The 72089-nt window shown below is 36.9% G+C and overlaps 4 protein-coding genes across 5 annotated transcripts; 2 read left to right on the top strand and 2 right to left on the bottom strand.

Moving 5' to 3' along the window:
- Window positions 1-24314: 24314 nt before the first annotated feature.
- On the top strand, window positions 24315-27334 carry LOC109241133 (thioredoxin F-type, chloroplastic-like). The gene is made up of 3 exons (XM_019407855.1): window positions 24315-24720; window positions 26817-26916; window positions 26998-27334. The coding sequence occupies exons 1-3, from the start codon at window positions 24428-24430 to the stop codon at window positions 27130-27132; spliced, it is 528 nt and encodes a 175-aa protein (XP_019263400.1). The 5' UTR covers window positions 24315-24427; the 3' UTR covers window positions 27133-27334.
- A 1250-nt stretch (window positions 27335-28584) lies between these two features.
- LOC109241131 (biotin carboxyl carrier protein of acetyl-CoA carboxylase, chloroplastic-like) lies at window positions 28585-35174 on the top strand. Of its 2 annotated transcripts, XM_019407854.1 has the most exons (7): window positions 28588-28860; window positions 31489-31542; window positions 31636-31781; window positions 31859-32174; window positions 32372-32443; window positions 34714-34779; window positions 34875-35174. In XM_019407854.1, exons 1-7 carry the CDS (start codon window positions 28669-28671, stop codon window positions 34896-34898), a joined length of 870 nt encoding a protein of 289 aa, XP_019263399.1. In that variant the 5' UTR covers window positions 28588-28668; the 3' UTR covers window positions 34899-35174. The 2 variants fall into 2 exon arrangements, with proteins under 2 accessions (XP_019263398.1, XP_019263399.1); XM_019407853.1 differs by having other exon boundaries at window positions 28585-28860; window positions 31489-31781.
- A 1931-nt stretch (window positions 35175-37105) lies between these two features.
- On the bottom strand, window positions 37106-54489 carry LOC109241130 (putative RNA-binding protein Luc7-like 2). Its single transcript, XM_019407852.1, has 13 exons — window positions 54202-54489; window positions 48452-48504; window positions 47706-47874; window positions 47518-47581; window positions 46963-47042; window positions 46388-46541; window positions 45411-45472; window positions 45174-45236; window positions 43379-43437; window positions 42952-43033; window positions 38568-38611; window positions 38245-38463; window positions 37106-37352 (listed from the first exon to the last, which is right to left on the bottom strand). The coding sequence occupies exons 1-13, from the start codon at window positions 54346-54348 to the stop codon at window positions 37334-37336; spliced, it is 1215 nt and encodes a 404-aa protein (XP_019263397.1). The 5' UTR covers window positions 54349-54489; the 3' UTR covers window positions 37106-37333.
- A 9847-nt stretch (window positions 54490-64336) lies between these two features.
- LOC109241123 lies at window positions 64337-65659 on the bottom strand. The gene is made up of 2 exons (XM_019407844.1): window positions 64549-65659; window positions 64337-64434 (listed from the first exon to the last, which is right to left on the bottom strand). The coding sequence occupies exons 1-2, from the start codon at window positions 65657-65659 to the stop codon at window positions 64337-64339; spliced, it is 1209 nt and encodes a 402-aa protein (XP_019263389.1).
- Window positions 65660-72089: the final 6430 nt, after the last annotated feature.

Genomic DNA, 72089 nt, shown 5'->3' with positions numbered 1-72089 from the left:
AAAGAAGAGAAGAAATAAAAAGAATGAAAAGAAAAGGAATGAAGAACAGATTTTGGGCCAGGTGCACTTCTCCAGCCCAATCAAACTTCACTAATACCCGTTCAAGACTAGCCTCTACCCTCACCCCAGCCCAACTACGCCCAAACCCACGCCCCAAACCCGTCTGCTGACCTGACCCGCTCCGATTATAACACAAAAGAGACCAGAACCCTAATCTCTAACACCCATCAGCGCAGCCACTGTTCTTCTTCCCCAAACAACCAAATCCCTTCCCAAAATCGCCAAAATTCAGGCGAGTGAGCCCCAACCTCGCCTCACGCGTTCCCCCCCTCTCTCCTCGTCACCATATGTGTAACGGTCTCTGACAGAATATTTTCGGTTTAATCCCTCTCTCACACGCTCTTGATCTCTTGGGATGAATTTCGGGTAAATGGGAGCGGTTGGATGTGAGAAATCACATCCACGCCTTCCATTTGTCTAGGTTTTGTTCTATGTGAGATTGGGGGTTGTTCTTTTCGGATTTGGGGATAGAATTTGGGGGATTTCTTGGGAAAGAAGGGAATAGAAGGTTCGAGATTTTCTGAGTTTCATATATAAGGTAAGTTCTTGTTTAAGATTAAAGAGGGTTTTCCGGAAGATTTTCAGAGGGATTTTCGGTTCTGGAGATTTCTTTTAAAGAAAATTGAAAGAAAAGAATCAGGGCGGAAAGTTTTCTTCTTCTCGTCTATTGTTCGTTTTTTCTCTTATATCAGAACAGAACAAATGTTATGGAGGTTCCTTGATTTCATTTGATATGAGTTTTATTGAGCATTTCGAAATAATAGAGTCTCTTCATTTCGATTCTGGATTTTAAGTAAAAATGGAAGTCGTTTGAGAAGCTTGAGTTTGTTGCTGCTCGAGGGTTGATTTTAGCTGCTATTTGCTTCCTCTTGGTCAATTTCAAGGTTGTACTAATTCAGTTTCTTAATTCCAGGTTCATTTCTTTTCTTCATTTTAGTTCCCGTTGTAAATCGATTTCTGAATGAGCTATAAAATGGGTTGAAGTTTGAAATAATAACTGAGATTTGTGTGGTCATCCTAGGTTCATCTTGCTGCTCTGTTTTTCTTTTCTCTTGTTTGTATTAGCCTCTACCATGATTTCATATGTGTGCTAAGGAATGTTCGTATGGTTCTCTAGTCTCAGAATCCACCGGAACATGTGATCGTGTATGTTCATCTGCCTCGTTTATCACTGTTCGATCATAGTTTAGTTTTAAAAAATGTTTGAGAATCGGTTCCTAAATTGTCTGAAGGTTAATTTTGCTTGGTGTTCTTTTATCATAAGCTATCGGAGTTGGTTTGTTGTTGCTAGTTGAATCAGTTGAATGACTCGTACATTTTCCTGAAATTCATGCTCGTTCATATATTAGTCGCAAGTCAGTCAGTTACACTTCATGCCTTGATGTTAAATGTACAGACTATCTGGACTCTGTAATCCCGTTCAGTTTGTATTTCCTATCTACTCGTTCCCATTTCCAGCAATTTGGTTTCACCCTTGAATAGGATTGAATCATCTCTGATTTCTTTTAGCTAGATGGGTAGAATTTGATAGCTTTCTGCTTCTTTTTTTTGCAAATTTTCCTGCTCGAGATGGTTTGAAAACGACCCTTTCCCTCATTCTGCTTCAATGAAGTTCTTAAGTGCTGATGATTTTGTCAAATGTGTTCAATTGCATTAACTTTATATTCACTCATATTGTATTGTCAACTATGGATCATCATTAGCCTCTTGGACATTTGTTTAGACTGCTATCCCTGTTGAAACTTTCCCTTGCCCTGCACTGTTTAAGCAGCAGGTTGCACAGGTTCTTGAGTGCGAATTCTGCACTGTTGGCTCCCATTTGTTTGGATGCTACTATTCTAGTTTTCTTAGCTTCTCTGTTATAATTCATGGTTCAATCCCTCGGATTTGAACAAATATAATTTGTTTTGGAACTCCGGATTGGAGACTGACTTTTGGAAGGTCCTCAATGGGACAGTTTTGGACCCTTTAATTCAGTATATGTGGTCCTTTGGAGGTCTTTGTTTTTTGCTAATTGAATGTGGTATTGCTGTGGCCAAATATAACGATGAGGCAACAGATTGATGTAGTCTTTACTAATTTTACTTATTTCGTGACTTTGATGTAGTATTTGATTGTTTGAAATATTTTGTTTTAGTGTTCTACATTTGTGTTTGTGATAATGTGAAGCCATAAGAAAGGTGTTATGTTGCAAAAATATTTCTGCAAGGTATAATTTGTTAGCTGCTTAAATCTCTAATAGAAAGGACCCTGTCCACGTAAATATGGGTATGCTTCTTTCTCAGCAGAAGTTTTCCTTTGATTTTCTGTTGGTTGTCGTGCAAATGAACTAATATTTGACCCAATAGGAGTAGAGAACACAAAAGTATAATGTATCTGTTTTTCGGGTAGCTCGAGACCTATAGTATGTTTAAAGTCCTTCACCGTAGAAGATTCATAACTGCGGCTCACATCAGGAAAAATTGCTTTATTTGTTTGGGTAGATAGTAGCATATTTAAGTAGTTAATACCAATAAATGTTCTTAGCAAGCCTTTAGGGCCGTTTAAAATACGATTGTGGTTGCGTATACGTTCGCGCAACATGACCATGATCCTAAACTAATTTGGAGTATGCGTTCGCGCAACTTCGATCAATCTTTTCCTAATAATAAAATGGGTTGCAAGCTTTTAATTATTTTTGGCTTACATAATTTATTAAATCACATATGGCCCTCATATTAATTTCATGACCTAGATGTAAAAATGACTAATATTTCGTAGAATATCCTTTAGGGCCGTTTAAAATACTAGTGTGGTTGTGTATACGTCCGCGTAACACAACTACACTTCTAAAAATAAAACCGGAGTATGCGTTCGCGCAACTTCGGCCCAAATTTTCTTAATAATAATAAGCGTTATTAATTGTGGACACGTTCGCGTGACATGATTTTTGACGCGCCAAACGGGCGTGTATACGTACGCGTAACCCGTTTCCAGATAATTTTCTTAATTAAAAGCGGTAAAGGAAGCAAAAGCATCTAGGTTCTAAAATCAGTAATTAAATAATTTAATAAGCCAAGTAGGATCAAAGCGACCGTGCTAGAACCACGGAACTCGGGGGTGCCTAACACCTTCTCCCGGGTTAACAGAATTCCTTACCCGGATTTCTGGTTCGCAGACTATAATAACAGAGTCATTCTTTTCCTCGATTCGGGATTAAAACCGGTGACTTGGGACACCATAAATCTCCCAAGTGGCGACTCTGAATTTTTGATAAAATAATCCCGTTTCGATTGTCACTTCAAGTTGGAAATAACTCCTTTATTATACCCCTTTGCGGGGTGTAGTAGAAAAAGGAGGTGTGACAAATGCATGCAAATTTCACAAAAGTAATAAAGTCACTCTTCGAGGACGTATCGTCTCGTATCAGGTGATATTCAGCTGCTTTTTGGGGCATATCACATCAACATCGTACCCGACCACACATGGGCTCAGTAACACCACGTATCTAGCCACACATGTGCTCGGTAGTCACTTTTATTACATCATTCCGTACTCAGTCATGCATGGGCTCGGTAATATCTAATATCACATTGTTCCATACCTGGCCTCACATGGGCTCAATAGCATCTCATGTTACGTCATCTCGTACCCGGCCTCACATGGGCTCGATAACATTTGATGCCATGTTGTTTCATACCCAGCCACACATAGGCTCAGTAATATCACATCATTTCTTTCGTACCCGGCCAGACATGGGCTCGATAGAATCTCATGTTTTTTCATTTCGTACCCGACCTCACAAAGGCTCGGTAACACACAATAAATATAGAAATATATACATAAATGCAACACACGTTTAACTTATTTAGAATTCTAAAATTAACCTTAGAATAGACAGCACCTTATAGCCTTACGGTGCCATCCGAAACATCCTTAACTCAAAAAAGCGCTACCGGTAACAATGAACAAGAACATGAATAACTTTACCCATGAAAGCTTAGGACAATGAAGATTTACAATATAATGATTACTCAGAAAGAAACGCTTATATCAAGTCATGCCAAGAAAGAAAGACTGCCTTACATACCTTTTTGAAGAACTAGCTACACCTTTTGGGTTCTTACCCTTCTATAAAGGAAAGCTTCGCTTCTAAAGGAATCTTCAAAACCAAGAGAATAGAGGAACATTTTGTACATGAATGAACGCGAGATCCTTACTCTAATCTTTCCTACTATGTTTTGCCTTTGATTCTAGCCCTGTATCGTTTTTGGGAATTTTTTAGGAAATTTGAGAGCTTTTTGAGTGAGCTAAAGTGGGTGAACTTTCTTGAAAATGAAAGAGAAAGAGCTACCTTGCCTTTATTTATATGTACCAAGTATAGGAAATTCCGCCGTTCCATATGCAAAATGGGTCGCCCCGACCTGGTGACAGCTGGAGCAAGTTTAATGAGGCTTAATCATACCTTTGTCCCCCATGGGGTGTCGCCGGCTGATTAGTTGTTCTAAAACTTTTTTTAAGTGGGTAAAAAGGTGCGGGTGTAACAACTATGTACAAATCCGGAAAATCCACAAATACCACATATGAAGCTTGAACTCATTAGAGTATTCTTGAGAGTCATCCACTCCGTGCTAATCTCCAATGCACCACCAATACGAGCCAAACGACTTGTGCTCCATTAGCACACCAACGTCTAAAGAAGTAATCCCACCTTTCAGCAACCGAGTGAGTGAATCCCTGCTCCATGCACACAACCTCCACCGCGAATGACAAACCCGAACCATTCCAATATGCCCATAAAGTGTAATACATCATGCATCCAAAAAAATCCTTACTCGAGCCATCCTCAAAATCAACCTCCCCAAGTCATAATTGATCCAGAAGTATGCCTCAGTCCAAAACTAATATAACACATGACCATGTAATCTGATCGTCGATAGTAGACTCCCCCACTTGGCTTGACGCCATAGAGCATAACATCTGATAACCCACCTGCTTAGCCTCAAACTCGCATCACTCGATGACCCTATCGTGGTCACAACCTAAATTATTCTAGTCACATCCAAACCATCTAAGCACATTCCGCAGTCACATAGTACTCATCATCTAGCTATCCAACCACTCACTAAGCCAAAAATCTCACTCCTAGGGATACTACTGGACATATAAGTCCAAAACATACTCAAACAACTGAAACCATCGAGCCCAAGTTGCGGTCTAAACCTAGCCTCAAGTCCTCCAAACCGGTCTATCTCCACAACACAAAGAACACTTCTCGCACCTCATCTATGACATCACGAGTCGTTGATGCCTAGCTGATACCGACTGCTCAATATAAAATACAAGTGGATGGAAAGAAATCAAGAGATATGCTTCGAGCAGAATCAATGTCGCAGGATAGGAAAAAAAGATGTGAAGTTTTCCTACATGCTCTGTAGCCTCTCGAAGATAGGTATGGATGTCAACATACGATCCGCAAGACTCTACTAGACACTTGCTCATGACTCGTAGAACCTATGAACCTAGAGCTCTGATACTAACTTGTCACGACCCAAAATCTCACCTTAAGGATCGTGATGGCACCTAGTCCCTAAAACTAATTAAACGGATCACTTACAACAGTTAAACTAACAAAACATGATATTATGGAGTAGAGTTCAATAAAAATACATAAATAAAGGTGATACCAGCCAGCACGATAATAATCACAACAAATCCCCTAGACTAGGTAGTATAGTCACGAGCTCTAACTGAATACATAAAAAAGAATATCCTAAAATACAATAATGTTCGGATAGAGAATTGAAAGTGTGAATGTAAGGAAAGGACTCCAAGGGACTCTAAGAGCTCTACCTTGAATACTTTCGATCAAAGAAGCTCTCACATCCTAGGTCTGCTACCTCCAACACATGGATCTGCACAAAAATGTGCAAAAGTGTAGTATGAGTACATCACGATTGGTACCCAGTAAGTATCAAGACTAACCTCGGTGGAGTAGTGATGAGATTCGAGCTAAGACACTCACCAGTCAAATCACCTGTGCAATATATCAAATAACCGGCAATAGGAAGAATAACATGAAGCAATAATTATGATCTCATCAGTATAAGTGATAACCATTTAGAACTAGTAAAGTTCCAGCTTCAACAATAAGTCATCAAATAGACTCACACACACACGACACCTTGTGCCCACAATATCAATCACTCACGCACGACAAAGACCTCGTGCCACAATATAAGTCATACCCGCACGACAAAGACCTCATGCCATAATATAAGTCACACTCGCAGGGCAAAGACCTTGTGCCACCACGTATATCGTTCTCGTGTCAACTACCAATAACATGCTCAAGTGGAATTTATCAAGAATCAAATAATTAATGCATGATAAAAACTTTCTTTTCCTTTAATCCATTATATTACCAACAACTCAACAGAATATGAGATAACAACTCCACGTATGAAATTCCACTTTGGCAACCAAGTCATCAAGTAATAACAGAGACACAAATTAGCATATTGGAAACAATGCAACAAATCATGTAAAATACATGATACACACAAGGAAGTCACAAACCATTCCAACAAAAGAATAACAACAAGAGTCATCCCGAGGTACCGCACCTCATAATCACAAATCACAATTAACCCTTATGACGCCACATGAGCTTTACATTTAAAATATTTTTTTAAAAAATAGCCTCACGTGCTTTGGACCCCTTATATCGATATGTATGCATCACAATGAAGTACTTCCCCTTACTTTCACCACACGCATAAGCCCCCCTTATTTTTCCGCATGTGCACCAATATACACATCACCCTTATGTCACCACATGCGCATGACAATCACAACACAACAATAAACCGTACACCACATTCCTACAAGCCACAATGTTTCTCAAACAACAAAACCAATGCCACAATAATACATAACCCACGGCTCAACAATAATATATACAAGAAGTGCAATAACAACGTAAGAGTAAGGAAAGCAAGTCAACAATGAAATGTGGTTCATATAACAACAACTTCAGTTCAACGCATATTAATAGCCCAAGGGTCTAATCCCGTCAATTACCATACATAAGCCCGTGTACACACTCGTCACCTCATGTACTCGCCTTTTTGCGTAGAACAAATAGTGCGTTTAGACCAAATCTTAAGGGGTAATTTCTCCCATACAAAGTTAGGCAAGATACTTACCTCAATTAGGCCAATTTAGCACTTAAAATAGCTTTTCCTTTAAAATTCCGCTATGCTCGGCTCAAATCTAGCCAAAGAATGACTTAATATTACCAAACAATGCAAGAGAAAACAATTCCAATTAATAAAGTTAAGATCTTTACACAATTTTCCAAAAGTCAAGAAAAGTTAACCCAGGACCACCGGGTCAAAACGCGAGTCAAGGGGTAGATCTTGACGACCCATAACCCCACGTCCAAATATGTATTTGATTTTTAAATCCAAGTCCAAATAGACTCTCAAATCTTAAATTTTTATTTTTCAAAATATAGTAAAAATTACAAAAATTCCTCTTCAAATCTCATGATTTAGATGTTAAAATTCATAGATAATCATGTTATGTAATCAAAAGTGGATCAAAATCACTTACCCAATAGTTTGATATGAATATCACCTCCTATAACTGCCTCCCACCGAGTCTAGGGTTCAAAATTTGATAAAATGAGGCTAAGTCCAAAAATACCTAGCTATAAATAGCTGTAGATGTCGCATTTGCGACCTGGGATTTGCAAATGCGAAAAAACGATGGCAAAAGCGACCTCTTAAGATATTGCAAAAGAGACATAAAATTTGCAAATGCGTACATTGACTCCTTCGCAAAAGTGACAATCATGGTCGCAAAAGCGACCTGCTAGCCTCAGATGCCTATCGCAAATGCGATACTAGCTTCACAAATGCGAAGTCAGTCAACACAGTCAAACCTCGAAAATACAGTGCCCACTTAGCAAATGCGAGATCCGAAAATGCGATCAGGATCTCGTATTTGCGATACCTGCAGCACCAACCCAAAAACCAGATTTAACTGATCAGTCTGAAACACTCCCAAATGAGTCTGAAACTCACCCGAGCCCCCGAGGCTCCACACCAAACATCCACACAAGTAAAAAAAAAATATCATACAAAAACGCTCGCACGCTCAAATCACCAAAATAATATCCGGAACCATGAATCAAACTCCAAAACACATACGATTCACAATGAAATTCAAAAATTGCTAAAATCACAACCACGCGTCCGATTCCTACCAAATCATATCGGAATGACACCAAATTTTGCAGACAATTCACAACTGATAAACGAAACTATTCCAAGTCCCAAAATCAAAATTCGAACCCGATAGCCATAAAGTCAAACCACGGTCAAACTTAGAAAATTCATAAACCTTCAAATTGCCAACTTTCGCCAAATAGAGCCGAAACCATATAGAAATATCCATGCAAATACGGGAATACACCCAAGTCCAAAATAACTATCCGTACCTAAAAAAATTATCAAAACTCCAATCCGAAGTCAAATATACAAAAGTTAAACTCGATCAACTCTTCCAACTTAAAGCTTCCTAGTTGAGAATCATTCTTCCAAATCAGTCCCGAACCACTCGAAAACCAAAACCGACCACACACTCAAGCCCTAATACCTCATATGAAGCTACTCAAGATCTCAAACCACTGAACGAAATTCAAATGCTCAAAAAGAATGGTCGGATCATTATAATATACCATGCATTAAAGATTAAATCATGAATCATACTATCTCGCCTATCAAAACCAATACATGTAACAGAGCTATCAAGTAACACATTAGAAGAAACACACAGAAATGATATAGATTGCATGATATGACATAAAGGATTTCACTTTAAAAGATAAAAGCTTCCACGTTTACCTCCTACTCATCTACCAAAACCATCACAAACTGACACTCATTAGTGTCTCACAAACTCTTCGTGTACGCCACCAAGAGAGAAATATTGGGAGGGCGACCTTAGGGGGATATATCCATATCCACATGTTGTACGGTAAAAACCTCGTGCCATAATAATAATCGCACGACATATGCTCATGCCATATCGAACATCAATCCGCTCATAGTGTCCAAATATGTCATAATCATAACAATCTAAACCAATTTATTCATCTCCAAGGTATATGCATATGCTTATGGAATAACCAACAAGATACACAAGAACATAATAAATGTGTATATGTGTTTGTTCAACATGTAAAGTATGACTACGGCTAAATCAAGTATATCAATATCTCAAGAATGGCCATCATGTCAAATGAAGATATCATAGCCTAAACATGATCTCTAGCATGAATAAATAGGCTCACGTAATCATACAATCAAATAAAGCATAAGTCAAGATTAACACACAACAAAACAAGGTATAACGAAGCCTAAATTCTATTCCCGAGCATGAACAAACCATGACACCCGCATATATGGTTGTCACCTTGCATATATGTTGCCCCCAACAAATTGCAATTAACAAACATGATCATATTCTATGGTATTTACCCCAAACCAAAGATTAGGCAAGACACTTACCTCTTTTGGAACAAGCCTCAACCATCCAATAAGCCATTTTCTCTATTCGTGACCTTCAAACACTCATAATCTAGCCAAATAATACTTAGTAAGGTCAAATAAAGTCATAAGAATCAATTCCAAACAATAAAGTTTAAATCTTTAATCAAATCTCAAAAAGTCAATAAAAGTCAACTACGACCCACATGGTCAAAACCCGAGTCTAGGGCGAGATATCATTGACACATAACATTCACGAGTCCATACATATAATTAATTTTCATATCTAAATCCAAATCGGTGTTCAAAACCTTAAAATACACTCTCTTAAGTTATAGACAAAAATCTTAAATGTCACTCTTTAGTTTCATATTTTAGGCATAGAAATCTATGTGGAATCAAGATATATAATTAAATTCATGAAAAAATTTACTTACCCTCAATAAAATTCCTCTATAAAATCTCTCACTCTTGTTATCCAAAACTAAAATGGTGAAAACAAGCTAAATCCCAAAATCTCAACATAAAATACTACTGCTAACGAAATACACACTGCGATCGCGAATACCAGCTCACACGATCATGAAGCACAAAGGTTCACCGCCTGAAGTCCTTCTATGCAAACATGACTACAGACACGCGATCGCAAAGGCCAACTGACAGCCTTTTAGGCGATCACATGTTACGTCCCATATTTTCGTTCAATATATACGCGACTAAGTTAATGTGACGAACGCGCTTAAAAGTGAGAAATGGGATTTTGAGCAAATAAAAATGAGCTACATGCTTACCCGTCCTACTTGTTTGAGAAACTTGACACATGTATTAATTATTAAATGAGGGCAAGACGTGTGTTTAAAAATAGAATAAAAACTAACATGTATCACCTATTAAGCGAGCAGGTGACAAGTAGGTGCATCACCTACTTGCTTAAAAAAGGAAGTACACAATTTTGGCCAAGAGGGTTGGCCAAAAGAGCTTCTTAAAGGGGCTTATCATCTCTCTTTTATCTCTCATAGTTCAGAAAATTCACTCCCAAATACAACCATAAGAGCTCTCTCTAAAAGTTCTCTCAAACCCTGGGTTATTTTCTCTTTTTCTTTTTAAGTTCTAGTTGGAGAAAAACCTAAGAGTTGAAGAATCCAAGTTAGGAGCTAAGATCTTCACTAAATAAGATAAGTATAATGTCCTCTTTCATCTATTTTTTATCTTGGGAAGGTAGACAAATTCGTTCCATAATAGCAATAACTCACAGGACGGTGATCAGAAGTCGTGCGTTCGAGTTGTTCAGCTTGTAGTGGACTATTTTGGACTGTTTTGTGGGCGATTTTGTGTTGCTATTAGGCTGTCACTTTTGCTACTATTTTTATGGAGTTTGGGAGGATAAAAGGTATGGAGAAATACCACATAATGGTAGGGTAGTGGGTCATTCATTCATCGTTATATTTTAAGGTTGTTTGACAGTAGTATGGTTGTCATTTTATGTATGAAGTGATTAAGGTGTATTGGATATTTTGTGGTATCTTTTTTATGGATATAAGGCTGAAAAATGATGTATATATGTTCTTCTTCTTCTTCTTCTTCTTCTTCTTGATGGTATCTCGAATTGGGAGGAAGTGAAGGTTATAGGGGAGGTGCTGTCCAATTTTTTGTAGACGAGCTGGTAGCTCGACAATTGTATTCTAGTTCTCCCATGGCTTAACCATAGTTATAATATCTTAAAGTAGGTTGAAGTGCTACGGGAAGTATATATTGAGTCGCGATTAAGTGACAAAGGCATGTTAAGGCTAATCTTCCTTCTTTTGGCATGTTCTGAGTAAACGAAATGTTATTCCATAAATGGTTCTACTTTAAGGATGTCCATGTTAATCATTCCTATGAAATGTATTTCAAAGCATGTCTAAATATGATTCCTAAGTCCCTATTGAGGCATATAATGATGATGTTAATGTTCATAACATAATTGGAGGGTGAATGACGCCGAGATAGGTTCTAATATCTTAAAAGGCTCTTTACACATTGCATGTATACATGTAAATGAACAATGGCGTTATATACGCATATACAATATCTAAGGGTATGGCTATGGTATTCCTACCTCGCCATTGAGCTACGGTCGTCGGGCAGTCATGTATCTACCATCGAGGCCCGAGATACAGCCGATCGGGCAGTTATACATTTACCACCGAGCTACGGCCGTTCGGGCAGTTACCGCTAATAAGTTGGGCACTTAAAATTTGCAATATTGATATTACCCCGAAGATCATCTCAATATAAAATAATATAGCCCCGTGGAGTGGCATCATATATAAATATAGTCATTATGCATATCACGGACCTCAGTGGTAATTCAGATGTTTTAGGTTGATTCGTATCCCTCTCATTGATAATGTTTTATTATTATATTTCAATTCTGCTTACATACTCAGTATATTATTCGTACTGACGTCCCTTTGCCGAGGGGCACTGTATTTCATGCCATGCAGGATCAGGTTAACGGGTAGAGGACCCTCCATAGTAAGTTGTCCCTGGCTATCAACTTTTGTTTGGTGAGCACCATCTTCTTTCGAAGAATTACCGAGTCAGGGTATATATGTATATGTCTTTTACAATTTTGGGTATGTCTGGGGCTCTGTCCCGACTTATGTACTATGATGACGTTTCACTTTAAAGGCTTTGCAGACAATGCCCTGTGTATAGTTTTGGTTGTCAGTCTATCATGATGGCCTTGTCGTCCCACACATGTGTGTATATATATTTTGGGTTTCTTATCATGAATTGAGCTTATATTTCTTGTATGGTTGTGTATTGATGTGGCCTCTTCAGTCTATGACGAGTCTAATAACAAGTAAGCAAGTAAGGTATGTTGGCACTCGATTGAGTAAGGCACCGGGTGCCAGTCGCGGCTCTTTGGTTTGGGTCGTAACATCAGGGACGCCCCTCAAGTGATCGCGATTCCCCCATATGTCAGAGCTACGCAATCGCGAACCTCCACACGTGATCGTGAAGCACAAGCTCTTTAAGACTCACTCATCTACTATGCAATCTTGACCCAAGCCACGCGATCACGATGCACTGTTGTGCATAAGAAAATCAGCAATCTAATTTTAGCTCAAAATAATCCGAAACCACCGAAAACTCACCCGAGCTCCTCAAACCCTATCTAATCATCCTAATAAGCCCATACAAACCTTTTCAAATGCTCAACACACTAATAGCAACATCAAAGCCGAGAATCGCGCATCAAACCAAGATTCTCAAATTCTCTTAAGTTCAAAATTTCAACTTTCGGCTAGAAGCGCAAATTAATCCCGGGCCACCGAAACCCGATTCAAACATACGTACAAGTCCAAAATTATCATACGAATGTATTAGAACCATCAAATTACCAATCCAGAGTCATTTACCCATGACATTGACTTTGTTCAATTTTTTCAACATTAAACCTCAAGCTAGGAACTAAGTGTCTTAAATCACTCCTAAATATCTCGAAAACCAAATCACCCATCCCCACAAGTCATGAAATATCAAAACAATCAACAAAAAGTATCAAATAGGGGAATTGGATTCTAAAACTCGAAAGGACCGATTGGATCGTTACACTTAATTAGGTCGGTATTTATTATATTAAAAATAAAAAATAAGTTAAAATGTGGAGTACAAAATCATCGGTGCATCGGAAGGTTTTGTGTCACGACCCGGATTCCCACTCTCGGGAGTCATGATGGCGCCTACTTGTACGAGCTAGGCAAGCCAATTAATTTCACAATTTACCCTTTTTACTCATTTTATATTCATTAGCAATTTTAATAATAAGAATAATAACATTTAAACAGCAACATAGGCGGAAGAAAGAAGCCATAAGCTATCTGAACATGAATATCCAATACAACTATTTGAACCCCGACTACCCAGAATTGGTGTCACAGTATCACAGATGGTCTAAAATTTACTACATACAAGGTTTGAAGGAAATATCAATACACTGTTTCTGAATATAAGGAAAATGAAACAGGAAATAAGGATAGAGGAGACGCCAGGGCCTGCGGACGCCTTCACGTCTACCTTGGATCTCCGCGTGAACTGGAAATAGCCTCCAACCTACGGTCCGAAGTCAACAGCACTGGGATCTGCACAAAAGAGTGTAGAGTGTAGCATCAGCACAACCGACCCCATGTGTTGGTAAGTGCCTAGCCTAACCTCGGCGAGGTAGTGACGAGGCTAGACCAGACTACCACATAAACCTGTGCAGTTCAAATATATATACAGCGGAAAAGAGACACAGAAATAACCAGTCAAAATGGGAGGGGAGCATGCTGTGGGGGAGATAGCAATTCCGAATAGAAAGACATTAAATAAACGAAAGAAATAGCATAACTCAAATATCAACAAGAATCAGAATTCAATAAATGCACGGCATCACCCTTCGTGCTTTTACTCTCGTCCTCACCAAAGCAATTATATAATAATAGTGTGCACGGCATCACCCTTCGTGCTTTTACTCTCTTTCCTCACCATATAATCAATAAAATCGGCACGGAATGGTACATCGTGCGGCACGGCATCACCCTTCGTGCTTTACACTCTTTCCTCACAATAATCAATAAAATCGGCACGGAATGGTACATCATGCGGCAAGGCATCACCCTTCGTGCTTTACACTCTTTCCTCACAATGCAAATAATGCACGGTATCACCCTTCGTACTTTAACGCTCTTCCTCACCCAAACAATAATCACAAACAATAGGGCAAGGGAATAAATGAAATTGCAATAAAGATCCCGGCAAGGGAACAACATTTCAACAAATAAATCCCAACAAGGGAACAACATCAATAATATCAACATCCCGTCAAGGGAGATAACAAATAAATCAACAATAGCCCGAAAAGGGTGTCAACATGATAACTTCTTTTCTTTCTCACTTTTACTTCACAATTCACATTATAACTCGAGCCGAAGCTCTAGAGATTCAATTATCACTTACACTTTCACAATTCGTTACATATCTTGAGCCAACGCTCCTCAATGTTCATAATTCACAATTCCTTCCACAAACTTTACACAACATATGGAAACCATCACCAAGGCATGAGAGATACAACAAAGTCATGAAAATCACAATATAAAGACTCACGGGCATGCTAGACACCAACGTATAGATACTCGTCACCATGCCTATACGTTGTACTCAACAATTAACACTTAACAAATAGGACTCAACTCCTAATCCCTCAAGCTAAGGTTAGACCAAACACTTACCTCAATGCCACGAACACAATTCACGATTCAATTATAGCTTTACCCCTTGATTCCACCACCAATTCGCTCGTATCTAGTCACAAGTTACTTAATTACATCAATAAACGCTAAATGAATCAATTCTAATGCATGAAAATGAATTTCCCAAAGTTTTACCCAAAAAGTCAAAAATCGCCCTCGGGCCCACATGGTAAAAACCCGTGGTTCGAACCAAAATCCGATCACCCATTCCCCCACGAACTCAAATATATAATTTGTTTTGAAATCGGACCTCAAATCGAGGTCCAAATCCCCAATTTTTGAAAAACCTAGGTTCTATCCAAAACACCTAATTTCCCCATGAAAATAATTGTTTTGAAGTTGAAATCATGTTAAATGATGTTAAGAATTGAAGAAAGTTAGTTAAAAGCGACTTACAATTGATTTGGAGAAGAAGAAATCCTTGAAAAATCGCCTAAGTGTGTTTATGTTTTGAGAGAATATGAAAATGGGTTAAAAATTAAGCTAAGTATAAAAGTTGCAGGTCTCAGATGTGGGAATTGCAAACAGGGGTTCGCAATTGCAAACCCCGACCTCTGCTGATATGGGAAATGCGAAACTGGGTTCACATTTGCGAACCCTTCAAAATTGCTGGACCTTCGCATTTGCGAAAAGAAGGTCGCATTTGCGACAAATTAGTCGCATTTGCGATCACTAGCCAGGCTGAGGCGCTTCGCATTTGCGAAGGGATCCTCGCATTTGCGAGGCCGGAATTGCGAAATATCACTCGCATTTGCGAGATAAGGCAGACCTGGGCTGGATCGCATTTGCGACCATGCCCTCGCATTTGCGACAGTCGCATTTGCGAGCCAGGCTTCGCAAATGCGAAGCCTGCAGGTCTGATCACACCAGCAAAATTTCTGCAATTTTCTTAGTCCGAAATGCACTCCGTGGCCTATCCAAAACTCACCCGAGCCCTCGGGGCTCCAAACCAAATATACACACAACCTCAAAAATATCCTACGGACTTATTCGTGCACTCAAATCACCAAAATAACATCATGAACATCGAATTAAACCTCAAGATCAAGGAAATTTCTCAAAACTTCTTTAAACATCAATTTTGCATTTAAGGTCCGAATCACGTCAAACGGATTCCATTTCTCACCAAACTTCACAGAATTATCTTAAATCATATATAAGACCTGTACCGGGTGCTGGAACCAAAATACGGGCCCGATACCAACATGTTCTAATCAAATTTCATTTCCAAATCCTTTAAACAATTTCAGAAAACAATTTTCTTTAAAAATTCATTTCTCGAGCTTGGGACCTCGGAATTCGATTCCGAGCATATGCCCAAGCCCATATTTTCCTACAAACCCTCCGGCACCGTCAAATCACGGGTCCGGGTCCGTTTACCCAAAACGTTGACCGAAGTCAAATTAATTCATTTTATAATCAAAATTTATTATTTTTCACAGATTTTCACATTTAGGCTTTCCAGCTACACGCTCGGACTGCACACGCAAATCGAGGTGATGCTAAAAGAGGTTTTTAAGGCCTCAGAATGCATAATTCAATTTAAAAACAAGTGATGACCCTTTTGGGTCGTCACATTCTCCACCTCTAAAACAACCGTTCGTCCTCGAACGGACAGAAGAAGGAAGTACTTGAGTCGGGGAAAAGATGGGGGTAACGGCTCCGCATATCTGACTCGGACTCCTAGGTCGATGCCTCAGGAGGCTGACCTCTCCACTGAACACGAACAGAAGGAAAACTCTTCGATCTCAATTGACGAACCTGCAGGTGTAGAATAGCTACCGGCTCCTCCTCATAAGACAAGTCCTTATCCAACTGGACAGTGCTGAAATCTAACACGTGGGATGGATCGCCGTGATACTTCCGAAGCATGGACACATGAAACACTGGATGCACGACTGATAAGCTCGGCGACAATGCAAGTCTATAAGCCACCTCTCCCACTCGATCAAGAATCTCAAACGGGCCAATGAACCTAGGGCTAAGCTTGCCCTTCTTCCCAAATCTCATCACGCCCTTCATAGGCGACACTCGAAGCAATACCCGCTCACCGACCATGAATGCCAAATCACGAACCTTGCGGTCGGCCTAGCTCTTTTGCCTGGACTGAGCTGTACAAAGCCTATCCTGAATAATCCTGACCTTGTCAAAGGCATCCTGAACCAGATCCGTACCCAACAATCGAGCCTCTCCCGGCTCAAACCATCCAACCGGAGACCGGCACCGTCTACCATATAAAGCCTCATAGGGAGCCATCCGAATACTCGACTGGTAGCTATTGTTGTAGGCAAACTCCGCTAAAGGCAAAAACTGATCCCACGAGCCTCCAAAGTCAATGACACAAACTTGGAGTATATCCTCCAAAATCTGAATGGTCCGCTTGGACTGCCCGTCCGTCTTAGGATGAAACATTGTGCTCAACTCAACCCGTGTGCCCAACTCTCGCTGAACTACTTTCCAAAAATGTGAGGTAAAACTGCGTACCTCGATCCGAAATGATAGACACGGGCACACCATGAAGACGAACAATCTCCCGGATATAGATCTCAGCTAACCTCTCAGAAGAATATGAGACTGCCACAGGAATGAAATGTGCTAACTTGGTCAGCCTATCCACAATAACCCACACTGCATCGAACTTCTTCTGAGTCCGTGGGAGTCCAACAACAAAGTCCATAGTGATACGCTCCCACTTCCACTCAGGAATCTCAATCTTCTGAAATGAACCACCGGGCCTCTGATGCTCGTACTTAACCTACTGGCAATTCAAACACCGAGCCACATATGCAACGATATCCTTCTTCATTCTCCTCCACCAATAATGTTGCCGCAAATCCTGATACATCTTGGCCGCGCCCGGATGAATAGAGTACCGGAAGCTATGGGCCTCCTCTAAAATCAACTCTCGAAGACCATCCACATTAGGCACACAAACTCGACCCTGCAATCTAAAACTCCATCATCACCTAGGGTAACCTGCTTGGCACCTCCGTGCTGCACCGTGTCTCTAAGGACACACAAATGGGGATCATCATACTGCCGATCTCGGATACGCTCCAATAATGAAGAACGAGCGTCTGTGCAAGCTAACACACGGCTGGGCTCAGAAACATCCAACCTCACGAACTGATTGGCCAAAGCCTGAACATCCTAAGCAAACGGTCTCTCACCGACCGGAATATAAGCAAGACTGCCCATACTGGCTGACTTCCTACTCAAAGCATCGGCCACCACATTGGCCTTTCCCGGATGATATAAGATGGTGATATCATAATCCTTCAACAACTCCAACCACCTCCTCTGCCTCAAATTCAACTCATTTTGCTTGAACAAATACTGAAGACTCTTGTGATCCGTGAACACCTCACATGCCACGCCATACAAATAATGCCTCCAAATCTTCAACGCGTGGACAATGGCTGCTAACTCCAAATCATGAACCGGATAGTTCTTCTCATGAATCTTTAACTGCCGCGAAGCATAGGCAATGACCTTGCCATCCTGCATCAACACTGCACCAAGTCCAATACGAGATGCATCACAATAAACTATATAAGGCCCTGAACCTGTGGGCAAAACCAACACCGGTGTCGTAGTCAGAGCTATCTTGAGCTTCTGAAAGCTCGCCTCACACTCATCCGACCATTTGAGCTGGGCACCCTTCTGGGTCAACCTGGTCATCGGGGCTGCGATAGATGAAAACCCCTCTACAAACCGACGATAGTAGCCTGCCAAACCTAAGAAACTCCGGATCTCTGTAGCTGATGCTGGTCTAGGCCAGTTCTTGACTGCCTCAATCTTCTTCGGATCAACCTGAATACCCTCTGCTGACACAATATGACCCAGGAATGCAACTGAGCTCAACCAGAACTCACACTTCGAAAACTTGGCCTACAACTAACTATCCCTCAAGGTCTGAAGAATCACTCTATGATGCTGCTCATGCTCCTCCCGACTGCGGGAATAGATCAAAATATCATCAATGAAGACTATCACGAACGAATCCAAATAAGGCCTGAACACTCGGTTCATCAAATCCATAAAAGCTGTTAGGGCATTTGTCAACCCGAATGACATCACCAAGAACTCATAATGCCCGTACCGAGTGCGGAAAGCTGTCTTAGGGACATCGGATGCCCTAATCCTCAACTGATGGTAGCCAGATCTCAAGTCAATCTTTGAAAATACCTTGGCACCCTGAAGCTGATCGAACAAATCATCAATCCTCGGCAGCGGATACTTATTCTTGATTGTAACCTTGTTCAATTTCCGGTAATCTATACATATTCGCATCGATCCATCCTTCTTCTTAACAAACAACACCGGCGCACCCCAAGGCGAAACATTGGGCCTAATGAAACCCTTTTCAAGCAAGTCTTGCAACTGCTCCTTGAACTCTTTCAACTCAGGCGAGGCCATACGATACGGCGGGATAGAAATGGGCTGAGTGCCCGAAGCCAAGTCAATGCAAAAGTCAATGTCCCCGTCGGGTGGTATACCCGGCAGGTCTGAAGGAAAAACCTCAGGAAACTCACGAACAACGGGCATAGAATCAATGGAAGGAACCTCAGCACTAGAATCACGAACATAGGCCAAATAGGCCAAACACCCCTTCTCGACCATACGCAGAGCCTTCACATAGGAGATAACACTATGGGTAGAATGACCATTAGCATTGGCCTGGCGGCCTTGTCGTGGTCCGGGAGGTACAAGAGGCACCTCATCGTCTCCAATATCCTCAACCTCCTCCCCGGCAAGCACATTTCCAAGAGGGTCATTAGCATTTAAAGCCATTTGGTACCTGTAGTATTAACACACACAAATTAGTAACAAAGAAGGAAAGAAGAACAACACACAAAACTAACTAAATAGATAGCCAAAACCGTTAGCTCCCCGGCAATAAAATCGGCACGGAATGGTACATCGTGCGGCACGACATCACCCTTCGTGCTTTACACTCTTTCCTCACAATACAAACAATGCATGACATCACCCTTCGTGCTTTAACGCTCTTCCTCACTCAAACAACAATCACAAACAATAGGGCAAGGGAATAAATGAAATTTCAATAAAGATCCCGGCAAGGGAACAACATTTCAACAAATAAATCCCAGCAAGGGAACAACATCAATAATATCAACATCCCGGCAAGGGAGATAACAAATAAATCAACAATAGCCCGGCAAAGGTGTCAACATGATAACTTCTTTTCTTTCTCGCTTTTACTTCACAATTCACTTCATAACTCGAGCCAATGCTCTAGAGATTCAATTATCACTTACAATTTCACAATTCGTTACATAACTTGAGCCAACGCTCCTCAATGTTCATAATTCACAATTCCTTCCACAAACTTTACACAACATATGAAAACCATCACCAAGGCGTGAGAGATACAACAAAGTCATGAAAATCACAATATAAAGACTCACGGGCATGCTAGACACCAACGTATAGATACTCGTCACCATGCCTATACGTTGTACTCAACAATTAACACTTAACAAATAGGACTCAAATCCTAATCCCTCAAGCTAAGGTTAGACCAAACACTTACCTCGATGCCACGAACACAATTCACGATTCAATTATAGCTTTATCCCTTGATTCCGCCACCAATTCGCTCGTATCTAGTCACAAGTTACTTAATTACATCAATAAACTCTAAATGTATCAATTCTAATGCATGAAAATGAATTTCCCAAAGTTTTACCCAAAAAGTCAAAAATTGCCCCCGGTCCCACATGGTCAAAATCCGAGGTTCGAACCAAAATCCGATCACCCATTCCCCCACGAACTCAAATATATAATTTGTTTTGAAATCGGACCTCAAATCGAGGTCCAAATCCCCAATTTTTGAAAAACCTAGGTTCTACCCAAAACACCCAATTTCCCCATGAAAATCATTGTCTTGAAGTTGAAATCATGTTAAAAGATGTTAAGAATTGAAGAAAGTTAGTTAAAAATGACTTACAATTGATTTGGAGAAGAAGAAATCCTTGAAAAATCGCCTAAGTGTGTTTATGTTTTGAGAATATGAAAATGGGTTAAAAATTCGGCTAAGTATAAAAGTTGCAGGTCTCAGATGTGGAAATTGCGAACAGGGGTTCGCAATTGCGAACCCCGACCTCTACTGATATGGGAAATGCGAAACTGGGTTCGCATTTGCTAACCCTTCAAAATTGCTGGACCTTTGCATTTGTGAAAAGAAGGTCGCATTTGCGACTTCCGCATTTGCGACTTCCGCATTTGCGATCACTGGCCAGGCTGAGGAGCTTCGCATTTACGAAGGGATCCTCGCATTTGCGAGGCCGGAATTGCGAAATATCACTCGCATTTGCGAGATAAGGCAGACCTGAGCTGGTTCGCATTTGCGACCATGACCTCGCATTTGCGGCAGTCGCATTTGCGAGCCAGATGCGAAGCCTGCAGGTTTGATCACACCAGCAAAATTTCTACAATTTTCTAAGTCCGGAATGCACTCCGTGGCCTATCCAAAACTCACCCGAGCCCTCGGGGCTCCAAACCAAATATACACACAACCTCAAAAATATCCTACGGACTTATTCGTGCACTCAAATCACCAAAATAACATCATGAACATCGAATTAAACCTCAAGATCAAGGAAATTTCTCAAAACTTCTTTAAACATCAATTTTGCATTTAAGGTCCGAATCACGTCAAACGGATTCCGTTTCTCACCAAACTTCAAAGAATTATCTTAAATCATATATAAGACCTGTACCGGGCGCCGGAACTAAAATACGGGCCCGATACCAACATGTTCTAATCAAATTTCATTTCCAAATCCTTTAAACAATTTCAAAAAACAATTTTCTTCAAAAATTCATTTCTCGGGCTTGGGACCTCGGAATTCGATTCCGGACATACGCCCAAGTCCCATATTTTCCTACGGACCCTCCGGGACCGTCAAATCATGGGTCTGGATCCGTTTACCCAAAACATTGACCGAAGTCAATTTAATTCATTTTATAGTCAAAATTTATCATTTTTCACAGAGTTTCACATTTAGGCTTTCCGGCTACACGCCCGGACTGCGCACACAAATCGAGGTGATGCTAAAAGAGGTTTTTAAGGCCTCAGAAAGCAGAATTCATTTTAAAAACAAGTGATGACCCTTTTGGGTCGTCACATTTTGTTTCCGACATTACGACTTTTGTGTTAGTAAGACTTCTTCTATTACAAAATAACGTTATGTCTTTGGTGCGGAAAAAAAAGTCATAGTTATATAAACTTTTCTGAAATCCAGTGATTCATTGAGGAATTCTAACAACCTTCTAGTCTAACAAAATATTTAAGCTACTTCCTTAATTATAGAGACCTTTCTTAAACTTTGTCTTCATAGTACTAGCTTCTCTTGTGGTTTGTAATATTATGTTTAACTTTCTTTTTTTGATTTCTTTGTAACAATTGTTTCAAACTTTTCTATTAATACAAACTAATTACAATTTTACGATAAATAAGAAAATGAAATATGTTAATCTGGTTAATGCGAAACATAAAAAAGACAAAGAACTTCATTTACCATTGCATATGAATTTTGTTCAAACGCAAATTTACTTAGTTTGGTCATGTAATAACAATGCGTGACAAGATTTCTTTTATATTTCTTTGACTTTATTTTCTACATGAATTTTCATGCTTGTACGTATCGTGATGTAATTTTTATCTTCCTTTTTGTATGATTGATTTTTTATTCATATTTTTTATTTTGAACAGACTATTATTTATATTTGCCTTTTTGATTTATTCATTCTCGAATTAAATTTTTTATTGGCTGTGCTCACTTGTGCATGATTGGCGAAGTAATATGAAAACATCATAGTATGTTAGGTTTTCGTAATTCTTCATTCATATTCTTTCTTTGTATTTTTCCAAAACATCTTTCGACTTTTTAATTTTATGTTAAATAAGAAATAATAAGTATTCTTTTACAAGGTAAACTACTGGTTACGTATTAAAACAACAAAATTATGACTATTGCTCCTTTATTTTTAGCCTAATTATTTCATGCATAAATTATTTTTCTTTGTTTACAAATTTAAATTATTTTTCTATATCTTTTACTAACATACAAATTTTTTGTTGGACTCATAAAAAATATAGAACCTAAATAAAGGTACTAAATGACTAAGACATGTTATGAACTAAGTAATTTTTATCACTTATACATTTTTTTTCTACTTATATTGTGTCATATTTTTCGCTAGGTGTATGTGTATTCAAAAAATTGTAGATTTTTCTTCAATGTGATTTTGGGTCTATCACATATGCTTTTAGGGATCATTTGGTTGGTGGAATAAGGGATAATATTTCGAGATTAAATACTGAATTATTTTATCCCGTATTTAGTTAAATTTTTGTATTCCGAATTAGCAATTTGGGGACTAATTTATACAACAAGTACGATATTATTTTACTTCGCATTAAGGGTAGGATAATAATCCCTGAATTACTTAATCTCGGGATAAAATACTATAATAACAAAGATGCCCCCATTAAAGTCCTTTTAAAAAATGCAAGGTTAAAATTAAAAACAAAAGTTTAGTTCCAAGTATCTAGTATACACCAAACACATATATTTTATATTATACCCCATATATCTTATTTTTAGTCCAATGTACCAAACATCTACCAATAAAAATATATTCACTAAATAATTTCATCACTATTTAATTCTTGTATTATAATTATGTCTTTATAACCGATAACTTATTCCCCAACCAAACGATCCATTAACATATTCATTTAGATAATTTCATACATACAATTCGATGCTTTTGGAGGTTGATACATGACATCATCAAACTATTTCAAGTATTATTTTTCATATTTATCCTCGATGCATGCTACTTACACCTTCTGCCCAATATGGTCATTTATAATTTCGTATGATCTTGTATTGCAATGCGTCCATCTTAACATTTGTATTTCTACGATAATTATCTTGTGATACATTGAATTTTAATGGCCCAAAACATTTCACTCTTATATAACAATATTGGTGTTATAATTGTTCCATATATGATATAATGTACATTTCACCTTGCTAGCCATGCCTCAAGAAATAAATGATGCAATTTATACCTTTACAATCAAAAATACATCCCACGAGAGGATAAATGAGAAGACGAATAAAAATAAAGCATAAATTTTTCTCTTTCCAAAAAAAACAAAAAAAAAGGACCAAAAAATCGTTTATACCAAGTATCCCACGCTGCCTAACCCCTTTTGGCCTCATCTATCAAATGCAGTTTCAACCACAAGATCATATCTCTCGAAAATTACCAAAACAACCCTGAATGGAATATCTCAAAAGCTGGAGAAAAAAAGAAAAGAATATCTTAAGGGATAATATAGTCATTTTACATATCAAATTAAATGATCCCTGTTCTCCTCCTCTACCTTCAAATCCTCCGCCATTTCTCACACACACACTGTCGACCACTCTCTCTTTCTTTTAACTTTCTCTCTCTACCTATATATACACATATACACAGAGCTACACACACAAACAGTTACAGCGAATGGCGTTGCAAGTGCAAGTAAACGGCGTATCATTGAAGCCTTCAACGGTGCCTTCATCTTCTGCATGGAGGTCCAGCAAGCAATCAGTGGTCTGCGTTGCAGGAGATTATGGCTTTTCGCCTAGGGTTTTTAACAACAGGGGGCTGAGTTTGAAGGTGAAGTGTAGCTCCGATGCTACTGCTACTACGACTGTGACGGTAGGGCAGGTGACGGAAGTTTGTAAAGATACCTTTTGGCCTATTGTTGAAGCTGCTGGTGATAAAACTGTCGTAGTTGACATGTACACTCAGTGGTAAAATTACATATGCTCTCTCTCTCTCTCTCTCTCTCTCTCTCTCTCTCTCTCTCTCTCTCTCTCTCTCTCTCTCTCTCTCTCCCTCTCTCTCTCCCTTGTAGATTGATAAAGTTAGTGCTTAATTATGAATTTATGATTAAGTTTTTCTTGTTGTGCTCAATATTAGCGTAATCCTGATAATTCATTTCTGCCTATGTGAGCTTCATAAAGTATAGCTGGTCTAAGATAAAGATAAGGAGAAGGATTGGGGGTAATTTGACGGTTAAGGTAATAGTAATAGAGTTTAAGTTTTGTGCATTAACGGTTTAAAAAATTTCTACACAATCAGATCATTTAAAAGGTAACTGTATAACCTTTTTAATAGCATTTACACTGATGACGTAATCATTACACTGTCGGTGCATCTAACTTAAATCTATAATTATTAAGACTGGGATAAGTAGCACCCAAGGGTGTGGCGTACCGGTTAATGAAGCTAGAAGAAAACCAATGCTGAACATGGTTCGAAGTACAATAGAGATAAAAATGATAGGCAATTTATTTTCATATGCCTACTGGGGAAGACACCACCTCTGTGAGGCAGTGAAAGTATAAATGATTGATGAGAAGTTTGCCTTACTACTGTAATTTGGGAGATCGTGGAATAGGAGAACTAATTAAGCTGATATTGTTTCAGATTTCATATTAGTACTAGTTGTGGCACACGGATGTAAAAAAAAAGCTTCTTATTTGGCTGAAATAGAAACATCTCTTTTCCATTTCTTTTTACCCGTTCCATATCTTTGTTTCATGTGTTCCTGAGGAATTCGATCTCAGAATACCACCTAAATAACTACGCTAGTACGCTTAAAGAGTCAAATGGGTCGGGTAGAAAGAGTTTGGGTCGGGTCAGACATACATCTTGGTTGGTTCCACCACCACTAGAGAATCGACATATATATAACCTTTCTTCTAAAAGGGAGATTCTTATAAATCTTGTTTAAGAGATGAACCCTGTTATAGGACAATTTTGGAGAGAAAGTTATCTTCACAACCCCATTATTGGCTTAGCCTAGGTAGTGTTCTTCAATCGTTCTCTCCTTAAGTGAAGTAACCATTGATATCTATGTTGATGGATAGTTCAGAACATTTATGACCTAAGTGGAAAATGAGCCTAAGAGCAGTACAAATGGTCAAATGGCGCTTTGCTTGCCTTTCACTCTTTATGACTGTCAAAGACTATTTATTTCTTGGCTAAAGCAATTTCACTTTACACTACTATCTCTTGACCTTATGGGATGTATATGAAAATCGTATTTGGCTGTCACAGGAAGATGTTAACAGGCTGTTATGTAAGTTTCTGCTGTCACCAAAATTGTTTCTGAGATGGGACATATTCTACCTAGGTGGGTAGTTGGTACAACTGAATCTGCTCATATCCATAGCTCTATGCCTTGCAAATGAAGCTCCACCCCCTGTGCCAACCAAATACAAATATAGGGAGAGAAAACGCCAAATTAGCCCCACTATGTGGGATTATACTGGGTTTGTTGTTGTAAAACGCCAAATTAGTGCCAAATTATTTCACTATTGATCATCATGAAAGGATATCTTGTGTGTTCATCCCAAAAAAAAATGTCAGGGGCATAGAATTTGACTCACCTTTGTGCTATGAATTATCGCCTTATGGGTATCAAGTCCCATACTTTCAAGCATGTGGTCTATTCAACACTGAGTAACACAAGTTTTGATCAATACGACCATGTACGTTGAATTTTACTACAAACAGAGCAACTGTTGCAGACTAGAATGTTACAAATGGTCAAGTGATTAGAGAGGCTTTGTATGCTTTCAGATATAGGATTTGAAGAATGGTCTAAGTATTAAGGGGGTTAATCACACCCTCCTGTCATATGCATACACTGTCTCCTGTCTGATATGTCGTTACTTGATTGAATATTTCTTCTAAATTTGAACTAGTTGTTTTTGAACCTCATTTTTATTATCAATTTAATTGATAACCTTTGTCCCTATGGGAAACAGCATTCTACATGGTCTTCTCCATTTTTTCTTTGTTTTCTATCTCTTGATTTCTGATTTCAATCCACCTGCAGGTGTGGTCCTTGCAAAGTGATTGCTCCAAAGTATCAAGAGCTGTCGAAGAATTATAATGACGTGGTCTTTCTGAAGCTGGATTGCAACCAGGATAATAGGGTATGTATTCGTTAAACCCACCATTCCCTTCTAATGAACACACATACACACAGAATTGATTAATGTGATAATTTTTGGCAGCCACTAGCCAAGGAACTAGGCATAAAGGTGGTTCCAACGTTCAAGATTCTGAAGAATAATAAGGTCGTTAAAGAAGTCACTGGAGCAAAACTTGATAATTTAATAGCGGCAATTGAGGATGTGCGGTCAAGTTAATAGTATTCTTTTCTATTATTTCTTCTGCTTATTTGTTTATAACGATGCAGATGATATGTATCAATTGTCATAATTAGTTCTAACTAAATTCAGTGTATAGCCGTGGATGATGAATTTTTCGTTAGAGAAGACGGAAGTGATGTATTTTGTATGCAGCAACAAATATTGTCTTTAAATTTCACTCTGCAATGTTTTATTTTTCCTTGGTGAATAGTTAAGAAAGCTAAATACCCACATTTTCATTTCACATCCTTTCAGATAAAATAATACATAGATTATGGTATAACACATGTGGATATTAGTTATGCGGAAAAGAAATATAAGAAGCAAAAGAATCTTAAGAGAAATTAAAATAAAAGAACTGCAAATCGTTAACGATCCGTTCATCATTTTGTAACGACATTACTTTGCTTGAACGCAAAACGTTAGTAAGGGGAGTTTATGGTTCAATATAGGAGTTGCGGGTCGGGTTGGATATGGTTCGGGTCGAAGCGGATAATGAAAGAACTGATAAATTATCCGACTGACCCATATTTAATACGGATAAAAAACGGGTTAATCAGCGGATAATATGGTTAACCATATTATCCATGACTGATCACTTTTGGGAGAATTCTTAGTCTCCCCAACTTGAGGAACCTCCAATTTGAGGCTTTATAAATGTAAAAATTAGACTCATTGGTTATCCATTGGTTACTCATTGGTTATCTATTTTCTAAATGGATAATATGGTTCTTATCCATATTTGACCCGTTTTTAAAAAATTCATTATCCAATCTATTTTTTAGTGGATAATATGGGTGGTTAACTATTTTCTTTTAACCATTTTGCCACCCCTAGTCCAGTAAGAAAGAAATCGCGATCAACATGAGGAGCAAGAATATAACCAAACTACGAAGTTGAAGAAGGCTACCGTTGAAAGATTAATCTTTTAGCGACTACAACAACATCTTATCCCTACCGTGAATTTGGGGAGAGTAGATAGTACACACATCTTATCTCTACCGTGAATGTAGAGAGATTGTTTTCAGTGGACCCTCGGCACGAGAAAAAGTTATTTTAAAGCACAATTACTAAAGCACAATATTATTTTAAAACAAAAAACTCCCTAAAGTTTTCTATTGGTCCTCTCTTGAAGTATGGTTCCCTAACGTGCTGATTTTTCGTATCAGAATTTGTTGTATTGGAAGAAGGAAAGCAATCAACTTGTATCCCTATATTTTTATATGATCTCAAATATTTAAATATTACCTCGTGACTGAAAAAGGAAAAAAAAAAAAAAAGAAGAAGATGAAGAAGAGCGAAACTCCAATAATTGAGTTCGGAACCCAAAAAAAAAAATTCTTTTATTTTGCCACGTCATCTAGATTTACTGTTTCTACTCCTAAAGGGCTCCACATGCTGACTTGTCTAGATTAGGCTCTTCTAAAACTCCAAAACTATGTCGTTTTATTCACTTAGCCATTATCTCCACACTCTCTCTTTGGTTTCATCGACGCACTCTGTTTTCCTCTCTCTCTGAATATCGGCGAGCAAATGACGACGTCGTTCGGAACAACGGCGACGCCGACAACGACGGCCTCAGCTTCACCGGCAGTGTTTCCGGCCAAAAATGCCCCGAAGTCTTTAACTTTATTACCGTTCTGCCATCATCGCCGTTACAATCCTTCACGTTCCAAATTATCCTTACGGTTTGCTACAGCGCCCAAACTCCAATTCTCCTGTAAGGTATTATCGCTTTAAAAATGTATTTGTATATATTTTATGTATGCAGGTAAATAGTGGAGTGTCATGCATGAGCTATTATTTATTTGAGTTTTAAGTTATATACACCAATGCTGTGAATAAATAAGGCAGTTTATCGACTTATCGTGCAACAATGATAGTTTAAAAATTCGTTACAGTGTAGGTCGATATTAGTTAAAACTCTATTTGTTTTAGTTGGATCTGGATTCACAATTTTAAGTCAGTATATGCAGAGTACTATACAGGACCAACATGTATGACACCTCTGTATGGGTCGAAATCTGACCAAACAAGAATCTGTGTGAAGAGGAACGGCAAAGTCACTTGGGCCGAAGTCGTATTCGTACAACGCTATAGCGACAAGCACCTCGGCCACGACCGAGGTCCTGTACTCAGAATGCTAGTACGGTGAATTGGATGTTACGGCATTTCAGAGGGTCAATCTGTAATACAGTTAAATGACTTAGGTACTCTGGCTAATGACCGTGGTGTAAATGAGAATACCTAGTATATATACCAGTTGAGAGAACGAAGAAAGGGGGATCTCACAAATCACACACTTCTTCACTGACAGGGGGTGGGAATTGGAGAATCCATCTCGTAAATGAGAGAAGGTTCGAAACCTTGCTATTCATTTTCTGTAGCCATCGTTATGGAATAAATAAAGACACATCCCGTGGTCGTTAATGGTGAATCCTTTCTTTCTTCTTTATTTTACATTGTGGAGTAACGATGTCAAGAATGAATGTAAGCTCATCGTACACATTAGATTTTTTCCATTATCTTAATGAGTTCATGAGCTTAAACTTACTCAACTTTTTTTACTTAGCATTCATTGATCTAGAGTTTATTATCTTTGGCTAGGGTTTATCCTCTATCTTCTATCTTCTCATTTAATTAGTTTAATAAAAGGTCTCACACTTTTTGGTCAAACAACCTCAATCACAATCTAGTCGGGACTCTTTATGAATGTATACAATAAAGCTACCCTTCAGTTCCAAAAAAGGATTATCGGCTGTAATCGGAGGCGGAACAAGAGTTTCAGTCTTATGGGTTCTGGATTTTAGAATGACGATTCAAGTGTTAATAACTGGGTTCTAAAGTTAATACTTGTCCATATTTAATGAATTTCTTAATATAAATACACTGTTCGAGCAAAAGCTACCGGGTTCTCCCAAACCTGTAGCCGGGCTACTAGCTCCACCCCTCCTGTACTTATATAGTTAAACTCTACCTTATTTTAGTAGGAGCCACATTCACAATATTAGGTCAGTGTATGCAGAGTATCATGTACACATACAACAACAACGACCCAGTAAAATCCTATCATGTACACATACCGTTGTAAAATATACAAAAAACCATCTATTACGTCTCAATCACAAGCTAGTCGGGACTCTGTTAGTGTAGGTTTATAGTACAATAAAACTATCCTTCAGTTCCAAACTAGTTGGGGTTGGTATAAAAAGATTTTCAGCTGTACTTGGATAGTTTGAGTGGAGCTCACTGCGGAAGGATGCATTCGCCGTGGTTTTATTTATATTATCAGTATAGTTTTATTTCTTTTGGGTATTTGTTTGCTAGTCAAATCTCATCCATGAACTTTAAAAGTCAAAAGAAGTGAAATCTACAAGCTGAAATTGAAACTGTAAATAGAAAAGATACCTTATTTGTAATGCTAAATGCTATGAACAAGGTCTAGCTAGTTGATTGGAATTTAAAGGTTTCATCTTTAGTAAATTTGTATCAAGGTTTCTCTTTTTATTTCTTCTGTTACTCTCTTTTCTTCTTTGCTGTTAATATTGATGAGAGAAGAGTATTAGAAACAGTTATTACTGATTTGACCTGGGTCTACGAAGTTGGCAGAGTAAACAACAACAAAATCTATTTTGAAACTCTTTCTTGTTTTGAGAAAACCTAAGAAATTTTGGAAAACAATTAATGAACAACACTTCTACTATTGTTTCAACACTTCTGTTGCAGCAGCTCCGAATCTCAGATTTATAGTCAATGGGGTCAAAATGAGTGATACACACAGTGTGCGTAAAGCCTAATTTTTTTTTGCATATGTACTATCAGGACCCAATTTTTTTTATAAGTAAAGATTTTATTAACCCCATTGACTATCCAGACACAATTATTTTATCGACAATTTTGTATCTTCAGTAATGATAGAATTCATTTGTTTAACTTGAAAGAATCATTCATAGCCTTCCAAGGCATTAATTTGGTGGAGGAAACACCACCTCTTAAGAGCATTGGGTAGCGTTTAATTACTTTTTTGAGTGCATTTGCTTTTAAAAGTTGTTAAAAAGTAAAGGGTTTCTCTTGGAAGTTAGATCATTACAGTTGATTCTGCTGCACTTGGTGCATCTGTTAGTGAGTTCTTTTCATCTTCTTTCTTTTTCCTGGAAAATGGTGATAGATTAATATATGCTAAGAATTTGTCATATGGAAGAGTTGTTTGGCCCACCAGCCCCCGTGGCCAGATAATACCCTGTATAACTTGCCTAATGGAAGAGCCAAATTACCAAAGATGACACGTATTATTTCTGTTTACTGGTACCAGATAAAGAAGATTGTTGTGGCAATAATCTTCTTTTTTTATAGGGGTTGCAAACTAGTCGGAATCATTCAGCTGTAGTAAGAGCCCAATTGAATGAGGTAAGATTCTTTCAGTGGTTTTCATTGGAGGAAATTCTTTCAAATGTTGTGTCATTTGTGAAAAACCTTTTGGAGCCATCTGTTGCCTTCAAGGTTGCTGTTGGTGGATCTTCAAATGATGCAGCTACTCCAATTACCCAGTCGGAAGAGGTGAAATCGCCAAGTGAGACTTCATCAGCAACTTCGGTATCGGAAGAATCAATATCTAACTTTATTAGCCAAGTTTCAAGCCTTGTCAAGTAAGTGCTCCCATTTGTTTCTTACTTCTCTACAGAGACTTTTCATGAATAGTCATGACAGACTGTCCTTTGTGCAGGCTAGTTGATTCTAGGGATGTTGTGGAGCTGCATTTAAAACAGCTTGATTGTGAAATTTTAATCCGTAAGAAGGAGGCACTACCACAACCACCGCCTCCTGCCCCTGCACACACCCCACTTCTACAATCATATCATGTTCCATCTGTACAATCTAGCCCACCTCCTGCACCTGCACCTGCTGCTCCTCCAGTTCAAATCCCTGCACCTTCTCCAGCTGCAGCAAAGCCATCTGACTCATCTGTTCCGCCACTCAAATGCCCAATGGCAGGGACATTCTATCGAAGTCCAGGACCTGGTGAACCACCATTTGTGAAGGTACTGCATGTCCGCCTTTTATGTAATGAATTCAAATATGGAAACCTCAAAAAATCAACAAAAAAAAAGGAAAAGAAAAGAAAAAGAACAAAAGGAAAAAATACAGTTAAGACAATATCAAATAAGATGCTGGTTTGATGATCTCTCTCTCTCGCTCGCTCTAATTCTTTTGGCTTGCACAATGTGCATTACGGCAGGTTGGTGACAAAGTGCAGAAGGGTCAAGTTCTTTGCATTATTGAAGCAATGAAATTGATGAATGAAATAGAGGTAATTTTTCTCTTTTTCTATTGCTATAACTTCCTTGCTTGCTGTTGCTCTCTTGTACTAATGTGGGAACTCTGTTTCATTACTTTTAACTGTTTTTTTGAGTAACATATCTGCTAATGCTTGTAAATGATGACGAAGAATTTTTGATTCTTACCTGCACAACTTTTAGAAAGGCATTCTCAGTCAAATTGAAAGCATGATTAGAAATTATTTATTCATTCATCAATGAATATTTGTCTTATAGCTAATACTTCTCAGCTGTTTAGTCCTGTGTTGAATTAAACTAGAGTCATAACACTCAAAAAGTTCTGAGACCGAGATTGCGATTGGTTTCTAATGTATAACCTGCTTTCTGCATAAACAAATAAGAGATGAGGTCTCCAAGGGGATGGCCTAGTGGTTGAGGCATGAGAGTAAATATCTGGTGATCACAGGTCTAAATCCTAACTGCAACACTTGTGTGAACCCATGCTCCTGCGGTGGTTGGTAGGATTTCCTTGGCAACTTAAACTTGTAGGCTGATCAGGCTGCCGTATGGAGTAGTGGAGGTTTGCATAAGCTGGTTTTAGACAAAGAACTTTTGATTTGCCATTGTACCATCTGTGTTTCCTTTCCAAAATGATGTCCAGTGGTTTTGCTAGAGCTTACAAATTGATAAAAGAAAAAAAAGAGAGACAATCTTAAGTATCCTTAAATTTATATGTTTCTACTCTACTAGCCCAGACCATTTCTAATATATATTGGACAAAATATCTGTTTCTGCTCTACCAAACAAACTAAGAAATTCTGCTTAGAATAATTGGATTAGTAAAATTTGTAAGGAAGATGCCGAAAGGATCCTGAGGGTTTGATCGCATGGTGCAACAAACTTAGATTTATATCCTTGTAGGTTGCTTGGAAATGCTGCATGCTTAAACTTTGTGGATCAAGTTTGGATTTTGCTGTGAAATGTACAGAATGTTTGGAAACACCTCTTTCTTCGCTTGTGAATCATCTTGTGGTTGGGATAGTAGCATTTGAATTGGTTATACCACTTGCCAGTCATTGTAGACTTGGTAACATCGAAGGATGAATTTGATCGAGGAAACATGAATCAATTGTCAAATTCTGGTCATTGGCAAGAGGTCGTACTGCTAGAGGGGTTAGAGATCAAGTGAGGTCTTCTTTTGACGAAGTTGGGTATAAGTGTATGTCTTAACTGGTCACCAAGATAATCAAGTGCGGTCTTCTTTTCAAGAAGTTGAGTGTAAGTGTATGTCTTTAGGGGTCACCAAGGTAATCTTATTTTAGGAAGTGAACAAAGTTTCTGGCAGTTATAGCTACTCAACCAATTAAGGAAGCCAATATTAGAGAAATTTAGGGGGCTTAGTGTTCCTAAGAATGGTTGGAGCTGGTGGATTTTAAAGATAAAGAGAAATATCCATCTTATGGGTCTTTAATAATTCACCACTGCCTCATTTTGAGGGGAAAATGAAACTTAAAGATTATACATGGACAGATGCTGTTCTGTGAAGAGTCATTCAGTGTTTCTTATGGTGTAACTACACTGGAAATCCCTAATTCGATATACTCCGTAGGCCTCTCGTTCTCCCTTCTCTAATATGTCGGAAGTTTTAATAACGGAAAAAAAATCAGAAGTTCTATTTCTGCGGAAATTGTTCTGCAGATAATCTTATACCTGTTTCGATAAAATGCTTCTATAATGCTCTTGGCATATCTATCAAACCCCTCCCCCCCCAAACAAGCGGCAGAGATTTCATGTTTCTATACTGTTAAAACTCCTTTCTTGGCTATGTGATGCAGTTTTATGGGAATTAATGGTAGTTATGACTCCTGTCACTATTTTACCTGAATTATCCCTCTTCATCATATTGACATAAAACACCCGTTCCTTTATATCTGATACTTGAGAGCTGATGAGAGAATGATGGCATAGAAAACCTTGCGGTAACATTTTGTTAAAGCATTTATTTGTAGTTTCGCTCAAGGACAACATCTAGGGTTGTCCGTGGAACTCCCTGATTTCCTTTTTCTGATAAAGTAATAATGTTAAAAATAGTTTGGACAAAAGAGATGCCCGTATACAAGAAGAAAACCAAAAAGTAGAAAACCTACAGAAAGGGAACACCCTGATTTTATAACTGTCCTCTTAATGTGCTTTTCTAGTTCCACCATAACAAATGTAGGATCTAAAATGGTTTTATTTCTAGTTTCTTTTAATTGTCTTGCTTTGCTTAATTTGACTGCTATGCTCTCGCTATCTCCTTCAGGCTGATCAATCAGGAACCATCATTGATATCCTTGCTGAAGATGGCAAGCCTGTCAGTGTTGATATGGTCAGTTTCTTGACTAACCTAATCCAACTATTCAGTGGTATTTCAGTTTGTCTTAACAACATGTCCTTCCTAATTCCATACTTATCTCTGTGCAGCCTCTGTTTGTCATCAAACCTTAGAATTGTTCGAGTAAGACCCAGTAAACAATAAGCAGAGAAACTTGGAAGGTGCTTTGGTTCTGTGAGATTTTGCAGTATTTCAGTTGTGATGGCATGATTACAATGAACGACAATGAGGGAGTGGATGAGCCTTGCTGAACTCATTAGGAGAATTTTATTTAACCCTGGGTTATTCTTTGACATTTTATGAATACTGGCTTACTTTTTCCCAGTCCTTTAACACATATCATGTGACGAGGTGATTAAGTAAATTAAGGATTTTGTGCAGTTGGATTAGCCGCCTCTGGCTCTCTTCATTCTGTTATCGTTTGCCTAGAAAAGAAGCGTCAAAAATTGCTTCTGGAACGCTCGTAAAACTAAAACCTTCGTAGAACAACCAACTTGTCAACTTTTCAAAAGAATTTTTAGTCAAAGTTTTTCAAAAAAGTTGTCGACACGGCCCCAATCTCCTACAATTCTGCAGAAATCATCAGTTAAATAATTCCTCGGTTATTTACAGTTCGTTTATCTTCATTAGCTACTGCTGTACGCCCATTTAAGTACCTGTATTTTACGTGCATTATATATTTTCAAACGGCAGACAACTTTTGAACACAATGAGAGAAGCCGTTTGAGATGGTTTGGTCCTGTCCTGCAGATGCATTAGTTGATAAATGTAAAATCATGACGACTGAGGGTGTTAAAAAAGAACAATGTATACCTAATTACATGGAATGAAGTTTTTCCCGAAAGATCTACACTCTTGTAACCCATGCAACACTTCACAAGAATAGAGCAAAATGGAAGAATTCTATTTAAGTAATCATAATTACTTAGAAATATATTCTAGTTATGTTAGTACTTTTAGGAAGGTTTGGAGGTCAAGCATTAGGGTTGTAGGTTAGGGGGTAGTAGAGCTTTCCTTACTTCATACCCGAGGTGAGGCGGGGTTGGATTAGGGTTGATCTTAGATGGCTTGCAGTTTATGTTGAGTCCACACTATACTTGCTGTTTATCTTAGCTCCGGGCCTTAGATACTGGTTACTGTTATTGCATGTCATTTATCTTTTGGTTGTTATGCTTCTGTTACTATTACGGTTTCTACTGGAGTTACTAATGAATTGTCTTTTCTTGTTTTTATTTCCGTCTTTCTGAGCCGAGGGTCTATCGGAAACAACCTCTCTGCCCTATCAGGGTAGGTGTAAGGTCTACGTACACATTACCCTCCCCAGACCCCACTTTGTGGGATTTTACTGGGTAGTTGTTGTTGTTGTTGTTATGTTAGTACTTTTGTAATAGGTAATATGCTTTCTAGGGGTCTTTTGGTCCTATAAAAAATTTATGCTCGAGTAGAAAATATATAGAACTTCTAATATTTTTATTTATTGTGTAATATATACCTGGGATGGAACTTAAGTGAAGCTACATGATCCAAAAATTCACATGGCCAATCAAAATGTATTTGGAATTGTGGCGTAGTTGGTGGTAAAAAACAAAAATTGATTAATACAATTTATATAGGTTTGTCCAAATGAAGCATAAATACTGTTCACCCGTTATCTTCCCGTACTGTTATTCTTCATTGTTAGTATATATTATCACATCACAACTTACAAACAAAAACACAAAAGAAGAAAATAACGAGGCCGGCTACCCGTGGTGATTTACAGTAGAAAATGAAATCCACATTGAGCTTCAGACCTGTCCCAACAACCAAACTTAAACACCGACGTTGAATTCAAACACCAACATTAACCAAGTTCAATCCTCCGATGAAAGGAACTGCTTCCCCAATACTACCATCCACCCCACCCAACCCAAACCCCGGGGGGGGGGGGGGGGGGGTGTCCCAACCCGTTCAGGAAAAAAAGCCCCTTTAAAGACGGGTAGAAGCTTCAGATGAGCGTGGAATTCAATTACTTGTGTTATATTTTAGCTTGAAAAACACTTGTCCACATCAAATACATGGTTGCACACCTCAACCATAGCCAATATACACTCTCATCTCAATTTGCCACGTGCTAAGTTTATGCAGTAAACAAGTACAAGTATTTCCAGGAACTCACTAGCCACTCGCTAATCAAGTGCAATTTACCCATCAAATACATTAGAGCCAGGAACTCACCAGCGGAGTCTCAAGAGTTTCTTTTTGGTTTTTTTGGTCGATGCTTGAATTTAAATTTCCAATGAACTATTATCTCCGTAGTGAAGGTGCAATCAGAAAGCGGTAATCAAGAATACAAAACCTTGCGTTGCCATAAAATTTAGCTGATGCACAAAACGTTACATGTAACGTTGAAGGTCAATCTCAAATTTCACCTAACACTGCAGAATCCAAAACTGACCAAATAAAGACAGCAATACATATGGCATCGTCTCCTGGATACTACAAAGTACCAAACATCCAACAAGTCGCGACACACCTTTCCAGCTCTCCATGCCACAACAGCTTTCACCTAGTAGCGGTCATATCGCCTGGAGACAGAAAAGAAACAGTTGGTGAATATCGAACCCCTATTACCAGCAGCGGGTGCTCTCACATCAAGCTAATCAAAACCCCTTCTCAAGTGCATTTTTATTATAAACTAAAGAGAAGATACCAGTGACTGCATCAAGTACCTTTATTTGCTAATATCATTATAAGTTCATTTAGGTGGAAACATGTAGTAGCTTTAAATTTCTAATTCGCATTTAGTAAACAAAAAACGCTGCAACTAAATGAAAATATGAAGCAAAAACCACTTTGATAAAGTATTTGAAATAAACAAAAACCATTTTATACTTCCTATTCAAATGAAAAAAAAAAACAATTTTAATTTTTGGATATCTAGTACAAATTAGTACTTAACAGATTTTCTAATTCTAAACCTCTAATTAAAGATTAATCTTCTTACAGTAAATTCTTAATTTTCTACTCCTAATTACTAATATATTCATACAGAATGTAATTTTAATAATCAAAAATATCACTTCATCAACTATATTAGTTGTTCAGTGCTGCCCTTTATAAGACGAAGCCCATGTGCCTCAGCACTAAGCCTAAGTTGTTACGGCTTAAGCATGTCTCATGCGAGCCTTTAGCAACACTGATTATAAGCACTAATGTAAAGGGACATTTAAGATTCCAGTACTGAAAAATAATTGGGGCTAAATCTACGACAGTGCCTTCCCCCAAAAATTTCACCAGATTAGGGAAGGTATGGGGCAAATAACCCAACATCCTTAGTAAATCACCTTCACTAATCAGTAGCCCTCCGCAAAGAATTGGAAGCTACTCATCATACGGTACATGACAACCTCACATCTTTAAGTCCACACAAAATAAAACTATATATAACGCAATCAGCTTAGTGGAAAAAATTAGAACCTGTGGCGATCATAATCCCTTGACCGTTCTCTTGACCGTGAACGCGATCGCCTATGGCTTCTTGAATCATAGTTGCGAGAGCGGTCTCTATTTCTGTCACGCTCACGATCATAGCTGCGATCTTTACTCCTGTGATCGTGATCTCTCCCTGCTTCGCGGCTATCAACTCTGTCCCTGCTTGATTCTCTATCACGTTCCCTGCTTTTTCTTTCTTTAGATCTGCATATAGTAAATTCAACACTTGACCACAAGATAGTAAAAGCAACAACAGATAAAGTAAAAAATGCTGAATAAGCATTTCATAATAGGAGATCCAACACTACCTCCTATCTTCTTCTATGGCCTTCCGCTTCTTGTTTCTTTCTTCCTGGCAATTTGACATCATTGAGAATTTGAGATAGCACAATTGAAGCATATAACAAACTCCCACAGATACGTCGGCGAAATTAGAATGAACACATATTCATGGAATAAACTTGCAATATACAGAATGACAAACAATGTTTTTCCCTTCTTTTATTGACGAGGTCTAGAAATTGGTCCATCAGTAAAGATATATGTATTTGATACCCGCCTAAGAGAGAATCAGTTCAATAATACTTATATAGATCGTGTGGAAACATGCACATCAGTACTTATGCTTCAGCAATGAAAAGCTGGAAGAAAAGTGTTGAAGACATAACTAAGTGAATAAAAGTGTAATCTCTCTAACAGCTTAAGCTTTTAGATGAAATGGTCACACACTTTAACATGGTATCGGAGCACGGTGAAGTAGTGAGTTCGAGTTTCACTGCCACCCATGATCAAAAGGAATTTTCACATGCTTGGCCCATGAAAAAATATAAGGCCCACACACGAGGGAGCGTATTGAAGACATAATTAAGTAAAAAAAAATATGTTCTCTGTTAGCTTGAGCATTTAGATGAGATGGTCACACTTCAACCAATAAATTCATATTTTAAATACATAAACGTCAGCAGCCGCTCTAGCATAAGAACAATAGTAGGATATACAAAGGAGTTTCTCGTAACCGTGGCCCGACACCTCTATCGTTATTGAGCCAATACTTGTTTACCCTAGTTATGGATGAGTTAACCAACACAATATAAGATGTCGTCCCTCGGCGTATGCTATTTGTTGACGATATTAACTGACGAAACCAGCAAGGGGTGTCAAAAAAGAGCTTGAATCATGGAGAAGCACATTAGAGTAAGGATTTTAGGATAAGAAGTATGAGTGAGTATATGCACCGCAACTCTAGTCAGCTTAAGAAGAGTGAAGTTGAGGTGAAATTAGACGGGATTGATGTACCTAAATGAAAACAATTCAGATATCTAGTGTTGTTTTTGCATGAGAATGTAATGATAGATGAAGACGTTACAGTACTAAAATCAGCTGGTTGAATGGAGAAATGTTACCAAATTCAGATATCTTGTTGTGATATAATGATGCCTACAAAAACGAAAGGTAAGCTCCATGGAACACTTGCAAGACCCACAATGTTATGCAAGAGAGAATGTTGGGCTAAAGTTCAACATAACCTAAGTGTCGCAAAAACGCGGACGTTAACATGGATGTGCGGTCATACTAGATCAAACAAGATTAAAAATAACTGCATCTGCCATAAGGTGCAACCGTGCAAGTAGCACAAAATGCACATTGAGGATAAAATGAGTCTTTTGAGATGGTTTGGTCAGGTCCAGTGTCGACCTCCAGATGTACCGGTCCGCAAATGTGAAACTATGATGAGTGAAAATGTTTAAAAAGTATGAGGTAGATCTAAATCAAGCAAAAAAACGCGGACGTTAACATGGATGTGCGGTCATACTAGATCAAACAAGATTAAAAATAACTGCATCTGCCATAAGGTGCAAGTAGCACAAAATGCACATTGAGGATACAATGAGAGTCTTTTGAGATGGTTTGGTCAGGTCCAGTGTCGACCTCCAGATGTACCGGTCCGCAAATGTGAAACTATGATGAGTGAAAATGTTTAAAGAGTATGAGGTAGATCTAAATCACATGGAAATGATTTTTTCTCAAAAGACCTACAATCTCTTGGTAGCCATGCTGGCCTAGCGAAAGATATGACACAATGGATAAAAAAGATCTATATAAGCGATGCCAATTAGTGGATGTGTTGTGGTCAAGTTAATATGCTTACTATAGGTCTTATGCTTTCTAGGGGTCTTTTAGGCCTCATTTGTTTTTTTAAGATCAAAACGTCTGAATCTGAATACATGTCTGAATATCAAGATGTGTATTAAGATTAAGACATCTGAATCTGAATACATATCTGAATGTTAAAATGTGTATTAAGATCCGAATACTAAATGATTAAGACTGTTTGACTTTTAACATCTGAATGTATAATATTTACCTTTATTTGAATTAAAATACTAACTAATCTAATATTCCGTCAATAAAATATATAATTTTTTAAAATATGATAGTTGCTAGTGGTGATGACTAACGGTAGTGCATGTGAATGCCGACTAAAAGCGGTGGTTGGTGGTAGATTTGGTTGATTGTGTAGTTTAGGGTAGTAGCTAGTGATGATTGGTAGTGGTAGCTATTATGTTTGAGGATGGTGGTGGTGGGTAGTGATTGTTAATAATGGCGGGTGGTGATGGTGGTAGTTGTGATTGAGGAAGATGGTGGTAGGTGGTGGTAGTTTATAATGATGGGCAGCGCCAGCTATGGTTGTTGATGGTGATGGGGCGGTTAGTTGTGGTAGTTGAGGTGGATGAGTGTGGGTTGTCGTTGAGAATGATGGTGGTGGGAGTGGTGGGGATGGTGGGTGGTGGTAGTCGACAATGGTTGTGGCTATGATTGAGGATGATGGTGGTGATGGTTGAGTATGGTGGTGGTGGGTGGCATAGTGGTAGTTGATAATGGTAGGCGGTGGCGGCAGTTAATAATGAATATGGATGATAGCATCTTAATGAAATTAAGTCTCTGTTATAGATCTTAATCATACAGACCTATTAAGACCCATTAAATGGTTGTGAAGTAAAAAAACAAACAAACTTAACGATTAAGACCTGAATGATTAAGATTCAGACTTTAAAAACAAACACACTTAATGTCTGAGATCTGAATGATTAAGATTCAGACCTCCATTAAGTGCAAACAAATGAGGCTTAGTGCTATTAGGGATTTCATGCCACTTGGGGGAAAAAAGAACTTATAGTACTTTTTATTTTGTATAATGCTAACCAGTGTTTTAAAAGGCGTGGCCGTAAGGCGAGACGTTTTACATATGCATCAGCGAGGCGTAAGCCCCGGGCACGGGGCGTAAGCCCCATGGGTATTTAATTTTAAATATTTTATAAAATAATATAATTATAATAAATATTTATACATGTAAAATTGCATAAAAATTGAAGTAATATAAATATGTGAAAAAAATATATATAGATGTGCTCTATCCCCACAAAAACTAGTCAAAACAATCTATTATACGCTACTTACAAGCACAAGTAACTTATTTCGAAAAGAATAAAGTTTTCTACATGGAGGAACAAAAAGGATGATTAACGTGCAATTTGAACTTTGAACTTGCTGCTATGAAAGAGAATGGAGTTCCCTTTGTATTTGTTAAAAAAACTTGAATATTCGTTGCTTTTGGGAGATATTAGCAGACTAGCGGACAAGATAACGAATTGGGAAAGACCATAAATTAGGGCTTCAATCAATAAAAAGGGTCTTGACTTTCAAATTTAATACATTTTAGTTCCTTTTCAAAACTTTGGTGTAATTACAAGCTGACTGCGAATTGGGTATTATATGAAGGACTTATTCAACAAATTTTGTTTTAATTTGAAAAAGTCTCTGGGACTTACGCCTCACTACAAAAATGCGCCTCAAACGACCGGGCGTACGCCTCTCGAGACTTTCACCCCAGACCATCGCCTCGGAGCATTTTTGGTGCGCCTGGCCCCAGCGCTCGCCCTGAAAACGTCTTTTAAAACACTTATGCTAACCAATGAATTAAAATGGAGAAAACATGATTAGTGAGGATTCATATTGCTGATCCTAACTTATTTGGGACTGAAGTGTAGTAGTTGTTGCTGGATTAAATATCTACTCACCTCTATGATGAGTATCTCCTTTACATAACTACTAACTCTTTCCTGCTCTCAAAGATAATCAAGTTGAAGTCACTTATTCAACTATTCTATCATGTCTCAAATTATATCCTAATATGAGTTCCATAAAAAAAAATATTTATAGTTCTAAGCACACATTTCACGTCATTATGAGGTTATATGAGAACTTATTTTCCCTATGGACCTACAAGGTCAGTAAAAGACAATAGAAACCTCTACAAAAGAAAATATCTGAGGATAGCAGAGCTCCAAAAGGGCATACATATTGAAAATTTCTACAGAAGAAACTGAAACAGCAGGACCTCAATCAAAATATTAAAATTACCAATTGAGCCACTAAAATCAAATACTTGTTTAAATTTCTAAGTAGATGACTGTTCCGCAGAAGCCACTCAATCAGAGATCATTTTATGCAACCAGATAAATGAGGAAACAAGCACAAGAATACCTTACCAACCCAAAAAAAAAAAAAAAAGTAAACAAGCACAAGTCTCGATATATATATATAACATTGAAAAAGTGTCTGTTATACTTCCAATAAATGGGCCTGCACTGCAACAAAGAAATCTTGAAAAATAGATATTCTTATCTTTACCTGAAGTTCAGCTAATTTCTCACGGATTTGCATATAACCCAAATGAAGCTTTCCTCCAAAATGATCAGCTAAGCGGCGGTCACTGAAAAGAAAAGATGAGAAAAGCAAGGATAGCTGGATATTATTAGTACGCTATCCAATTAGTTTTAAGAAACAAATATTGTAGAGATAACAAAAAATGAAGTTGCCCCATAACTTTCTAGCTAAGCATAACATGACTAATAAAATTAACACAGAAAAGACGCACATTATTTAGCGGCAAAAGTTTATCCTCGAAAAACTGGGCCCAAAAAAGCCTGCTGGTGACAAGGAGGTACAATCGCCATGTCAAAAACTGAAGCACTCAAAACTTCAAAGTAGCGCTTTATTTCCCTAAAAGCTACTTCGCATATCTTCCAAAAGCTGAAAAGGAAAAAGGAACATTCACCTGTCATAAACACTTAAAAAAGCTCCACAGATGTCGCACACACGGAGCTTTTGATCAGTCTGCAAAAGTTATAAACAGCATGTCAGAGATAGCAAATTCATGTCAAGACCACATCCTGAGATTTCTCAGCAGGAATATATGCAAGAACAGAAACAAAGAACAGTCATTTGTTATATGTGCCCACTTGAGGCCGTGATTCTAGTAACACCGTACCCAATTTAAAAAACATTTCAGTTCTATCTTTGACTTAGATACTCAAGAAATTCTTACCAGTCAGTTCATTTCAAGAAAAAGATAAGCCTTCCATTAGCATAGGGAAGTATGAAAGGAGAAGAGAACTTCTTAGTTACTATTGACTTGATTGATTAGAAATCTAAAAAGAAGCTTCTAAAATTTGCTTATTTTGAAAAGCACTTTTTTTAAAAGTGTTTTGCATAAAAATACTGCTGCAGAGAAGCTCTATATGAGGCTAATCAATTTGAAAAGCACTTTTGAGCACTAAATTCGTGTTTGACCAAGCTTTTTTCATAATGGTAACAATTGCCTTTGACCAAAAAAACATACTGACTGGAACTTCCTATCCTTATTTGGTCAATCACACTGATAGGCACTCTTAATAATCTGTAAGATCTTTTTTTTGGTTGTAATTGTGGTGTTTGGGCATCTCTACTAAATCATGATTACCTACTACCACCCAACAGCACATGTATAGAGTAACTCTATCCACCAAAGCTTAAATAGATGAGAACAAAACACATGCTTTTTTTTGCCTTAACTGGGATCTGAACCTGGCCCACGGTCCATTCCAGCTTCTTGACCACCAGGTCACACTTTTGGATGCTAAATATTTTGTAATATTTTCTTATAACAAATATTTACTAAAATATTTCTTAGTCATGTCCGATGAATCTATACATGTGTGAAACTAGACAACGTTCTCTTAATATTCAATACACCCCTCAAACTAAGAGTGAGAAAACCAACTTGAATTTTTTAGTTTGGAAATATAAAAGTTGCCATCAAAATCTCACTATATTACATAATCATCAAAAAAGTGTTAAAATTCTTTCCTCCAGAAGTCACTGGTAACAGAACAGCGCAAGTACTTTTTGCACTCGCAATGAAAAGAAGAAAATTGTAGCATATGTCCAGTACATCATCAATGTAGCTTGAAATTGGCAAAACAATGACAGAAAATAAAAATTTAGAGAAGGGCGTTGGTTGCTATAAAGAGGAGGCTGTCAAGCATTAGGCACCATAGAGAGCAAACCCATTACCCACTACCTCACCATGCTTTCAGAAAATTACTCCCTTTTCAATTTGTGTGTCGTACTTTAATTTTTAGTATGTTCCCAAAAAAATACTTCGTTTTATATTTTTAAGTTTTTAATTCCATCATTCTCATTTTATCCTTAATGATACATCCTTAGAGGAATGACATGGTATGTTTAAGACCATAAGATCCACTTGATAATTTTGGTATATTATACACACCTTTAGTTTTCAGGGTTTTTGTTGTTGTTGTTGTTGTTGTTGCTGTTGTATACACACCTATAGTTTAAGACAGCAAGATTCAAAGTCTTCAAAACTTTGTGCCTAGTCAAACTACGACACAAAATATAATGGAGAGAATAATATTTTGGCCCTTCTTTCAAGGAATCATCAGGCTAAATTTTCAAAATAAAATTGCTATTCGTTCAGATTAAATTCAGTGAAAGTACTTGCACAAACTCATAATTGAGGAGAAACAAATACAACAAATAATGCTTATCAAAGCGGTAGAAAGTAGACTTACAATCCGCACATCAACTGCAGTGTACTTTGAGGAATCCTGACCAGGGTCTTGCCTCACAGGCAGCTGAATGAGGAAGACAGGCATATCAAGGAGAGAAGTGTTAAATGAAGTCGAACTACAAGGGTAAGTTTTTTAAGCCCCAGAACAAAATTAACAAAGAAAGATAAGAAGGGCAGATTAAAATCTAAAAAGTTATATTTGAGCACAATTGAAGTACAGAAAGAACTGTTCGACAACCTTCTTGAGAGCTTCCGCCTCTTCCAATGCTTTCTGAGCTTCATCAACCATTCCTTGCTCACCTAGATAACCGAGTAAGAGGAAAAATGTAAGATAAAGCAAGAAAAGATTCAGCAAAATCGTGTCATGCTGTAACATCCTTTTTATAAATTAAGGTAACTTTGAAAGAAACAGAAAAAGTGCACCAAGGTACCAAAAAACTGTAAAAGGTATAATATTCAGCATTGAGCTTCCAAAATCTAACTCACCTATACAACAAGACATTTTTTTTTGCAAAGATAGAGCAGCTATCATAACGTAATTCTAGTGTACTACTCACTTTGAGGGTTATAAGACACATGTTCCCATCGTGCTTAAATCACTTCTAAGGCAATTTCTAATAACATAATTCCCGACTATTTCACAGTGTACCTATTACCTCCCATTAAATGTGTTTTTATCTCAAAATTGAGATCATGGATATAAGAATCATACACTGAGATTTGAAAATGATTCCCTAATGCAGAACCAAATGAACTGGAATTAGCATAGGTATATTTACAAGATTCACAGCAGAATATGGCTCCTCTGATGTCAAGGGATGATAACTATTTTCGAGCAATGATGTTTAAACACATCTTTTCAAATAACTAGTTAAAAGCACATTATTGTTCACTTTAGTCACATAATCAGCCTTCCATTTCCATAAGTATTTATTAATAATAATCTCAAGGTTGCATTTTCAAATACAGAGTCACTTTTTTTTAACAATGGGTGTCGGATAAGATAAAACCCAAACTTGGTCACTCTTTTTTCCTGATGTTACTTTCCATTTGAACTGCTCATACACTCGCATGGACATAAACCAAAATAATGAGACACTACCATATCCAGAGAGAGTCAATAGCATATCAAAGAGTGAATTCTAACTCTTTGAGTGGAAAAATTGGAGGTTGTAAAGCAACACAGTTTAGAGCTATTTAGATATTTAGATTTACCAAGATCTTCTGCTTTCTTCAGCTTCTCATTTATCATTTCTTGTATGCGAGGATCTGGAGCAGCTGCAGGCAAGGGTGCTAACTGTGGACCATTCTGAAGTGGCTGTGGTAAAGATGCTCGGTCTTTGTTAAATGCATCCAAAAGGAGCATTGACTGCCATTGGATAAAAGAAAACACCTATGAGTTTTAACCATATACACTACAGCCATTTTTTTTGATAAGGTAAATTGTATTAATCAAAAGGGAGAGAACTCCCGTATACAAGAAATATACACTACAGCCATGTGAATATTAAGTATCGCAATGTCATTAGTTTTTGCCTATGTTGACAAACTAGCAAATTAATTCAATGTGTAAACTGTGGACCATTCTGAAGTGGCTGTGGTAAAGATGCTCGGTCTTCGTTAAATGCATCCAAAAGGAGCATTGACTGCCATTGGATAAAAGAAAACACCTATGAGTTCTAACCATATACACTACAGCCATGTGAATATTAAGTGTTGCAATGTCATTAGTTTTTGCCTATGTTGACTAACTAGCAAATTAATTCAATGTGTCCAAGTTCCCCCTGTACCTGTTTGTCTGCTCTCTTAGTTCTGAGTTCTTCAACCTCTTCCAAAGCTCGAATTTTCATATCTGTCTTGCCTTCAAGATCTACAAAGAAAATAGATTGTTCAAGAACTTTGCCAACTCAAAAAGATCTTCACCAGATAGAAAATGGCATGAAATAATAGCACTTTACATTTTATTCCTCAGCAATTCAGTTCGCTCAAATTTACTAAGGCTCTTATAAACTTATGTTAGTTAAGTTTGTAAGACGCTAGGCTAGATCCCAGTATGAAACTGAACTATGTAATTAAGACAAAATGACAACAAATGTTATCATATCACCACCAATCATCAAGCCTATTTTACTCCTTTAAACTGTCCCTTGCTCAAGCAGTATATAGATTAGCGAGCCTCGCTAACTTGTCATTTTCATATATAATGAAAAAAGTAAAATATAAGCAACCTTATATTGGCAAATAGCCAATCAAGACCACATAAGCATGCTTGCCCGATGCAGACAGTCAGCTAAGCCTAAAAGAACTTTACCATTTTTTTAGATAGAAAGCCTAAAAGAGCTTACCATATACATCAGCTTCTTTCAACTTCTCCTTGATTTGCTTTGACAACTCATCAATCTCCGGTGTCTGCAATTTAGGCGAGTTGACAACACTTGTAACAAGGACTAGTAAACAGAGGAAGGGCAAAGAGGAAGTGCCAGTGACCAACAAAAGAAAACAATGAGCTTGGAGCCCGACACTTGACTATTACCAGAGTAACTTCAGATACTGATATGGCAATAGCAGCTTTGGCATCCTCCTCGTCAAGCCGTTTAAGGGCTCTAGTTATTTTCCTGTCACACTCAACAATCAGCCTATCAATTGCATCCTCCAAGTCCCTGTCATAGTTATCCTGACCCTTTTCTTTTGCTTCGACATATCTAGAAAAGGTTAAGGTAATGATCAAGAAGCAATATTGATCAAAGAATGCAGCATCTCTTGTGCATCTTTTTTTCTCTCAATAAGGACATATCTTGTACATTTCTCTTCTTTTTTTATGTTTGGGCAGATGGTTTTGGTTTTTTTTTGGGGGGAGGGGTTGAGGGGGAAGGACTGCACTGATGTACAGAAAATCCGTGTTAACAACGACCATAATATATTTCACAGACGTCTAGTTAATGACTCAGTTCAGCAACTAGGCAGGCAGTCGGCCAGCAATATTGTAATAGTTTCTATAATCATTTGACATAAAAAAAAGTAGAACAGTGATTCATTGAATTGTAAATAAGATCAAAGAAAAAGGAGAATGACAGAATATATGAAGAAACAAAATTGTATAGTTAAACAACCTGCGACAACAGCCAGCCTATCTAGCATGTATCGAGACATAAAAAAAATTCTAGTATTACTTAATAGCCCATGCATGGCTAAGATATTAATTCTTGAAGTTCTAACGGGCATGAAAACATGAATATGGAACACTTGCAAAATGATAGTATACACGTCAAAGAAAGATACTCTTTTCTCAGCTGCAAAGAGTGCACCTTAGGGCATGGCCCCATATCCATTTTCTGCACAACAAGAAAGAAATTAAAATGAAAAATCAGTGCACAAAATTTATAACCAACAAGGAAATGCAGAGGAAGGGTGTAGACCTAGAAAAAAACTGAACAACTCCGCCCTCCAGCCCATCAAGGATTTACTATTGTATATTCTTTATTTTTTAAAATAGTGAAGATACCATCTGCAGCTGACCATTTAGTACTGACTAGTTTCACCTTATCCAAAAATCATTGACTGATTTCACTTGACAAAAATTATTGCATTTAGATTAAATAAAGCTTGGTATCATATGAACAATATTGGATCATTTTCCTTTATAAGCATAGAGCATTACTGATTAAAACTTGTAGTTTCACTAGTTCACATCTTCATACTTGAACGAGTCAATTATGGTGGACAACGCTTAACCTATATGGTACCCAACGGGTAAGGACAGCTGCGGTAGATGATGTCATGTTTAGCTGGGCATTGAGATGTAGAGAAAGTAGGCCATTATATCCTTAAATCTTAATGACACTCTTTTATAGGAATGACATGCCATGCTTAAAACCACAAGATTAAAAGGTATTTTTGGTATATTATACACACCTTAGGTTTAAGACCACAAAAATCAAAAGTCTTTTTTACATTCTTAAACTCCAAGCATAAACAAACAAAGAAACACAAAATGAAGAGTCAAACTAAAATACATCAAATGGAAGGAGTATGACTTCATCAACAAAAAATTAAAAAGAAAAAACTCTAGAAGAATTTTCATTTACGATGAAATTTAACAAAATTGACCGACCTCAAACAGGAGAAGACTCGAATATTTTTAAATGCAAATAAAAAGCATCACATCTAGCCGATGGGCTCCCTACCAAATGTGTTTTGAAATATCTAAAAACTAAGGTCTTTTTAAATTTATTATTTTGACTAGTGGAGTATCAAAAATCTAAGGTCTTTAAACCGCAAAAAGCTCCCAAAGCCCATGTAATTAAAAACCCTGTGCTAAAAACGGAATAAATAGTACATACGTCTACAAACTCAGTAATTTTTATAAAGTAATAAATTTTATCAAAGATTGAGCAAAAAACATATGTATACTAGTATACCAAAAAAGAAGAAAACCTACAAAAAAGATATGATTTTATACGAACGACACCCGATCTTCTATACATAGGAAATTTCATGGGAGCACCAAAAAGACATAAAGGATGAGAAGTTACTCCTCAATCGTACAAAATTCTTCTCTACACCCTCAAGAGCTCGCATATTTCTTTCTCTCAAAAGGACACACATAAGTGCTAGTGGCGCAATACTCCACTCCCTGCATCTTCACCTCTTTCTACCATAATTTCAGTTGAACATTACCTATTTCATAGTGTCTAGCATCACCCAAAGTATGCCAAACCATCTAAGGCCTCATTTATTTGCACTTAATGGAGGTCTGAATCTTAATCATTCAGATCTCAGTCATTAAGTGCGTTTGTTTTTAAAGTCTGAATCTTAATTATTCAGATCTTAATCATTAAGTATGTTTGTTTTTTTTTACTTCACAACCACTCAATGGGTCAGAATAGGTCTGTATGATTAAGATCCATAATAGACTTAATTTCATTAAGATCTATCATCTATATCCATTATTAATTGTCGTCACCGCCTACCACCACCATCATCCTCAATCATAGCCGCCGCCATAATCGACTACCAACACCTAGGGGTGTTCATAAAAACCCGAAAAATCGAACCAAACCGAAAACCAAACCAAACCAACCAAAAAAACCGATACTTTTGGTTTGGTTTGATTTTGGTTTTGAATTTTAAAAACCGATCTAATTTGGTTTGGTTTTGGTTTTAATCAAAAAATAACCGAAAAAAACCGAACCAAACCGACTATAGGAGTAGCTATTTCAAATTTATTATTACACCTATATATATTTATATTTTTATACAAAGTTTCAAAAATTTTATGGTGAATGTTAATCGTTTGCACTTTTAGTACAGTTTTTTACCTTTATATTCTAGTTTGATTGGTAGTTTTCTTTTGTTAAGTGTAAGAATCCATTTCATGTTAAAAAAAAGTATATTTTTAATTGAGTCCTTAAATTATTCATCACTATTTGATTCGATTATCATCAATATATTTTAGTAAATAATAGATTTCTCAAAGGGCAATTGATTTGATAGTGTTACGTTGAAAATGTGGTCGCCGGAATATGTGTTTGGTAGTGTATGTCTTATATTTAAGAAAAAACCGACAAATAATCGAAAAAACCAAAAAACCGACAAAACCCGACATAAACCGAATCGAGAAAAAACCAACTTAATTGGTTTGGTTTGGTTCTAATATTTTAAAAAACCGACTTACTTGGTTTGGTTTCTTTTTAGGGGAAAACCGATCCAAGCCGAACCATGAACACTCCTACCAACACCCACCATCTGCACCACTCCCACCACCATCATTCTCAAATACAAACAACACTCATCCACCTCAACTATCACAACTAACCACCCCATCACCATCAACAACCATAACCGGCACTGCAAATCATTATTAACTACCACCACCCACCGCCACCTTCCTCAATCACAATTACCACCACCACCCACCATTATTAACTATCACCACTCACCACCATCATCCTCAATCATAATCGCCACCACTATTAATCACTACTAGCTACACCCTGAACCACAACCATCGACCAAACCTACCACTAACCAGCGCCTCTAGTCGGCATTCACAAGCACCACCGTTAGCCATCACCACCAGCAACTACCATATTTAAAAAAATTATATATTTTATTGATAGAATATTAGATTAATTAGTATTTTATTTGAATTTTATGTTTATTAATTTTCAAATAAAGATAAATTTTATACATTCAGATGTTAAAAATCAAACAGTCTTAATCATTTAGTATTCAGATCTTAATACACATCTTAATATTCATATGTGTATTCAGATTCAGATGTCTTAATCTTAATACACATCTTGATATTCATATGTGTATTCAAATTCAGACGTCTTAATCTTAAAAAAAACAAATGAGGCCTAGGAGTTTCCCACCATAACCTTAGAGCTATAGGACGATGTATGACGAGATGGTGGACATCTTCACCCCTTGCACATAAGCACCACTTGAGATAAGCAACCTTTTTTTCCGTCAGATTCTAAGACATCAAGATATGGTGGACATCTACACCCGACCACTTGGACATAAAGCACCAGCTGAGATAAGCAACCTTCCTTTTCCTCACATTCTAAGCCATCAAGACCACCCCATTCTACGGCTAGCCATGTCAAAAAAGCACCCTTTTCTTGAATCATTAGAAAACCATATCGAGCTACATGGAAAGACAACCTCCTCCATAATGAGAAGTTTTTCATAATAAGACTTAACATAATATACTCCATTACTCCCCGCACCACCGCTCCATACATTGTTGTAATGTGCTTTCATTGTGGAGCATACCAACCAGGCTTTGGAACTCTGCCACTTCCTACTCTTGAAAATGCTTTCTAAACCTCAAATTTATAACTACTTCTCCATCTTGTAGTCATCGGACCAGATGGACAGGGCATGAGTTTCAGTAAATATTTGGGAAATAATTCTCAAAATGTTATCATACACCACTTTTGCCCTAAAACTCATCCTCCTCCCATCCGTTACCTTGATTGACGCATCGGCAATAGACTCTTTCCATCCCTTAAATATCCCTCCATTGTACGCACAAATGAGGAATAGTGACATTTTTAGTCCTCCAACCCCCTTCCAAGGCCCCATATTTTTCCACTATTATCTTCCTCAAAAAAGAATGTTTTTCAATCATAAATCTCCATAACCATTTTCCTAATACGACCTTGTCGAACACCATTAGAGTCGATTGATTTTTGAACAAGTTAAGCTAGAATGATAATTAGGGGCAGGAATGACAGGATTATTTAGTTGATGTACTATAATATATGTTGCTCGGACTCTTTGAAAATGTTGCCGGGTGCGTGTCAGATTCTCCAAAAGCAGTGTATTTTTGAAGAATCCGACACGGGTGCGGCAGTATTTTGGAGAGTACGCGCAACATAGCTTATAATTATAATTAATTGGAAATGTTTGATTCATTGAACTAAAAATGAACATACGGGATATAATATAATACGATGTTTGGCTTTACACTAAATACGTTTGAATAAACTTTAATCCAATTTTAGTCTTGGCTTTCTAAAAAGTCTTTGGGAGAAGCGCTTTCGAGAAGCGAAAATGTGTCATTTTGCTATTCTATCCTGGGATAGTTATCCCACATAGAGTATGGTACAAACAGCCTCGGGGTAGCTTTTACCAGAATCAGTGTTATCAAAGGCGCGCATAAGCCCTGAAGCGAGACTCAAAACAAGTTGAGTACTTTGCCTCGCTTAACGGGCGCTTCAGTGTTGTCATCAAGGCTCTAAGGCATACTTTTCCTTGCTAACAAGAGTAATCCGGAAGACACAACACTAAAGAATTAATATTTCACTTTATCGTAAATTTTCTTCAATTTCTTTGACCAGATATTTGGTATTTATGCTTATAGATATTAGTCTTGGACTACACATACACATTTGTAGTTTTTCTCCATCTGCGCCTTTTTTCATTAAAGCGCACGCTTTATTTGCACTTTGCGCATAAAGCCCCAACAGACCTTAGAGTTTTTTTGCACTTTTCGCCTTTGATAAACTAATCCCGCTTTTTATCTCGAAATTATTCCTTTGTCCTTGTAATCAAACAACCCCGTAGATCTTCCAAGACCACTCCAACACTTAAGGGTAATAACGATCTCCCATCAACCCATGTGAAAACTTCCCTATCATCGAACCCATAGATAGTTTCTCTAAAGTCTTTCCAACTTTCACGTGACACTAGCCGGAGCTTGAAACAATGACATAAAATAAGTGCAAATGCTCGATAAAGTGCTCACGTACTTCTTTATCTCCTTAGGACAAATATCGTTTCTGTCCCACAAGCTTCTTCTCAATCCTTTGTAGTACAGGTTCCATGTTGTTTGATCCTTATTTGAAGCACCTACTGGCAAGCCAAGGTAGGTAGTGTGATAAGCCCCAGCCTTACAGTTCAAAATATGTGCTAACATTGCAACATACTTAACCTCTCCAACTAGTATGATCTCACATTTCCTGAAGTTGATCTTAAGGTATGACACTGCCTGAAACCATATTAACACATGTTCTTGGTGTTCCAGCTAAACAAACCCAATATAACCTTAACATAGGGCTTCGTATGTATATTTTTTGAATAAAGCTTTTCAAAATCTAATTATGAGTTCAGTTTAGCAATTATGTAGCAAACTAGCTGTTCCAACTCCAACCTCTTCTTCTTTTTTTCCCTTTTTGCAGCCAAAATGCACCAAAAATGCATAGTCTACTAATGCACGCACAGAGGTAAAGGTTATCCTTTCGTGACCTGTAAGTCAAACAAACTCAAGGCAACAAAACAGCTGAAATGCAAGGGAAAGCTGTACATACGTTCACTCTCCCCTACCCATCAGTAGTCGGAGAACACTTAATTTGCACAAGGTAAGATCTCTATAGAGCAACAATATTTCAATCTAAGGCTTCAAATTTGTTTAATTATCAAAAACAAAAATTAACTAGGGATTCAAATACAAACACATAAATAAGGAAACAGGTAGACGCAGAGATGGAGAGAGAGCGGTGTTAACAGTTACGCACAGTGAGTTGGAAGAGTTCGTGAGGGCAGAGACCGGAGAGGAAGAGACGGCAAACTTCACGGTCGTAGTACTTGCGATCGACCTCCGTTACGTCGCCGTTTCGGTTGGCTCCCATTAACACATCCAGTTGTTTCCTTATGGCGTCCATTGATGATGAACGCTTGAAATTCGCCGCTGTTCAGGCTTGAGTTGCTCAGTCTGTGGAAGGGTTTTTTTCTTCAGTCTTCCTCCTTGAAAGCTTTTCAGTTTTCCAGTGCGCTTGTTTTATAGGGTTTGGCAAATTGGCTGTTTTCTTCCTTTTTCCATTGTTCTTTCTTATATATTTTTTTCCTTTTCTTTTTGGTGAAAGATATATACTTCCCTTTCCTATCATATTAAGAGTGTGTTCGGAAAGTAATTGGAATTTGTGTAATTATTATGGTAGTAATATATAGCCTAGTAATTATACAGTTGTGTAATTATGACGATATGTTTGGTTGTACAAGTGTAATTACACAGGTTGATTAAATTTTAAATTAAGTAATTATCAAAACTTAAAATCTAATATAATAAATATATGCCTATAAATTTTTATAAGTATAAATAATATTATATTTGTATTTAAGATGTATATCTTTTTCGTGAATATACATTAATTAATAATTATATATTTAAACTAATATTATAAAAATAATTTATATATATTTTTTAAATTAATAATATTTAGTTTAGAAACTTACAAAAATTAAAAATATACTTTTGTAAGAACATCGTGGAATTCATGTTTGATAAGATAAATTAATATCTATAAATATAATGTTATAACATTATTCAAATGTTTGACAAAACTAATATATCAATTCTACTCTAACTAAAAAATGAACAACATGTAATGTGAGTCAATAATACTAAAACAAGTAAATTGGAACCATGAATATAACACATTTTCAAAATTCAAAAAAATAAAGAAAATGGTTTAAACATATGTCAAATTCCAACATAATAATAGTAAGTTCCACTGCAACTTAAGATTAGGAAACATGATAAGTTTATAACCACATTCAACAACGAAATTTTAATTTAATTACATCACTCATTATATGCTAAGTTTGTTAATGACTCACTATTTCTAATATTAGGAGGTGTAGTTTCAAAAATTGAATAATAAAATATAAAATATAAGCAATTACATAGAATCACAAAAAGTAAAGATAGAGAAATAAAAGATAAATAATGTACAAAGAAAAATATATTAAAAATAAAATTAAAAAGGTAAAATAATAGAAATAAAAAGTTATAAAGAAAATAAATTAAAATAAAAACAAAAAGGAAAGAAGCTAAAAAACAACATTGTAATTACACAGTGTAATTACCACCAATTCTCACCCCCCCTTGAGAATTGGAGAGTGTAATTACACCCGTCCAATTACACCCAATTTCATGCTAACCAAATAATTACTTGGCCAAACAAACATGCCAAACTATGTAATTACACCCAATTACACCCAAATCTATTTACAATGTGGCTTCCCAAACATACTCTAAGGTAGCAATACAGATTTTCATTGTAATAAATGTGGTACCTCGACATAACAGTACACTCTCTTGAAAATAATAAGGTGATTAAAAACTTATTTTATCCATTTTGATCTAAACAATGACTACCAATGAAAAATGAACATTCACAAATATTTCAGCTTTTAAATTAAGTTATAATTGACCATAAATAGCGGCCCAACCAACCTTTAATTGTTTAATCCAAATAAACTTTTTGTGATGTATAATAAAATATAAAACACATATTTTTTTATGAAATTCAAAGTACACTGTAATTATCAAATTTTTAGTGTTATTGATGTATATAAGGAGAACCAAATGATGTACTATTAATTTATTCAATCACCTCGACTGAATTGAAATTTTTCAATACGTAATGACAAAAAATTATAATGTTTCAGTATTATTGACTCTTGGTGTGTCTAATTAATTTAAAGTGAAATTATTAGTTTTCTTTGTTCTTTTTTTTTGGATGGGCGGGGGATGTGGAGTGGAAAGGGAGATTTGAGCTTTGTATTCTCAAAATAATAAATGGTTGAATAGTATTCTACCCTCAATCTAATTATCCATACTAGTTTTAGGATACACACGTTGCGCGTGTAACCTATCTCAACGAATACAAAATTTTAGAAAATTACATAAATATTATATTAAAATTTGTGTTTGAGTTATAAAATAAAAATTAACAAAAAATTAAGTTTCTAAAAATTATTGATCCTAATTAGCTAACTTCAACGAAGAAACAAACTCTCAAGACCAAAATACAATTGTTCTATTTCTACAATCAATAAGAAATATCATATCAATTATTTTTAACATATTAGAAAAGACTAAATTATTATTGCAAAATGTACTATTTAACTGCTATATTTTGATTAATCTACTATTTCTTCAATTTGGAGTGAGTTTTCTTTCTTTGTCCAAGCACATAACTATGCATTCGATATTTTCTTTTATCGAAGTAAGAGTCTAAGATTGTAATGGATTAATTACAGTTAATGAATTCTGAAAGAATTGTGTTAATCTATGAGCCAAAAATATGAAGGTTATGTTAAAAAAAATCATCTAAAATTTGCACGAAATCAGTTACACCCCTAAATAAACTGTAGTCTTAATTACCCCCGAAGTTGGCTATTTGATTGTTGTTACTCTTGGACGTTAACGTGGTAAAGAACGTAGATACATACACTTTCCTTTAGGCGCGTGAAAGCGACAAAAATTAAAAAGAAAATTAACTTTGATAAGATATAATATTTTTCAATCGTTAATATAATTCTTTATTTATTACAATATAAATATGTATTTTTTATTGCTTCATGTTAATATTTAAACGTATACTTTATCCAATTTTGTATTTTTAATTTCTTCTTTAGATATAGTGTCTATTTGATCCAATTGTATATTTTATCTTTTCGGATCAATTTTATAGAAACATTAGCTAAATAAAAGTAGTTTTAGCTAAAATAATAAAATACAAGTTGTGTATTATTTGTTATTTTTTTAGATGCAAATAACTATCTATTTTAATTATGTATTTTTATTTTTGGGTCAAATTAATAAAAAATTGGCTAGAACTTTGTTACTTTCTTGCTTAATTAAAAAGCTACGGCCAACATAACGGAGTTGTAATTATTTTCAGAAACTCACAATATTTTTGAAATGCTACCTACTATGAGGGTGTTTGGCTAAGCTAATAAGAGGGTGTTTGGCTAAGCTTATAAGCTGGTCAAACTGGCTTATAAGCACTTTTTGGCTTATCTACGCGTTTGGCAAAATTAAAAGTGCTTATAAGTTAAGTGCTTATAAGCCAAAAATAAGCCAAAAGCCATAAGTTGGCCTCCCTCAACTTATCAAATTTCAGCTTATAAGCACTTTAGGTTTGACCAAAATATTTACTATTCTATCACTAAAATACTTCTTTTTAAAACAAAACTCTTCGTACTTCAAAACCTATAAACATCCGTTGCCTTCTCCAGCAGTGCCTCTGCAACAGTATCGTTCTTCTCTGCTCGTGGGTTGTCCAGACTCTGATTCTCGCGCTCTCATTGTTGAAGGAAAGCTCTCTAATATCTTCAGCCGTGTCTCGCCTCTGCAACTATCATAAATATCTTATGGTAACGAAATTCACTTTGTCTTCTTAAGGCTGCTTTGTTTCAACAGTACTGATTGTTATGTTAATGCTACTGGATAATAACAGTAATATTTAAGGCTACTTTGTTTCAAAAGTGATTGCTATATTTCCCTGCTCGATCCTTTACAGTATTTATGTATGGAAATCTCTTCTTTTCCTTAACTCTCAAATACAACATCCTTATAGTTGTAAATCAGATACAAGTAGAGTACCTTCACGAGTCAAAGACCCATTCTTGTAGACCAACATTACCATGAAGCCTCGGTATCGACGGGATTAGAAAATACATGTCCGTCTAGGCTAGGTCTATGGTCAGTGGCAATCCCGAAGACCTGGATAATCGACATGATCACAGACTACTCATCTCGCTTTAAGGCGGTGAAGCACTTAACGAAAATCCTTCAGACTTTTTGCATCTCTTTGCCGCTTTAGACAGGGAATATCTCTGGATAAAAGGCTTGTTTTCTTGATTATGTCCTTGTCTGTGTATTTCACTTTTTTATGGGTCTGTAAGTTGATAGATAATTGACAGGTATAAGAAAAATCATGGTGTCGAAAAAAATTAATCTAAAGGAGTAACATGAAAAAAAAAAAGAGACAAATTACAAAAATTTTACGACAGAAGTACAGGGTAATGGGAGAAGTCATGATTTAGAATAATATAACATATGTCAGTTGTGTACTTGTACAAATTGAATTGCAGAAGCAATAGGAGGCATTCTTGTCCACGCAAATTAGACCTGCATCAAAAACTGCTTAGAATTTGCTGTAAAACAAACAAATGAGAATCCACATTAGAATAGTATCTATAGCAGGTCAGTTTAACAAATCTATAACATGAGTTATATAGTCTGTGTGTGCCTTTTAAGAGCACTAGTACCCAAGAGTGCTTGCAAAAGCATGAATAGCAGAAGAGTGAATTATTCCTAAATATATTTGAGCTTCAAAGGTTGTAGCTTCTGCTCATCCTTGGACTCCAAAGCAATGGCTCTCTACCACTTGCCTCTTTTTGTGTTTTCAACAGTTTATTATCATCTCTTCAATAATATTTTAAAATGTTGATCTTTAATTTTTAATATAATTAAGACATCTTTGAACTTGCATATTTATAATTTATAGTGATACTCTTTGACTTTTTGTCATAAAAATTCAGATTGTTAACATTCAATTATGGGGGAACGGCATAATGCTAAGTGGGACGAATATGCACATATTAATTCATTGAATTGTGTGAGCAAGAAGTTAGAAAAGGAAATAGGCCAAACACTTACTTGTCTAAAGATGGATGGAAGAATATGGTAAATGAGTTCAACAAGAAGACGGGACTAGAATATACTAGAAAACAAATGAAAAATCATTGGGATCACATGAAAGCAGAGTGGACTCTTTTTAAGCAGTTGATGAGAGGTGAGACAGGTTTAGGATGGGATCCTACAAGAAAAACAATTATTGCAGATGATGATTGGTGGGAGCAAAAAACTAAGGTACATTGCTTGCCCTTTTCTATAATTATTTCATAACTCTATTAATTGTTAGTTTCATTTGTTTGCTTAGAGTAATTTTAAATTTTTATTTACAGGAGAATTCTAAATACAAAAAATTTAGGAACAAAAGACCTTTCGTTGATATGGTTTCGTTACGATGCTTTATTTACTGATATCATTGCCACCGGAGAGAGAGCACGTGCAGCAAATCAAGAACAAGAGTCGGAAGTTGGGTTAGATCAAGATGATGATGGAGCAAATGATGTTTATGATAATGACATAGAACAATGGAATGATGAAAGAAGCGATGAAAGTCATGACTTGCAGAATATGGATTCAATTACGTTTCCTGAGCCATCGCTTAGAAAACGAAAGTCAATAGATGGCAGTGGCAGTAGTAGTCAAGTGAAAAAGCGCAAGACAAAAAATAATTCATTACCTCTAAAAGAGGAGATACATTCCATAGTTGAGTTCATATCTAACAACATCACATCTAAATCTTCAGAGCCCACCATTGAGCAGTGCATGGACATTTTAGAAAATATTCCTGGTATTCTTGGAGGGAGTGATATTTTTAATTGTGCTATGAACTTGTTGACAAAGAAAGAGATGCGACATGCATTTTTGAAGTTGACTACTAATGAAGCTAGGAAATCTTGGTTGGAGTACAACCACCGACGATCCTTCGTGCCGAATAATCCATCTAATCCAATCTGAGAAGTTGTTGATGATGCCTTACCCGTATTACATTAGCATTGACATTTTAACTTGCCCTTTAAACTATGTCCAGAAGGTTATATTTTCTTAATGTTTTGTTTCCTGTTTAGACATAATGGTGGTTTAATCATTTCTTGTTTAGACATTACGTGTTTTATCTTAATAGATGACTATACTATCAACTTTGAAGTTAGCATTTGTCATTTTTAATTCATAACAGTTTGTGTGTCTGTTTTATTTCAGTTTAATGGAATGCTGGAACAATGACTTGTTAAATGACGAAAACGAAGAAGAGGAAACTCAAGAAAATAAGGTACAAATGGCACTATGTCGAATAGCATGTAAGAGTATATTGATATATTATGAGAAATGCATTTTCAAGGAACCATGTTGTACATCTAAACGCACTGGGAATATATTTATCCAAGAGATATTACATGGAAGTGAGACTCGGTGTTATGAAAATTTTAGATTGAGGAAGTCAGTGTTTCTTGATTTAAGCAAAGATCTAACAGATAAATATGGTCTTAAACCCACGCGTGGGATGTCTGTATATGAGGAGTTAGGGATGTTCTTGATGATTTGTGCACATGGTGCCGGAAATCGATTGGTACAAGAGATTTTTCAGCATTCAGGAGAAACAATTCATAGGCATTTTCATAGTGTTCTAAAGGCTATTGGTAAGCTTGCAAGAGACATAATTCAACCACATCCAAGTTATAATGATGGTGCAGGAGATCACAAGCCATGTAATCAACGATATCTTCCTTTCTTTAAAGTAAGTGACATACTTAATAATTACATTATTATATTTTTACATTTTAACTCAAAAAATTATCTAATGTAAACTTATATTTAGTTTATGCATGTATATATTTTTAGGATTGTATTGGAGCACTTGATGGCACACATGCGAAAGCAAGATTGCCTCAAGGTCAAGAGATACCATATATTGGGCGTAAAGATTATCCTACTCAAAATATTCTTACTGTTGTTGACTTTAATATGTGTTTTACATTTGTATGGGCTGGGTGGGAAGGAGCAGCTCATGATAATCGTATATTTGGTGAGGCACTTCGTAAGCCCGAATTGAATTTTCCACATCCATCCGGGGACAAATATTATCTTGTTGATGCAGGATATTCACACATAAAGGGATATACGGCTCCATATAAAGGGGATAATGTGAGATACCACATTGCAGAATTTCGTCGAGGTGCGACACGACAATTGCGACACCAAATGGACATAAAGAAATGTTCAATTATTTGCATTCTTCTTGCAGAAACATTGTCGAGCGAACATTTGGGGTATGGAAAGCAAGGTGGTCTATTTTGCGAGATATGCCTTCTTATCATATTGACACTCAAAGAGATATCGTATTGGCTACACTGGCGATTCACAATTACATTAGAAAGAAATGTAAGGTGGACAATGCATTCCAAGAAGCTGAGAATGAGAGATATGTGTCACGTGTTGATTCTGATGTTGGAAGATCCACAAGAGTCGACATTGCAAATGAAGAAAATGTAGAAAATCAAGGAGATAATAATATTTGGATGGCAATTCGTGATCTGATTGCTCGAGATATTTATAATCGTTGAATGTTTTAATTTTATTTATTACAAACAATACATATTAAGTGCTTGTTTCAACTCTACAAACACTGTGTGCATTATTTAATATTTTTTCTTCTTAATTTTTGTTAATTTATACTCCACGCCTTCTAATATATGATTGTATACTTATCATAACATAAATTATATTTATAAAAAAGATATTATCTAACCATTTCTATAATTAAAATAACATGATAAATAAGTAGAATCTATGTAGAATCTAAAATTTTGAAGAAAATAACGTTTTTAGTAGTGTAAATTGTTATAAGGTCATTTAAGTCATTTTAACATAAAAAGAGCTTATCAGCAATTTTTAATCAAACAGTTTCAGCTGCTTATTATCAATCTCAGCACTTTTATCCAAACACGTAACTGCTTATTTTTTAAATCAATTTCAGCACTTAAAAGTGCTTTTCAGCACCTAATGCTTATCAGCTACTCTAAATCAGCTAAGCCAAACGGGCTCTAAGCTGGTCAAACTGGCTTATAAGCATTTTTTGGCTTATCTAGCGTTTGGTAAAATTAAAAGCGTTTATAATTTAAGTGTGCTTATAAGCCAAAAATAAGCCAAAAGCCATAAGTTGGTCTCACCAGCTTATCAAATTTCAGCTTATAAGCGCTTTAGGTTTGACTAAAATATTTACTATTCTATCCCTAAAATATTTCTTTTTAAAATAAAACTCTTCGTATACTCAGTTCTTCAACTGCTTATTATTAATTTCAGCACTTTTATCTAAACACGTAACTGCTTATTTTTTAAATCAGCTTCAACACTTTAAAGTGCTTTTCAACACCTAATGCTTATCAGCTACTCTAAATCAGTTAACCCAAACAGACTCTATGTTGTTTAAGTAAATAGAATAACTATTATAGTATATATTTTTTTATTTCTTTGACAAGCCCACACGTTTTGTTTCCCATTCAAAAAAAAAAAAAAAAAAAACTCAAAACTTGGATAACGACTTCTAAAGTCATCTAATTACTATTGTTTTATTGTTTTAGAAGATATTGAAAAACTCAACTAATAGTTCTTTTAAAAAAATTAATTTAAATAAGGAAAGAATGTTATATATAATTCCTACCAAGTATTAGGAGTTTTTACCTAACTCAAATAAGACGATTTAATAGTCAAACTTTAAATTAATTTGAAAAGTCTAAATATTAGAAAAATAATTAATGACTATTTTGTTCAGTGTGAACTCTATGTTAAAAGGGTAAAAAAAGGCGAACGATATTTTGCTAAGAGATTCGTGCTTTTAATATAATATATAAATATATAGATAGATATAGATAGATAATGTATGCACAACATACTCGTGCTTATTATTACTTAAAATGAAATTACTATTAACTCAATCATATCAGTATTAGCTTTCTGGGAGTTTCGGTTTGGATTTTTGGATTGCGTATTGAATTTCAAATTTAATTTTTAAAACTTTTGGATTTCGAATTGAATATTGGATTTGGTACTTCAGATTTTTTGATATCTAAAAATATGAAATATTTATACTTTATATTTAGTGCTACCCTAGACTTTAGTCAATTATCCATATGCCAATATTAATAAGGCCAATAGCCGACTCGTTAGACATTATCTCATATATTCAATAGTAATTACTAAGTTATTGTCATAATACTTTCTATTTCGATATGGTTTTACTATTGCTAATTTTTATTGGACTCCTTGGTAATGATTTCACTACTTGATTACTTTATTGAGATGATTGCGGTAAGAATAAAGAAACTTTTAGACAATTTGATATGAATACTTTATTTATATTTTCATTTTTGTAAGAAGAAGAAACAACTCAGCTTATTTTTTTTATATATGAACTGGCAACTATTTTATTGATTGAACTGAGCAAAAGAATGGACGGGAGACATACTGCCTTACCCTCTATTGAAATAATGAGAGATTAGCATTCTAGTCTCTATTCATCTATGACTATATATCTATAAGTGTGATTAGGGCTGTCAAATTTGGCCGAAGCCCAAATGACCCGTCCAACCCGCCCAAGGTTGGGTTGGTTATTGACCCGCCCATTTATTGAACTTAGCCCATCTTGACCCAATCCATCTCAAGTTGGGCTTTTTTTTAGCCTAAATTGATCCATGAGTAAGTTTGTCAAAATATCTTAGAAATAATTTTATTTTTTATTTAATATTTTAAATACGACCATAACAAAAACAAAAAAGCCTTATTTAGTAATTATACAATTTATAAGAAAATAACACATATTAATTAAAGTTTAATAAGAGTTGGGCGGGTTGGGTTATGACCCGAATTTTAATCCATCTTGACCCAACCCATCTTAACCTAAGTAACTTTTGGGCGGGTCATTTGACCCGTCCAATTATTGACTCAACACATTTTGACCCGCCCAAAATTGACCCAACCCGCCCATTTTACACGCTAAGTGTTAAGAAAAGGAAATGAGGAGGGCGTGCCACTGCCCACTTCTCATGTCATGGTGGATCAAAGTTAATTTCGGCTACCTTCAGGTGTCTCACTCGGAAAGATGCAAGCTCCCATCTATCTAATTTCATTAGCCCCTTTACTTGCTTAGGGAACTCTTCATACCTGGTGAAAATCAGGTGTTGCCGATGTATATGGCTTATTAATGTTAATTTATCTGCTACCCCATTAGCTTATTTGAAACAATGTTGCGCTCCAACATTCTCTTCGTGCACTAGCTTCTTGATCTCTTCGATCTCTTGTGCAATTCTCCATGGAGTAGCTGAGTTCTCTGTCAAGCAAAAAGTGACCAATTTAGAATCTGCTTCAGCTATTATACTGTGCATCCTTCTCTGTACACTTTGTTGCAAACCATACAATATTGCTTTACTTTTCGCTCAATTACTAGTGTCTGTCCCTGTGAAGCTTGAGTAAGCTAAGATGAAGTTGCCTGGGTCGTATCTAATAACTCCCCCCATACTACAGTTGCCTTCTACACAACTCCCATCGCTATTGAGCTTGGCAAAACTTATTGGTGGTTTGACCCACTTGACTAGTCTGTATGTCTTGAATCGTATTCGTTGGTCGAGCATCTTTTGTATTTGATTCCAAGATGTCTTCAACTTTACTTTTCCAAACTTTTGACCAGTCAAATTGGATAGTTTGTTGGAAATCAAACTTTCAGACCTACAAACTAAGGGAGTCCCGTTTTCATATCTGTATGCACATCTAGACCTCCACAATTTCCAAATTATCAGGGCTAGCAATAATTTCACCATAAAAGATGCAATTATGTTAGTAGTTTTGTGATTCCACCAGTTGTGCACTACTTGCATGAGTTGCATCCCGTCCATTAAAATGCCACAAGGTCCTGCAAATCTTTTCCACACTACCTGGGCAAAGCTTCCTGAACAAAATAAATGTTCAGCTGTTTTTAGCTCTATTGAGTGTGGGTAACAGCAATAGCATATGGCATAACGATTGTAGCCAATCTTAGCGATCTTCTCATCAGTTGGAACTCTATCCATTAGGCCCGTCCAACTCATGAATGCCATTTTGAGTGGGACATGTTTGTTCCATATTTTGGTAAAAATGGACAGTTGATTTTTCCTCTGTCTTAGACAATTCCATGCCGAGGCCACTGAGAATACTCCAGTTGAGTTTGTTGTCCATATTACCTTTTCAGGAACTCCTAGTAATAAAATCAAGTGTTGTTGGTCAACTATATTCTTAACGGAATATGGGATCTCATCCTCTATTTTTTCATATTGCCAACTGTTTTCTTCTAATACATCTCTTAGCAGTACATCCCTTGGCTTGACATCACTTGGCAGGTGTTTGTAAAGGGGATCTTTCTTTGTCCAGTCATTGTACCAGAAAGATAATTTTTCTTCTCTAGGGAGCCAGATAATATTTTTCTCCACTTTTTGTTTGATCTCACATAAAGCCTTCCAACTATTTGTGAGACCACAGGATGCACTCTTCTGCAGTATTTTGCTAGCATGAAGTCCTTCCATAATGAGTCTCCAGTCCTTAAGTTCCACCAAATCTTGGTCATGAATGCTTCTTTGACATCATGTAGTCTTATGAAGTGGGATCTTCCCTCCTGATATTGGAAACATAAAGCTTTCAAGGAGATCCAATGATGTCTATCATTTCCATCCGAGCCTCTCCAGAAAAGTTTGCAAGTATCTTTTCAATTTGTGTGAATACTCCTTTTGGTGGATTCATAGTGGTTATGAGGTGAATAGGAACTGCTTGCAATACTTGTCTTATAAGAATTGCCTTCCCCTGTAGATAGTAGTTTAGTCTGCCACCCTTTAACTCTATTTTTCACTTTATTGATTAGGTCCGAAAAATATGATATTTTTTGTCTTCCCACAAATAGAGGGCACCCCAAGTACTTCATGGGAAAGTCTTTGTTAGTGCATCCCAATAATATTGATCACTCTATTGGTTGCCCTTAAGGAAGCCCAGGTTGAAGCATGAAACAACTTTTATTCTTGTTAATCTTCTGTCCAAAATTCTCTTCATATGATGTTAATGTATCCATGGTCAATCTCAAGGTGTTTTTGCGCCCACTAATAAACAAAATTATATCATCTGCAAATGCAAGTTGATTCACTTGTGGTCCACTTCTCGCTATATAAAAGCCTCTATACCTTCGTCTATTTTGTATGTCATTCAGCATTATAGAGAGAAGTTATGCGCACAAAACAAACAATGAGAGTGAAATGGGATTGCCTTGCCTCACTCCATTATGTGACTTGAAGAAGCCAAACCTTTGACTATTTGCTATTAAGAGATCAATTACTTGAGATATGGTTGAAGATAAATCCACCAATTCCTTGAGAACCCAAATTTTTGCATTAGTCTGCACAAGTATGACAGTCTATCCTGTTGTACGCTTTGGCCATATCGAGTTTTAGGACTACATTGCCTCCCTTTTTTGGTTTAGCTATATCCTTTATAATTTCTTGTGCAAGGAGAACGTTCTCTGAGATTAGCCTTCCCTTTATAAATCCTGACTAGTTATTGGAGATAATCTTAGGCAGAAGCCGAGTGAGTCTGGCATTTAAGATCTTCGCAAAGATCTTACTTGAGACATTGCACAGGCTAATTGGTCTTAAATCTGACAATTGTTGTGGGAATTCCACCCTTGGAATCATTACTAGGAAGGTATGAGTAAAGAATCTCGGGACGGGAGCACCTTGAAAGAAGGCCAACACTGCATTATATACATCCTCTGCGATCACTTTCTAGCAAGTTTGATAAAATAGAGCATTTTGGCCATCCGGTCCTGGAGCACTGTCTATGCTAATCGAGAACACACTACTTTCTACTTTCTCCAACGTGGGAATAGAGCATTTCATTATCTTCGTCAATGATTTTTATTGTTAGGTAGTTTAGTACTGATTGGTCAAGTGAAGCCTCACCATGATTGAATATCTTTTTGAAAGTGAACAATAGCAGTCGTAGCAATGTCTTACTCTCCTTCTCTCCATACACCATTGTCATCCTTTATCTTTTGAATGTTCTGTCTTTTCCTTCTTCCTTTAATTACTCCATAGAAGAATGTTGTATTTTTATCCCCGTCTTTTAGCCAATTGGCTTTAGCCTTTTGCCTCAGGATTGCATCTTGGATTTTTAAGTATTGAATTAATTCTGCCTTTAGCTTATTTAATTCAGCCCTCCTCTCACCCGTGTTGTGCAAAATCATATCTTCCTCCATAGTAGATATTTGTTTTTCTAACTTCTTCGGCTCCTCATAGATATCGCCAAAGGCTTCTTTGAACAAAGTACCGAGTCTTTGGCAGACCTTATTCAATTTTTGATGTAGAATCCACATAGGTTGCCTCTAATAGGTTCATCCCACACCTCTTGAACCACAGAAATAAAGTCTTTATGTTCCAGCCAAAAGTCTAAGAACTTGAAGTATTTTGGGCCAGTAGTGTCTGAGCTTCTCCTTTTGAGCAACATAGGTGTATGATCTGAGCAATCTCTTGCCGACTGCGTGATTGTTGTCTCATTTTGTGTATTTGTCCATTGTGAATTAATGAACAATCTATCGATTCTTCCAAATAGTTTTGATTGCACCCTTGTTGTCGCACTAAGTGAATTTAGCTCCACAATACCCTGCATCTTGAAGACCACAATCATCTAAACAATTCATGAATCCAGGCTCTTGTTCAAGTTATATGGCAATCCCCCACATTATTCTTCTGCACTAGGAATAACATTAAAGTCGCCTACAACTGCCACGGTCCATGTATGTTATTTCTCCAAGTTCTCAATTCATCCCATAATATTTTTCTCTCCCTTGTAGTGCATTTAGCATATACTATTGTCACATGTGTGGGTGTGACTAACATCGCAATGGTTACCTGAAATGTCACTTGATGTTCGGAGTCCTCCAATATATTTACATGTATATTTAATGACCAGAAAAGCCAAATTTTGTTGTTACAGTTGCAGTGGCAATGTTGCAGCCTCAGTTGTAATCTGAATCTTTTGATCTATGTGGACCTTATCGTAGGTTCTTGTAGTGCGATAAAAGATAATTTGTATTGTTGTTGTAGAAGTTTTAGCCTTTCAGAGGCTTTTTGGGACTTCATGCCCCTAATATCCCATGATAGTGAACTAAACATGGGACCACTAGGGATTTGGTCCTTTTTGTTGCGCCTGTGAGCCCTTGGTGATGTTCCTTTCTTCACATCACTTGAGCTGTGAACACCTCTAGGAGCGAGGTTGTTGAATTGTGTTATTTTGCCTACTCCAGTCACTGAAACTTCTTCCTTGTCAAAGTTCAGTGCTCTCTGGGGTCTTCTTGCATTCTCGTCATCAGATCTAACTTCCCCCTCGTTATCGGATAGGTTAGCCATGTCTATGTCTTGAGTTTCTAAGACAATCTCAGAATCCAATGTATTCGTGCCTTGCCTCACTTTTACTTGAGGTAAGACCACCTATGTGTTCCGCGTTGGAGATTTTCCAGGTGTGAGTTCCTAAACCTCTATTGCCATAGCAGTATTTAGTCCAAGTTCCCCTTTTACCCTTGAACCTCAACAGGTCTTAGGTTCAATGCGGGCAATTGGTCATATCCTTCCAATCCGGGAGGGATTTCCAGGTCTGGCAAACTTTGGGGAGGAATTTTTGACTGAAATCTCCTCCGTTTGGTTGATAGTTTCTTCGCTTGGTTCTCGTTTACGCTTATCAGTCCTACTTTTTCACCAAGCGCTTGCTCCTCGAGATGGCTAGGAATTGAGAATGCAGTTTTTTTTATTTCTTCACCACCTTTGTCGTGCCAGTTTCTTATTATTTTTCTTTTGTTTTTTCGCCTTCTTCAACCTCTTCAGTCCAACTCTTGGTTGCACTTCTTTGGTTATTGGATCCTCCTCTACCCTCATTTCTAGTTCCATCTCCTTTTAATCTTCAGCAATTTCCATCGTGCTAGCATACATTACTTGGTTCATCATTGTAGCAGCCTTGGATAAATTATTTTTTGTCGCTCCTTTGTCTAGTGCCCCTTTCTTATTGTTGTCACTAGCCTTCTTTTTGTTGTTTCTGGAATTTCTTACTTCGGTCCAGCCCTCCTCATCTTGTTCCATTGTTTTTTCAATATGTTTAGCATTCATCGATCCTGATATCTCTTGCTCATTCGCTTTTAGTTGTTGCATCCTGCAGTGCGTCAGCGTGCCCTTGAATTCGACAGTGGAAGCAAAAATCCGGCACACTTTCATATTCAATTTGCTGATTGAACATGTCAATTTCTCCATTGTAATCCACAAGAGCAACCTCTATTTCCTTTAATCTTGGTCTTGATAAGTCTATTTCCACCCAAGCCTTTGCCGTCGTCGGCCTAGTTCTTGCCAATGTATCTTTGTCCAGAGCAATCAAAGGGCCAATAGGATCCAGTATCCGTTCCATTGCTGCCATTCATGATAGTGCCAGGGTAGTTCAGGGTGCGTCACCCAAATCGGAGCCAATGTAGATTTGTCATGAATTCAAATATTATTAGGGTACATAAGAAGCACGTGACTACTAGTGCATTCTCATATATACACACATCAACCTGGCTGAAAGGGTACGCAAGATTTGGAAAAATCCTAACTATCCAAAATATTTTCTCTCTACACTTTCTCTCTTTATCTTCTTGTCCTCTTCTTCCTAATTCTTTCGGAGTTCAACATTGGAGCTTGAAGCTCATTAATGGAGTTTTAGTTTTGAATTAGTTCTCTTTCATTGTAGCTATTGTTGTATTGAATCTTACAAGTAATAAAATTCTCATTTCTGCGCTAATTCTTTGACTTCGATTACAAATGGTATCAAAGCAATATATTGACACATGTGGAAGTTGTACATCCATGGTGGAAGAAATTCCATATGAGGAATATACAGAGCAATTGGAGAATTGACTTCAGTCTCTAATGGCGCAGAGCAAGTAGTATTTTGATAGAATGAATAGAGAATCAGATAGACTCAATCAGAAAATGGACAAAATCTTGGAAATGCTTGGAATTACTCTGGAAGATAATGAAAGTAAATGAAAGGAATATTTGGGTGCGACAAGAGAACTGGGTGATCAAGAGGTTCCGCCAAGTGAAGTCGTCTTGAGACTAACAGGTGTTATCTTGCAACAGAAATCACCAAGGAGTGACGTGCCTAACGAACCTATTGTAAAACCCATAGAGCTTGAAGATGCCTCCGCTAGAAAATCTTTAAGCCTTAAGAACATTGACGCAGGCAACGAGTCTCTGATACTTCCACTTGAAATTGTAGGGAAGTTCAATGAGCCGAATGAATTTGTTGAAACTGAGGTAAGCCAGTGTAGAATCTGTCATGTTTTATATGGAATGAGTTATTAATTAGATGATCCCCTTAAGTTGTTCGACGAATTGCTCGAAATAAATCTTATTACTTCGGTTATTGTTTTTTCTGTCAACAACGAAAGGCATATGGATGATCACCTTACTATAATCTTTGATCCGGGAGGTATGATATTCAATTTTTTACATCAATTAAATGAGTTGCACAAAAAAGCTAAAAATGGTTGTTGGTACTTCATTTTTTTTTTGTTTCCATAATTCCATATTCTCTAGACTATGCTAAAACTTTTGAGTGGACCCGGAGACAGTTTACTAGGCTGCTTGATGTTTATTGGAAAAACATCAATTTTGATGTTAGTGATTTACTAGATACTTTAATATGTTCTTTGATTGGGTGGCGTATCTATAATTGTGTTTGGTTGATCTCTTCCCCAAATGGTACATCACAAAGATGATTTCAGGAGACGTAGTCGAGTACAAAGGCACATTAATTACATTTTCTATGATAATCGAGAGAAAAGGCATCAAAACACTTTCACAGGATGTTAGAAAAAATAGTCTACATATTATTATTGGTGCAGTGGTTATCATTTTATCTGTATCTCTCAAAATCACAGAAGTATTAAATTTCGAGAATGAAAAAGGGGTCCATGAGGTGGTTCACGTGGACAAGAGAGTGATTGTTACTTGCTGGCCCGGTGCTCTTAGAACCAACAATAGGTTTATCTTGTATTGGGAATAACTGGTTATGCTTAAACAACTGGTTACACTCTTGAAATCATGGGCAATGAAGGTGGAGTACAGCGAGGGATTCCAATTCCAATTCTTATTCTTCAATTTTCCAGTCCATGATTGCTCAAATGAAGACATATTTAAGAATGCATTAGCTAGACCTGGTTTGCTACTACAAGTTGCTAAACGATTCACTTTTGAAGACTTGATTGGTTTGAATTACTATGGATCTCTTGATAAAGAGACTCTGAGGGGAGGAACAATTGGTACTACTGATGTTCACTACACGCTTGGTTCCATGAAAACACTTAGACTGCATAAAAAAATTATAGGTGCAAACAAACGAGCAATTATTGACGACTGTGCAGGGATATTCTCTTTGGGTGAAGATCACAAGGGAGAAATTCTACTTATCATACGAAATGCTACAACTTCAATGCTTCTAATGAGTGACGCAAACATTGTGGATGGAGGAAGCTCAACTTTTCATTATTGAAGGTTGTGAGTAAAAGAATATATTTGAGGATGATTTAATGGGGAAGACTATAGCTTTTTGGATCGTAATAACCACTTGCCATTATCAAAAAGGGTGACCTTAAAATCAAGCTTTTGGGAATGAATGTGCTTGTCACTTATGCAAGGATGACAAAATTTCTTGCTATAATTTTAAATATACAAAAGGTTGATGCTATAGTTGATAGGCAGCCTGGGATTGGTTGATGCTATAGTGCCTTTTGTGGGTTACAGCCTGGGATTGGTTGATGCTATTTTACACTCATGCTCATAGTAACAATTTCCCAAATAATTTGCATAATCAAATTACAAATTAAAGATGAAGGAATGAAGAATTCAATGATAATCTCCTCCGGAAATAGTCTCCCTAGGTCTCCGG

This window comes from Nicotiana attenuata, unplaced genomic scaffold (genome assembly GCF_001879085.1).
Source record: "Nicotiana attenuata strain UT unplaced genomic scaffold, NIATTr2, whole genome shotgun sequence".
Taxonomy (NCBI): domain Eukaryota; kingdom Viridiplantae; phylum Streptophyta; class Magnoliopsida; order Solanales; family Solanaceae; genus Nicotiana; species Nicotiana attenuata.
Note: the sequence above shows the minus strand (reverse complement) of the source record. Positions and strands in the feature narration are given on the sequence as shown.

Excerpts from the sequence above, each read along its gene's own strand:
- LOC109241133 (XM_019407855.1), top strand. The coding sequence starts at position 24,428 with ATGGCGTTGCAAGTGCAAGTAAACGGCGTATCATTGAAGCCTTCAACG. Across the intron at positions 24,721-26,816 it reads GTTGACATGTACACTCAGTG|GTGTGGTCCTTGCAAAGTGA; the intron begins GTAAAATTACAT and ends ATCCACCTGCAG. Across the intron at positions 26,917-26,997 it reads ATTGCAACCAGGATAATAGG|CCACTAGCCAAGGAACTAGG; the intron begins GTATGTATTCGT and ends AATTTTTGGCAG.
- LOC109241131 (XM_019407853.1), top strand. The coding sequence starts at position 28,669 with ATGACGACGTCGTTCGGAACAACGGCGACGCCGACAACGACGGCCTCA. Across the intron at positions 31,782-31,858 it reads CAAGTTTCAAGCCTTGTCAA|GCTAGTTGATTCTAGGGATG; the intron begins GTAAGTGCTCCC and ends TCCTTTGTGCAG. Across the intron at positions 34,780-34,874 it reads AGCCTGTCAGTGTTGATATG|CCTCTGTTTGTCATCAAACC; the intron begins GTCAGTTTCTTG and ends ATCTCTGTGCAG.
- LOC109241130 (XM_019407852.1), bottom strand. The coding sequence starts at position 54,348 with ATGGACGCCATAAGGAAACAACTGGATGTGTTAATGGGAGCCAACCGA. Across the intron at positions 46,542-46,962 it reads CTAAGAGAGCAGACAAACAG|TCAATGCTCCTTTTGGATGC; the intron begins GTACAGGGGGAA and ends ATCCAATGGCAG. Across the intron at positions 43,438-45,173 it reads CTGCAGTTGATGTGCGGATT|ACTGATCAAAAGCTCCGTGT; the intron begins GTAAGTCTACTT and ends TAACTTTTGCAG.
- LOC109241123 (XM_019407844.1), bottom strand. The coding sequence starts at position 65,659 with ATGGAAGGACTTCATGCTAGCAAAATACTGCAGAAGAGTGCATCCTGT. Across the intron at positions 64,435-64,548 it reads CTTCACAGGGACAGACACTA|AGAACTCAGCTACTCCATGG; the intron begins GTAATTGAGCGA and ends TTTGCTTGACAG.